This window comes from Onthophagus taurus, chromosome 8 (genome assembly GCF_036711975.1).
Source record: "Onthophagus taurus isolate NC chromosome 8, IU_Otau_3.0, whole genome shotgun sequence".
Classification (NCBI taxonomy): domain Eukaryota; kingdom Metazoa; phylum Arthropoda; class Insecta; order Coleoptera; family Scarabaeidae; genus Onthophagus; species Onthophagus taurus.
The window spans coordinates 13,650,834-13,722,922 of record NC_091973.1 but is presented as its reverse complement, the minus strand read 5'-3'; the positions used below and the strand labels follow the sequence as shown (position 1 = coordinate 13,722,922).

At 33.1% G+C, this 72,089-nt stretch overlaps 2 protein-coding genes and 1 long non-coding RNA gene across 3 annotated transcripts; 2 read left to right on the top strand and 1 right to left on the bottom strand.

Annotated features, from left to right (window-relative positions):
• The first annotated feature begins 32,336 nt into the window (after positions 1-32,336).
• Positions 32,337-34,146, top strand: LOC139431215 (protein winged eye-like). Its single transcript, XM_071198853.1, has 4 exons — positions 32,337-32,696; positions 32,738-33,086; positions 33,137-33,461; positions 34,068-34,146. The coding sequence occupies exons 1-4, from the start codon at positions 32,337-32,339 to the stop codon at positions 34,144-34,146; spliced, it is 1,113 nt and encodes a 370-aa protein (XP_071054954.1).
• A 14,869-nt stretch (positions 34,147-49,015) lies between these two features.
• LOC139431147 (uncharacterized) lies at positions 49,016-49,607 on the top strand. Its single transcript, XR_011641447.1, has 2 exons — positions 49,016-49,255; positions 49,310-49,607. It is a non-coding gene; the product is annotated as an uncharacterized lncRNA (long non-coding RNA).
• Positions 49,608-53,021: 3,414 nt separating this feature from the next.
• On the bottom strand, positions 53,022-57,191 carry LOC139431106 (uncharacterized). Its single transcript, XM_071198689.1, has 2 exons — positions 56,350-57,191; positions 53,022-56,285 (listed from the first exon to the last, which is right to left on the bottom strand). The coding sequence occupies exons 1-2, from the start codon at positions 56,903-56,905 to the stop codon at positions 53,113-53,115; spliced, it is 3,729 nt and encodes a 1,242-aa protein (XP_071054790.1). The 5' UTR covers positions 56,906-57,191; the 3' UTR covers positions 53,022-53,112.
• Positions 57,192-72,089: the final 14,898 nt, after the last annotated feature.

The following is a 72,089-nucleotide window of genomic DNA, read 5'->3' as shown; positions in this document are numbered from 1 at the left end:
GCAAGTGAATCAACCCCCAGAGGACAAGCAGTCGATTATAATGACTGAAAGTCCAAAACATTTGCCAGAACCTACACAGTCGTTGAAACGTCAAATTTTCGCTACTTCTAGGTCTGAATCATTAATCAGTGACAGTAATGTAGACGTAGGCCCTCATAGCGCAGATACAAAAGTTGTGGATGACAGAAAATTCAAAAAAAACAAGACGGACGTAAGCACAGCTTTGTAAGATTCTAACGGATGTCAAAGGCAAACAGAAAGAACATCTGGTTGTCTTATCATACACCAACGATTTGGACTCCTTTTTGGAGGTATTGATAAATGCTACTAGACCAGCGGAAAGACCATTAGGTCGATAGCTGTAATAAATATTTATTTCTCTCTGCTATTAGAATAGTTAAAAGCAATACATTAAAGGGAAGAATGAAACGGTTGGCAAAAAAAATAAAGCCTTTTCACAAGGTGATGTGTATCTTAGCACTTCCCAGGAAGAATATTCAACAGACACGTCTGAATTCTAAGTGTTTTCCGGGATTCTTTTATAAAAACGTTTATTTACTTTATTTAATTAAAAACAAAACAAACAAAAAGGAATGATCGGTGGTAAGAATTCAAAACTCAAGATTCTACAATGGAATTGTCAGTCTGCTGTAGCAAAAAGAGAAAATATCGACTTCTTATTATCGGAATGTTCTACTGACATTGCAATGTTTTCAGAAACTTGGTATAGAGATGGCAGTAGTGTTACGAATAGACATTTGACATCATACGGAAAGACGGGGTTACGGTGGGGTTGCAATCTTTGTTAAAAAAAGTCTACAATATAAAATATTATCATTTAGTATATAAATAAAACAACTAGACGTTTGCGGAATTACATTGATGCACTCAAATATATCAGTTGTGTCAATTTATCGAACTAGTGACTGCCGGATATCCTTAGAAGATTATCTACGAGTACTGTCTGCCGTTTCCTTGCATTGTTGGTGGAGATTTCAATGCTCATCAACAATGCTTTGGTTCACACAAAAATGATAACGCGGGCAATGTTTTGGTAAAAGCTATCGATGAGGTGACCCTTGTTTACTTGGATGATGGATCACCAACACGTTTAACCCATCCTGGGCAAGGACTATCTGTAGTCGATTTAACTTTGGTATCATCCCCGATCGCTCCTAGAATCACATGGGAAGTCTTGAACGACTCCTATACATCTGACCATTTTCCTATAATGATGACGCTCTTACTCAATTACGATAGGAATTCACTTATACAGTCATCAAGAAAATGGAAAATTGACACAAATAAATTTCCGGATTACTCAAAACATATTAAGCAAACGCTAAGAGACTCCTCTTGTGAATGATGTGGAACAAAAAATTGATTTTGTAATTGAATTTATACATTCTGCCTCGGGCAAAGTGTTTTCGAAGAGAAAGCCATTCAAAATCAAAAATTGTAGGCCTCCTCCTCCTTGGTAGGATAAAGACTGCCAAAGAGTAGTTGATCAGAGAAGAGTTCTTCTAAATGAATACAAGGCAAATCGAACGTTGGAGGGTTATTTGAAGTATAAAGAAAGCATGGCGTACTCTAAAAATCTCTTAAAACCAAAGAAGAGGTGCGGTTGGCGACGATACTGTGAAAATCTCACTCAGAATACTCCTGCAGCAGAAATCTGGAAGTCCATAAAAACTTTAAAGAGGACGTTTGTGGGAGGAAATACTCCACCTCCGGAATTTGTAGGCAAAGTATTTCATGATTTAACACCTCAGCCTAGATGAAAACAAGATTTTACGTAAGATTAAGCAAAAAATTAAAACTAATTCACTCATTGTTACCAATAACCTCTGTATATTGAGAAAATTTTAAGATTTTTTAACGAAAACAAGTTTATAGAAATCAAAGGCAATCCTAATTCAATTTTTCATACTAAAGTTAAAAAAATAACAAAAAAAGACACAAGATTTTCTTAAACAAAATAATGTCAAAATTTTCAATTTCCTACTATCCGATTAGACCTATAATCTCGTCAATCGGTTCTGGTACATATAACTTATTAAAATTTTTAATTCAATTTTTTAAACAAGTAATTAATTTTAAAGCAGATTACACTATCAATAATTTAGAAAATTTATCATTGCCTAAAAATTATACTTTATTATCATTTGATAATACTAATCTTTCCACCATCCCCATTGAAGAAACCTTACAGATAGCTAAAATTATACTTACAAACGAAATTAATTCAAGCGAGATCGAACATATTTATAAACCATTAAAGATCTTCCCAATAATAACATTATTTTATGGCGCAGATATGTCGATGACATATTTGTAGTTTGGAATGACAACGTTTGAATTTAATTTAAGATTTTCATTCTTACATCAATACTCTACTCCACAAAAATATAAAATTCATCATAGAAGTTGAGAACAATAGTAAACTAAATTTTTTAGACAACTGAAAACTTGAAATGATGTAAAAAAGTGTTTTTTCAATTAGGAATTATAATATTCAATCTATTTCTACCCAACAAGGGTTATTGATTTAGTAAAAGACCATTGGCCCATTGATTTACTTCTCGTGGTATTCTTAAATTTGGTTTGAATTTTTGAGACAGCATTAGTACGTTTACAAGTTTCATCAAACGTTAGTGTACCGCTTGCAGTCAACAGATCAGCCTGAATCTTCTCGTCATTCAATCCACAAACAAATCGATCACGTAGTGCTTCGTTGAAATAAACTTTAAAATTGCACCTTTCAGACATTTTGTTTAGACGGACAATAAATCTTTGAAGGGACTCGTCAGATTCTTGTTTAGCGTTGTTGAATTTGAATCTTTCAGCAATAACGACGTTAAATGATTTTGCAGTGCCTTAATTAAAACGCGATAACTTTTCTCTCGGAATTACGCCGGCGTCGCCAACGTTGTTAAGATTTGGTAGGTAAGAGGACCCACTAAGGTTATCAAATAACTAACCTTATCCTCGTCTTTATCGACTCCATTGCTTTTTAATAATAGCTCCAGCCGTTTAACATAAGTCTCAACATGATTTACATCATAGTGCTCAATGGACCTCACAAAGCCTGTCATTTTATTTTTTTATTTTTGACCTTGAAGACTTCTTTCTTTTGTTTTTCTTTATGTTCGTCGCCAAATTTGATGTATATCCCAATAAAATACTAGGTTTTTATCTATTACCTAATTACGTCTATTAACAAGTGTCTTTGTTCTTTTTACTAACTGCTTTTTAGGACGATCTCTCTCTAATGCAGATTCCTGGCTCTTTCTAGTTCCCTATACGTTAAGTATTATTGTAACAAAATTAATATTATATGTATTGTATTAGTGGTGTGATAAGAAGTAAGCAATAATATTTCTTTGTACAGGATGATTTCGATGATGACGCTAAAGAAGATGACGTCAATGAAGAAACTAGATTTAAAAATTCTTTTTATACTACACTGTAGCCATTTCTACCAACCGATATTGAAAATTAATTATTATTTATGGACTTTTGTATCAACTTTGAGTACCTCGTGTAGACGTGTGAAGCATGGCACAACATTTTAATATCAAAATGTTCCCTTTAGAATTGTACGAAGAATGTAGCTACATCTAGATTATCCGTCAATATATACACCTTGCACTTCTCCTGTCTCTCCGGATTTTGAACAGGAAATTCAAATATGCGAAGATTGGGGGTATTTATTAAACTGTTCTTATACTCAAAATAAGCACATATTCTCAGCATGCTGCTTAAAAAATCACACATTATCTGTAAATATATTCAGACTTTTCTAAATTTATATACTATTGAAACTTACTTGAGGATATAAAAGCTAATAAACACTTAAAAAGACAATAAGAATACAATAACAGACATAACCATAAGAAACTATTCACAACTAAAACACTTAAAAACGACTAAACTGAATATCGGGAGAAACAACAAGAATTAATTAAGTTAAAATGGAAAAAGCAGTCGAATGATCATAAAGAGTGTTCGAAGAAACACTATAAGTCAGGGAGAAATGTATCGATGATAAAATTAAAATTAACGATCAGAAAAAGATTGTTGATGACGAAATCGGTGATAGATTATGCCCACCTCCCACTATTTTAGATAAATTCGATCACCATGACGAACAGCGAATAATAAACAATGATTTATTAGAACCACCGATGCTTTGTGCCGTAACCGATTAAAAAAATTATGAGAATTTCCAAGATATTAATAGAAATAATAATAAGTGTTGTTTTACCCCAGATTTAAATGATTCTAGTCCGGAAAACTTTTCGTCAAAAAAAAAAAGAAAAGGTGGGACGCCCAAAAATTGATAACTATCATGGAGTTTATCTACAACATAAACGTTGGTTTCTAATGAGACTAAGAAGGGTTATGCGAGTGGATACCTTTTAGTGGCTAAACAAAGGTTACTTGAAAACAGTACGTTTGCGGATACCCCGCTGAGATTAATCGAGGAATCCAATGAACACAAGAAGGAATAGAATCAAAAAGTAGTAGACAAATGTAAAATAAGGTCGAAATTGATAACTGAACCCATGATTAAGTGTTATCGGCAAGATGATGACGATGATGAAATTGAGGATAAGTTTAAGGAAGATAAATTTAAGGAAAATAAACTTATTGAAAATAAATTTAATGAAAATAAACTTAATGAAAATAAGTTTAATGAAGATAGACTGATAAGGTTAAAGACAAACTGAAACAAGAAAAATTAAAATTGGGTCAAGATAAACGAAGTCAAGAAAATGTTGGTGCAAATCTTCAAAAAAATGTTAAAAATGAAATGAAAGAGATTGACTATCGTTGTCTATTAAAACCGGATGATTTGGTTAAAAAGAGAGTTTTAACAGCAATGGGAGGGTTATTTTACGCGGGAGAATTAAAAACGGTTGAACCGCCCGACGTTTACTCCATAACTTTGGACGGGGACTTTTTTTATTTTAGATTTTGGAAGTTTATAGAAGAAACGAAAAAGAATTAACGGTTGGAATAAGAGTAGTTGCTTATAGGAGTCAAAAATATCGTTGCCTTTATCCCGGAAATGTGGCAGAACCCGATTCATCTACCTCAACATTTCTTTCTGTCTATTTCGACGACGGCGATAACGGTAAAATTCCATTGAAAGACATCCGATTACTCCCTTCTGATTATCCCTTCATGAAATTTGATCCAAATTCTTTATCGAGCTTAAGCAAGAGTAAAAGAAGAACGTTAACAACAAAAAATTCGAGCCGAAAAAATTCGACTCCACCAACACCGAATCAAAAATTCAGGATCATTTCGAAATCCAGGAGAGTCACCAAACGGATTCCTCGACGTTTAATAATATTAATAATGACAAGGATAATAAGAAAATGGAAAACCCAGAGATTGAAAAGAAGGAGCGAAAACATCGGTGTACCGAGGAAAATTGTCAACACAAAAATAGGAAGCATAAGAAACACAAGAAAAATCTTCATAAAGACGATAAAAGCGATGAAAAAAATACTGAAGTACTCAAAATTACTAATGTAGAAATCGATTTCGATTCGAAGAAAAGTTTCGAAAAAATTGATTCGAAGGAAATTAATCAAGAAAAAGATGAAATTACCATGGGGAATATCGAGGATACTTTGGATGAAAGCAGCAGGTATTTCGAAATAGACCAGCTTAAACAATTAAAAATAAAAATAAATTAATTAATTATAAGTACGAAGGCTGTCACGGCGAGTGTTAATTAAACTAAAATTAGAACTAATACTAGCTCTATCACTAGAACTAACACTAGACCTAGAACTACAAACTTTCGGGTTCAGCCGTGCGTTTTTTGAAAAAATGTTTGACGTTTCGGATGCCATGTTGCAACCTTCTTCAGAAACAAGTTCGAAATGTCACTTCGAATTTGTTTTAGTGTTAGTTCTAGTGATAGTGCTAGTGTTTGTTCTAGTTTTAGTTTAAATTAATTAATTAATTATTTTTTCGTCGATTTCAGCTTTTCTTTTCGACCGCAAGTTCAGATCGAGCCTGTATTAGAATCTAAGAAGAATTTTGGGAGATTTTAGGCAATGTGAATTGCCATGTTCGATGGCATCATCACCCAGAAGAAGCAACCGAATACGATATTAAGTTCCTAATTCCCGTAAGAATTAATTTATTTTAATTATTTAATGTAATTAGTTTAATTAAATTCATTTTAGGGTGTATTATTTGAATCGAATTACCAAGATGAGAACGATGTCCAAACGATTTGAAGGAAATGTGACGTTTTGCAATTAGAACAGTATTTTTAAAGAGGATTAAAAAAATGGAAAAATAAAATTTGACGTTGACAACCGGAGTTACTCAAAACTTTATTGTTTAAACTAAATATGGAGTATTTGCACTCCTTTTAATGCAAATTTTGTGAGGATGTCATATTTATTAAGTATAATAGTTCATACCATTTAGCAATTAAAAAGTTATTTTAAAATTAAACGAAATGGTTAGAATTCCGATTATAAACGTCAACTTTAATTTACAATTTTTAAAAAAAATTTCATTAAAAATCTTTTAAAATGAATGCAAACACGATTATTTTATCTTAGAAAAACAACAAAGATCAAAAGAAAAAAATTAGTAACATGAAGAATTTTTGAGATAACCCTATCGTGTTTGGAGTCATTCTAGAAGACTTTTCGTGAAGATTACGATGCAAAAATGTTCCCAAAATTCCCAACGATCGTCAATCTCGTAAAATCATTTTCATTATTAATTACAGCATTAATATCTTTTTCTTCATTAATTTCTTTCGAATCGAAACCGATTTGGTCAATATTAATTTTGACTATTTCAATATCTTTTTCATCACTTTTCTCGTTTTTATGATGATGTTCCCTGTGTTTCTTATGCTTCCTATTTTTGTGTTGACAATTTTCCTCGGTACACCGATGTTTTCGCTCCTTCTTTTCAATCTGTTGGTTTTCCATTTTCTTCTTATTCTTGTCATCATTAATATCATTAAACGTCGAGGAATTCGTTTGGTGACTCTCCTGGATTTCGTAATGATCCTGAATTTTTGATTCGGTGTTGGTGGAGTTGAATTTTTTCCGCTCGAATCTTCCGTTGTTAACGTTCTTCTTTTACGCTTGCTTAAGCTCGATAAAGAATTTGGGTCATATTCCATGAAGGGATAATCCGAAGGGAGTAATCGGATGTCTTTCAATGGAATTTTTCCGTTATCGCCGTCGACGAAATAAACGGAAAGAAACTTTGAGATAGGTGAATCGGGTTCTGCCACACTTCCGGGATAAAGGCAACGATATTTTTGACTCCTATAAGCAGCTACTCTTGTTCCGACCGTTAATTCTTTTTCGTTTCTTGGATAAACTTCCAAAATCTAAAATAAAAAAAGTCCCCGTCCAAAGTTATGGAGTAAACGTCGGGCGGTTCAATCGCTTTTAATTCTCCCGCGTAAAATAACCCTCCCATTGCTGTTAAAACTCTCTTTTTATCCAAATCATCCGGTTTTAATAGACAACGATAGTCAATCTCTTTCATTTCATTTTTAACATTTTTTTGAAGATTTTCACCAACATTTTCTTGACTTAGTTTATCTTGACCCAATTTTAATATTTCTTGTTTCAGTTTGTCTTTAACCTTATCTTCATTAAACTTATTTTCATTAAATTTATTTTCAATAAGTTTATTTTCCTTAAATTTATCTTCCTTAAACTTATCCTCAATTTCATCATCGTCATCAACTTGCCGATAACACTTAATCATAGGTTCAATTTTCAATTTCAACCTTACTTTACATTTCTCCACTATTTTTTGATTCTTCTCCTTCTTGTGTTCATTGGATTCCTCGATTAATCTCAGCGGGGTATCCGAAAAGGTACTGTTTTCAAGTAACTTTTGTTTAGCCGTTAAAAGGTATCCACTCGCATAACCCTTCTTAGCCTCATTAGCAACCAACGTTCATGTTGTCGATAAACTCCATGATAGTAATGAACTTTTGGGCTTCCCACCTTTTCTTTTTTTTATGACGAAGAGTTTTCCGGACTAGAATCATTTAAATCTGGGGTAAAACAATGCTTATTATTATTTTTATTAATATCTTGGAAATTCTCATAATTTTTTTCATCGGTTACGGCACAAAGCATCGGTGGTTCTAATAAATCATTGTTTATTATTCGCTGTTCGTCATGGTGATCGAATTTATCTAAAATAGTGGGAGGTGGGCATAATCTATCACCGATTTCGTCATCAACAATCTTTTTCTGATCGTTAATTTTAATTTTATCATCGATACATTTCTCCCTTGACTTATAGTGTTTCTTCGAACACTCTTTATGATCATTCGATTGCTTCTTCCATTTTAACTTAACTAATTCTTGTTGTTTCTCCCGATATTCAGTTTAGTCGTTTTTAAGTGTTTTAGTTGTGAATAGTTTCTTATGGTTATGTCTGTTATTGTATTCTTATTGTCTTTTTAAGTGTTTATTAGCTTTTATATCCTCAAGTAAGTTTCAATAGTATATAAATTTAGAAAAGCCTGAATATATTTACAGTTAATGTGTGATTTTTTAAGCAGCATGTTGAGAATATGTGCTTATTTTGAGTATAAGAACAGTCTAATGAATACCCCCAATCTTCGCATATTTGAGTTTCATTGACGGATAATCTAGATGTAGCTACATTCTTCGTTCGATTCTAAAGGGAACATTTTGATATTAAAATGTTGTGCCATGCTTCAATGTTGATACAAAAGTCCATAAATATGGACTTTTATAAATGGCTGCAATTTAGTATAAAAATTTCTATTTTGCGTTTATTCTTACTCGTAGTGTTCTATTAGACAAAAAACTGTTTATTAATAATATTAGGGATGGTGAACCGTTCATTCTTGCCAGTTTAAATAGAAGACCTTTATGCCACACTGAGTCAAATGCCTTCTTGGTATCTAAACGTAATGCCGAATTTTCTTATGCCGGTTTTGCTTAAATGAGTTTGACGTTAGAATTTTAAAAGGGTGAGTAGTGGACATTTTTGATTTAAATCCAAACTGATATGGTGGAATGAACGAATTGACCACAGACAGTAATCTGTTCTTTATAACAATTTCAAAGGTTTTTTCGATACGGATAATGAAGTAATTGGTCTGTAATCCCTCGGAGAGAGTAAGTCGTTTTTTAGGAATACAAATTATTGTTTCTCATTTTCCATTCTTTAGGAAAATATCTGTTCTTGATACAATAATTAAAGACTTTTATTATGTATATATGTACCTCATCATCTAATCTTCTTAAAATATTCCTTGTAATGTTATCCGATCAGGGCGATGAGTTTTTACCATTGTGTAAAGCTATACAGAGGGTTTCGTATCTTCCGCATCAGAGCATTATACGGTTGTATGATACATTATTCTGAAGCGCTCTTTCTAATAAAGCCAGCAAACGTTGCTGACCGAAGTCTTCGCACGCACCGAAAATTGCGTAATGCACACCGCGCGCAATGTACGGTTCGCGACCTAAATTAATTGCTTTCAACACTTGATTATTTGTTACGTTAGCATGTAAGAATTTGTATATAAACCCAAATTTTGTATTACTAGAACAGTATATTCGAACAATTCTTATGTTCCACAATTTGTATGCACATCACCAATAAATTTAAAGTATTATTGATATTTTAGTAATGCTCGTTTCCCTCCTGGATTAATTTGTAAAATAAAACAGTGATTCTGAAAAAAAATCAAATTTATAAAGAACAGGTTCTTTTATAAAAAACAAAACTTTTTTTCTGTTTACTACACGGGAAAAAATATTTTCTTGCAGCAAGCCTAATTGATTTGATGCAAGACAATCTTAGGTTCCGATATCTGCAAGACAATACTAGATTTCCACAAAGAAAATTTTAGTTTTGGCTTTTAAGACTAAGATTGTTGTAGTTTAATAATAAATTGATCTAAAACGAAAACGTTTTTTATTTTATTCAAGAATATTTATATATTTGCTACAAACTTTTTTTAGCTTGTTTGAAAGCATGAATTACTTCATTTAAGAAAACAACTTTATTACCAGAAATACGTATAGTTGGATTTAAAGAATAAAATTGCTTACTTTAATAATAAATTGATCTCGACGTAAACGATTTTTACTTTATTCTAGAATATTTATGTGTTTCGTTCAAACCTTTTTCATCTTATTTGAAAGTATGAATTGCTTCATTTAAGAAAATATTTCTTTTGTCCGAAATTTGTATATTCTCAATAGAAAACTCATTTTAATGCACTTTAAATCAATATAATCTTAACACAAAACGTAAAAATAAAAGTTATACTTAATCCAAAACAACATTTGATATATCTTTAATGAAAGACAGCAGCTTTCCTCTTCATAGTCTCTCTTGAAAGAAATAGTTGTTAACCGTACAGTACAAGTAAAAGAAAACTATACAAAAAATAAATATTTATTGTCAAAAATGTAAATAATATTTAATGATTATGTACTTTCTAGAGATAATATTAAATGGAAACCAGTTATTTAAAAGTAAAAATTAAAATCAAAAAACAACGACGATATTTATTTTAATGGAGTTTAATATAAAAAGGAAGTAAAAATAATTAACTTAAACGTAAAAACAAACTTAAACTAATTGAATATATAAAGTAAGTTACTTAAAGTAAGGTACAAGTTGCTTATTGAATACTTTATACACAGATGTCGGTGAGGGTATACATAATCCGTTAATTTTAATTTTTTTTTGTGTAATGTTTTAGTAACTTCAAATGCCCTGTAGTGATGATTCGTACAATCTACTAATAAAATATCATAGGTAAAGATAACATCTTTAGTATTAGGAGGATTAATTAATATACGATCGATGATTCCCATATTAGGAAAAGCATTATTTGCATTAATAATTATTACATCTGATATTTTATAGATGATACCATTTTTCTTATATTTATTACAACTCATATAGCCAGGATTATCTAAACAAAAAATTATCACACCATTATTCCCAATATCAATTTCATCATAAAATCCTTTTTGAGATAAAACTTTATAAACCATGCTTAATTGAATACGGTTTGCTATACTGTACGGCAAATTTTTACGACTGGTAATATTTTTTGCGTTACTTTGCAATTGTTTGTGTTTTGCTTCAAAACGTATAGTTGATAACTGGTGAAGTGGCCCTACTATATTTATTATACGTTTATAATGGAGCAAAAAATGATGCTTCGGCTTCAAAGAACATTTAAATAAAGTTATGTATAGTTTGTGATGCTCTGTTATCAAAACAGCCAATTCTTCAGATTGTGTTTCATTTATAGAATATGACGTTAGTATTTCAGTAATGTTCAAAAGTTTCAAATAAAACTCCCATACCTTATCAGAGATTGGTACTAATTCTCCTATAATAAATCTAAAATTTTTTACAAGTGTTAACATTTCCGTTGCGGACATTATTAAACATTTATTTTTCACGTGATTTTTGGAGATATAGGGAGGGACATTTTTCTCAAAGTGACTAAAGGGAAAGTATTTTATCCTAGAATTTAAAGTTGACAATGAAAAATATTCATATTTTATACAGTGCTTAATAATTAACCCCATATCGTATCTGTGTACGCCCTCAAAAACATCATGCATAATGTCACAAGATAAGTTTTCGTAAATATGAAAACTATTTAAATCGTTCCAGATACATTTACTTTTTACTCCAAATGAATTTCTTTCTAAATATTCTAAATAGTTGTTTATGTTATTAACACCAACTGCATTCTCAGAACATTGTTGAGCTGCCATTTGTTTTGATGAAGTGCAAAATCTGCTATAATAATTTGAATTGAAACTCTCGGTATAACCCAAAATTGAATGTAACAATAAATTATCTCCAATAAGGAACGTCAAGATAAAATACACTTGTTGTTGTTTATTTTCTATTGTCAAATTAATTCCTTCATTTTCTAGAAACTGAAGTTCATTTAATAAGGGCCTAAATGTATTATCATTACCAAATTGTTCTCTATCTTTACTGTTAAAGATTTGAGCTAAAAATATGTTTTCAAGTCGACTGGAGTAATCAGATGGTATTGCAGCAACAGTATAATAAACTGCACCTAGTTTGTGAACACCGGAATGACTACCTAATGGGTTGCCACATTCGAAATCATCAAAATATAATATAAGAGGCAATATAATCTTGTTTTTATACTTTGCTTTTAAATGTTTCCAAAAATTGCATTGTGTAAAATGTGTAATTTTATTTGTGGAATCTGTGTGTTCTAATTCGACAAGATAATTCGTAATAGTTTGGTAAGTACCGGGAATTTCGAGGAAGAGTTTCAAATTTTTTCTCATCGGAATTAAATATGATGTAACATTTTTAATCATCATTGTAGTGTTATTCTTTTGCCGTGCCACGTCAGTATCAAATCCTATAATGTGTTCAAATGGTTTTAAAAGAATGTTAGAATCAGAAAATAGTTTCATTATTTTATGTTCTGTAAATAAATCAAAATTCTGGAAAATATTTGAAAAATTATTGAGTGATACCCTAATGTTTCTAATAGAATTACTAATATTTTCAGTGTTCATTTGAAAAACAATAATTTCTTGCAAAATATCAATAATTTTTGGCGACACCAATTATCCACATCTTCAATAATATCTTGTTTAGTACTTCTCGGTAAAGATATGTTATTATATAATTTAGATATGAACTTAATAGCAGAGTCAAACAAAGCGGATTTTAGTGATTTTAACATGCTTTCAAACGTTGGTAGAGGAATATTTTCAGTATGTAAACTGTCGCTAACGTTATCATTGCTGCATTCAGAAATATTTGCCGTTTTAGGTTTAGTGGATATAAAATCGTTATTTTGTGTATGAATTCTTGGATTATGTTTTGTATTTTCACATTTGATAAAATGGTGTTTTAGGAGATGTTGTCTGAACGACTCTTTAAGGTCGAAATAACGTTCACATCTAGAGCATCTGAAGTTACTTGTAACCTTATGCACATATTTTATATGAAACATGAATTTTTTTAAATCAAAAAAAATTTTTGTACAGCATTCCATTGTTATTGAAACCAGCGTGCGTGCACTGGGTCAATAAAGGAACGGTCGATATTTAATTAAATATTAATTTTTTTTTAAATTGTTTGTAATCCTAAAATACTTTGATAAACTTGTCTGATCTATAAGTGACCCAGTACACACATAGTGTTTCGAAAAATATAGTGTACATACGCAGGATTAACAAATTAAACAGCAAATTTCTTCACAAAGTGCATAACATGTGGAATAGGTTTATCAAAAGAAGTTGAAATGTTGTATAAACATTTCTGAATTACATACCAAATGTGTTGGCTTGGCGATGGATGCTTGACATTCATTACATGAAAAACTTTGAATAATAAATCCAATCCTTGTAGAAATGAGATGCACTTGTATGTAATATTATCAATAACGAGATAAGTAGCTTCTATTTCTCGTATAGTGGGTCCTACCAAAAGAAGATATGGTTGTAAGGTATATTTCCGATTTGAAGCGGTGTCTTGCTCTTTTTGTACTGCTTCAGCAACATCTCCAAAATCCTAAAAAATATAATGTTTACTATAGGTACACAATTATGGAGACATTATGTACTTTCACTAAAATGTAGATGCTTCTGCGACACTCTGATGATGAAAATTTCCAATGGTGACCGTTACCAAGGTATATGCGCCCTTTTGGAGGACAAATTGCACACAATAAATTTATTTCGCATATATGCCTGGTATCTGTAACAGCAAAATTATTTCTTCAGATACTAAATACATTGTACATTGTTTTATCATACCATTGCTTATACTTTCATTATCTAGTAGTTGAATATTATCATTATTCCGTTCCTCTTGTTTAGCTGTATTAACTACAAACTCGAAAACTTTTGTCCAATTTGAAAAAATGTGGTTCGACTTTTCGAAGAGTTTATTGAAATCCAAATTAATCTAGTAAAACAGTAAACTGTGAACTCTTATATAGTATATCAAAATTTACTTACCAATTCTTCAGCAAGAGGGTCTTTTAGTATCGGCCATGTTTTTAGAAAGTCAGCGACTGTGATTTGGTTTGCTTTCCTTCTTGCGTCAAATGTTTTATTCCAATTCTCTATAATTTCCAGCCATGGCTCGGAAAAATTTTTCAGAAAGGCAATAGCTCCATCAAGATTTTCTACTAAATAATAGCAAACAAAATAGTCACGATTTGTGTTGTTCATAATGGTTCACTATCGATGTCCCATAAGGAACCGCCAGAAGAAGTTCTTTTAAGTTTAGTGTTGGAAAGTTTTCTCCACAGACTTCTCTTATGTTTTGTAAGCGAATAAAACACGTTTGAGTGTTATAAGAGGGCACTATACTTATATCACGAACTTCCGGAGAATCAACCTCTTCATTGGAGAAAATAGAACTTTATAGGAATAAATAAATTAACAATAACGTAAATCAAAAACGTACTTGTATTTACCCCTCTTTCGGCTGAAATTACCACGTAATGTTTAAAAAATTTCTTTCTGACTCCTAATACGGGTATCAATTCCTTAATGCCCTCATCCGTTAAATTATCGAACGTTTCTTTGTCTACTTTTTGTGCTAACGATATAAATAAATTATAAATATTTAGAAGACAGAAAATGTTAACAAAACAGAACAGAACATGTTATTTAAATTATTTTTTTTTTAATTCCATTAAAAAAGTGAACTATTTTCATTAATTTTGAAAAAGGTTGATGACGTCACGCATAATGAAGAAAACCTACTTTTTTTCATCAGATGAAAAAAATTACACTTCAAACATCAAAATTAATGAAAAAAAGGTCCACTTTTTAATGAATCTTTAAAAATTATTATTATTTTATTTTGGGCATTTTAATATTACCCAAATTTAGTTTAATTTATTGTGTAAATACAAGTATTTTTAATTTATTTCTTAAATATTTCCTTTCCATGGGCAAGTAAATTACCAGATATAGCAAAATAAGTTACAGACTCGTGTTAACCCTCCGCATACGACGTGGGGTATCATATACCCCAGCTTCAGGAAAACTGAAAAAATTGAAAACTAGGTGGGGTATGTCATACCCCACATAGTATGGCATGTGAGTTTAATTCACCTCGTATGCGGAGGGTTAATAATCATTTCTGCAACAATTTATCTTGAAGTTTGATACTTTCCGTAGGAATTGTTTGTTTAAATAAAGTTTAAATAAGTTAAAAATAAAATCTACTAAATAAATTTTCAAGAATTTTTGTAAAATATTCATATGGCCCGGTACAAAACGAACCATTATCAGATTCACCCTTCACTTTGAGAATAAAATGCGAATAAGATAACTACTCCCAAAAAAAAACGAGACCGGTTTCGTTGGTCGCGAAATTTAATTATTTATAATCTGTGAGATTGATCCAAATATCGACCTCCTACGATTACGTGTTATCAGGATATCACTGTTTCACATAATGAAAATCTGACGAAAAAAATCAAACAAATAAAAATACTAACGTATTTATCACACTTCTTCTTCTTTAGCAATTTCAAATTTTCCCGATGAACGGTACCCGTGCAAAAAATTACAAAGTAGAGCTTCTTCGGCGATCGCTCGATATCGCGTACATTTTTTCATTAAATCTGTGATAATTACTATACGAGTGAGAGGAAAAATATAAAATTAGCACAGTTTATAAATAGTTAAATTTCGCGTCCAACGAAACTGATCTCGATTTTTTTTCTGGGGAGTAATTTTTATTGTTCACATTCAAAGTGTGAGGTAAAAACTGTTAAATCCGACAATAACACACATGATTTTACAACTAAAAATAACATTTAATTAAAAACAATATCAACATTATAATAAAGAATATATTAATTTTTCCATCGAAAGTAAAATAAATAGAAACATTTTTTAATATTATTCTATCAATCCAAGTGACGTAACCGTGGCGCCATCCGTAGCGTCGTATGACATCATGCATCTGCACACATTAGATTAAACACGTCTAAACCGGAACTCCATGATAGAAAACAGTGGTCTATTATGTATTATTGTTATTCAAAATATGTATTACCTTGTTAATCGTTAAAATGGACGGTATATTAATTTTTTCATCGAAAATAAAATATTTAATGCCGACGTCGCCGTTTTACACAGAATACCATTTTGTCGATAATGCAACGTAATCGTGGCGTGCCATGGCGGCCATGGCGCCACTTTATACCATCGTCAAATATACCGTACGTGCCACGGGGTTCCCCTATTCCGCGAGCAACCGCGACTGTTAAAGATTTACCCTTTACACAAAGATTTAATTAATTACTTATTATTAAATCATTGTTTTATAATATCAAACTGATAACGAATTCATTAGTACAAAATACATACATACCGCTAACCGATACAACTATTTTTGGAGATTCAGTATTTAAAAAGAATTATATAGGTACATCCCTACTTACCTTTAAAGACATCAGTTAATTCTTGTAAATTCCACTCACTTAATTTTTGTATGACGTAAGTGTCCATATTAAAAATTTAGCATGGACCATCAATACCATCACACGTCGCGGAACGGCTAGAAATGAGCCACTCCTCCTTAATCTTTTCAGGTATGCCAAACAAGATCAAGTTATTAAGTCTGAAATACTGCTAGAGCCGTGTAGGCATTCACTGTAAGTATTATTTATGGAAGATTATCATAATTGCACCTCCTCTAGTTTTTGTAATTTGGAAGCGCCAGTTTCTGTATTGAATGGCATGATCTGTCTTCAGTTCGGTTTCTGTAAGTAGGGCTACATAACTGTCATTTTGTTGTAGACAATTAAGGATTAGATGTTTTTGTTGTTGAAGTTGTTGACATTAGCATATATTACTTGAAGACGATTTTATGAGATGTTATTGTATTCATTCTCCTGTTCGGCGGTCGATGAATCTGATGGTTGCTGTATGTAGCCAGGCTCAGTAGGTAAGATCTCTGTTATTTGCATCATCGTTTGGTTGCCGTTGATCGGGGCCGTTGCGGGAGGGGAGTTTGTATCCAGACGATCAAGCATTACAATGTACGCACAGTTACTGAAAATGTTTAGGAAGATATCGACGTTAAAGTTTTCGGTGAAGCGCGCTCTGAGTTTCCCAATCAGTTCTTGTCTATTTGAGTTGATAGGTTTGTTACGTAGAGGCTATCCAAAAATTGTTGTCCGCATAGGCTATATCCGAAACTAAAAGAGATAGAAAAAAAGTTGCTTGCATGTCATGATCTCGTTTTTCGAGAAATTGCTAATGCCGAAAACTCCGAACAGCTATCGTCTTTTGTTTTCGCCCTATCGGCAAAAACTGAAACATTTTCGAAACGAACAACTCGAAGAAACTTTTGAAGAAACTCACTTCGAACCAGTTTCTGAAGAAGGTTGCAACATGGCATGCGAAACGTCAAACCTTTTCTTAAAAGACGCACGGCAAAACCCGTAAGTTTCTAGTGTTAGTTCTAATTTTAATTCAATTCACACCGGCATTGAAAGCCTTCGCACTTATACAGGGTGTATCTGAATGACTGCAACAAACTTCAAGGGGTGATTCTTTAGTGAATTTTAAGGGTACTTTGATATATGAACCATGGGCGAGTTCGGCTCCCCTAAGGAGCTACAACCCTCCAAAAATGGCGGAAAATTTTGGATTAATTTGTTTTTCTCAAAAACCATAAACGCTAGGAAAATGAAATTTGGGGAATATGTTTAACTCATAATAGGGCATGTTTTGACCCTACTTGTACTTTCAACCTGCCCTTCTAAACTACTAAACGTAACCACCCCCTTCACATTTGTGCTAATATTTTTTTTATGCAGATGATAAATACATTAAAAAATTTGTATCTAGGTAGATGAAAGTATCCTAAAACTTTTTTGTCTCTCTAAAATTTGTCCAAAAACGACTAATTTTTGAGAAAAAAAATAATAAAGCAAACACTGCACGTTAAACAACCGGGTTGTCGATCAAAAGTTGGAATGAATTTTTAATGAAAAAATCTTAGTAAGCTTTGCAATCTTTGTCAGAAATATTTTTGACGTTTAAATGTCAGTGTTTTTCTTACTATTATTATTTTTTTCAAATTAATTTTTAAATAAACTTCTATAGCATTTACGCTCGTTCACTCGACGTTTCAACATTTTAAATAAAACAATAATAATAGTAAGAAAAACACTGACATTTAAACGTCAAAAATATTTCTGACAAAGATTGCAAAGCCTACTAAGATTTTTCCATTGAAAATTCATTCCAACTTTCGATTAACAACCCTACAGCTTAACAGTTAGTGTTTGCTTAATTATTTTTTTTCTCAGAAATTATTAAATTTTCGAAGAACATCAGAGAGACAAAAAAGTTTTAGAAAAGTTTTATCTATCTAACTGAAATTTTTCCGATGTATATATCATCTTCATAACAAAAATCTAGACATAAATTGAACGGGGGTGGTTACGTTTAGTAGTTTAGAAGGGTAGGTTGAAAGTACAAATAGGGTGAAAACGTGCTCTATTATGAGTTAAACATATTCCCCAAATTTTATTTTCCTAGCGTTTATAATTTTTGAGAAAAAAAAATTAAACCAAAATTTTCCGCCATTTTTGGAGGGGTGTAGCTCCTTAGGGGAGCCGAAGTCGCCCATGGTTCATATATCAAAGTACTCTTAAAATTCACTAAAGAATCACCCCTTGAAGTTTGTTGCAGTCATTCAGATATATCAAAAATTGTTTCGAACAAAAGATGTTTAAAGTTGATATCTGTTTTTGTTAAGACTATCTACTGGTATGGTATTGATTAATTAATTGTTGATTCTAATAAAAATTATTAGGAAGAAAAGTTGTTTAAAATTAAATTTTTATTTTCATACAAGTTTTCACTCATGAAATCGTCGCTAATTATCCCTACGAATGCGCGTTCATCTGCATTAATAAAAATGGCTCAGTTGGGTTCTAATTTTTTGAAGATAGAAATGAATACTAAAAGAATAAATATAAGTAAAAGAGGTTTTTCTTTTAAACATATTATCATTAAAATCTAATTAGGTTCGAATTAACCTGATTAAGTAGTTTTTAATAGCCTCATTAAGACCTTAATTACTGTTCCGCACATATAAATAACCTAAAATTCTGTATAAAGTTCAGTTTACCCAGTTCTTTTGTCAGTGGCAGTTCTTGTGATACTACCTTAATCAATATGTTTTTCCAGACTTTCCAGAAGAAGATCTACACGAACCAAGTTATACCTTTCTTTTTAGCGTTTCCGGTGGAATTAATAATAATGATTCTAGGTTTTTTGGATCCGAAATCTCTTTTGGTTGCAGCTGTAACATATGCCAAGGTGATGGATATTTGTCAAGAACACACAACTCTTCGAAGACGATTGAGGGCTGCTCAAAATTCCGAGGAAAAGCGAAGAGTTAATTATTACCTAAATCCAAGTAGTGTAGTTAAAGTAATAAGAAATGGACCTGTCAATAATTGTTCGACAAAATTTGAAGTGTCTAAAAAAGACTTTTTATCTTTGGATTTAATTAGTAAGATTAGTAATAGGTGTGAAAGTAGGTTTAAGAGGATAAGTAATGTTACATCAACTCGAAACTTTAGAATATAAGTTCTTAATTTTAGATTTATTTAAAAATCTGTTGACGAATTCCTTCTTGAATAAATTTTAAACTTTAAGCTGTCACTTGTGAAGTGGAAACGATTCTAAAATAAAATACTATAAAAATAAATAAAACTTTTCATTTCAATTTGAAATCTTCTTCGTGAATTCCAATTTTCTTTAAAGGCTCATTCAAATTGAATTGGCTCATTAATACATTGAAGTTCTTTAAGTACTATTCACATTAATTCCATCATTAACTCAATCAATATTTAATCCATTCATTGAGTCATTTCGTCATCTGTTATTTTCATCGTCAAATTTTTACCGAGGTTTATTTGGGCACGTGGTTGATCTTGTGGCAGCGTTGTGACGACGCGGGAATGCTGTTATGGTTTAAAATATTATTACTTTATTTTCTTTGATTTTGTTGCAAACATTAGTATTAACGTTGTTATTTAATAAGTAAGTCGTCCAATAGCGATTCACGGAAAAAGTTTATTTCTCTTTCCGTGAATCGCATCGGTGAGTACATGTGAGAAACGAGTTATGAACGGCGCGGCGGACCGGCCGATTGCCTGGGTCTGATTTACGATCTCCTATTGGACGACTTTAAACAGTTCCCGTGCGGTTATTATAAACATTTCTAAAATTTAAATTTTTTCATTTTTCAACTTAAAAAAACTACATTCTTGGCATATATTTCCTCGGTGCTCACCACAGATTGGATGTCCACACTGTCTACAGTACTTCTTTTGACAATACCAATGGAGTATTAGCAAGCGATGGCATTCTGGGCTTGCCAAACTTCCTCATCCGTGTGAAATGAATCAACTCTGTCTTCTTAGGATTCACAGAGAGCCTTTGTTCGTCACACCAAGACTATTTGAGAGCTACTTCCATCCTATCAAAAATCACGTTTATGTACTTTAAGTTGTTTTATCAAAAGCTCCCTCTATATCTATGAAAACACCCAGGGCGGACTCCTTTTGGTCCAGCACTCCACCAACAAAGCTAGTCACCGAGTGAAGAGCCGTTAGTGTGGACTTGCCCTAAGTGTAAGCGTGTTGATTAGGATTTACTGGTTTAGTTGGGAGACAGAAATGTCTAATGTTGCGATCACACAGTCTTTCCAGGGTTTTCAAAAGAAAGGAAGAGAGACTGATTGGTCTAAACGATTTCGGTGTGAAATAATCAAGCTTACTCGGTTTTGGTATGAAGTTCACTGTGACCTCACGCCACTTGACGCATTGTCGGTATAAGAACCGTCAGGCTTTTTTAGTAAGCCAATTCGACGTTCAGGGTCTGAAGCCAGAACCCGATTAAGCCGAGAAACTTCGCTGCAGGAGGAAACTTCCTCACAAAATTTCCTCCACGTTTCTCGTTTTCTATGACGAACGCTTTTTTTGAATTCCGCTAATTTTTCTTTATAGAGTTTCTAGTCGGAGTCTAATTTTGAGTTTTTAGCTCTATTAAAAAAAGACTGTTCTTGCCTCCTGTTTGAGTTTGCCGAGCACATCACTCAACTTCAAAGCTTTCAGTTGGCTTACGCCAACCAATATCGCTCAAACTCCCAATTAGCATAGATCTGAACGCGTCCACATCCGTCCTTCTGGGGTTACGCTTTAAGTTCTTTCTAATCTTTATGGTACCAAGATCGAAAGTGATCCATCTATGGTCCGACATTGAAAACATTGTCAGAAACCGTCCAATTGTGGATCGAGGACGAGATACCCATAAAGCGAGTGTGATGTCAATAACAGATTGACCTCTAGCGGTTATAAAGGTCGGCTCAGAGAATCGATTAAGTATATCTAAATTACTGCTAAAAATGAATTCAACTCGGAACTTACCTCTTCCATTATCATCAGCGTTGCCCCAGGCAGTTGAATGTGCACTAGAGTAACATACGATGACAAGATTCCAGTTACCTTTCCCTGCGTCCTCGGCCAGCCTTTCCAATCCTTGCGATGGAGGTTGGTCCTCATACGGGAGGTAAGCTGATGCCATCGAGTTAACGAGAGTGTTCTCATCTTCCTCAGCGATTGGAACATCATCTGTTTCCATCCGCTCTGCCGTCTCTCCCTCCGCGGCTGCTTCAACACCCTGCTCGGGGTCTTTTAATCTGCCAATGCGGGCCTTTAAGGTGTTGAAAAAGTAGTAAATTCTACGTTCATGGGTTTTAAGCCATTCGGCATCCTTCTTCGCTGCCCCGAAGACAATGAGGCGACCCACAGGGTCTGTCCTCACTTTGTAGCGGAAGACGCACCAGTTGGCGACATCTAGGTTTCTATTTTGGGCCGCTAGAATCTGAAGTGTCTGTTCCCCGGTGTTCACATCCACATCAGTATCGGAAATCCAAATTTGGATTCTTGAAAGGGTAGCAAGACCAACTTCCCTGACAACACTTAGTACTACGCCCTCTAGGGGCGGTATCAGTGGTACTGCAGCTTTCAACTACGTTAAAGAGTAGTCATCATTGCAGGCGACCTTTAAAATCTGGTCTGCATAGACCATCTATGTAAACGTTGGTATCGGCGTTTGTTGTTTCAAAATTGAACAAATTCCTTGGTATAAGGTTCGAGTAGATTTGTATAAATTGTATGGAAAAGTTTATTTGCTGATTGTTGAATGTTATTAATAAAATGAAATCGACATTTGCTCGATATGGCATCCCATCTATTGTTGTCACGGATGCAGGTAAACAATTTACAAGCGAAAATTTGTTGGTATTTTCAAGAAAATGGAACTTTAATCACAAAATAGCTACACCACATCACCAACAATCGAATGGATTAGCAGAAAGGACTATTCAAAGCGTTAAAAAAGTAATTAAAAAATCAATTGATAACAATGATGGCCTAACGAAACACACCCATTTACGGAATGTGTACTAAAGACAAATTTGTTAAACCCAAAATTGATCAACAAAAAAGAATTTAAATCAAATTTTTTAAATCATCAAAACAAAACTAAACGTTATTATGATTAAAAAGGTGTAAAGTTGCGTAATCATTTTAAGACAGGTAGTTTGATAAGATATCAATTTAAACCCAAAGATATCTGGCATCCTGGCATAATAATTAAGAGAATTGGGCCATGTTCTATAAAATAAAAAAGGAAGATGGACGATGTATTATTCGCAATATGATTTATTTGAAACCCGATAAAAGTTCAAAAATTAGATAGATTACCAATTTAATAATTTACGAACTAATAAATTTGTATACGATAATACATGTGAAAATACTATTAATGATACGTTCAAAGCCGTAGTTGTAGATAATCAAAAAACTTCAAGTTTTGGCAGAACTATTCGACCGCCGAATAGATATACTGCGGAATAGTTTCTAGTTTTTATTTTATTATCATTTAATAAAGTTTTCTTTTAAAATTAGTTTAAATAGTTAGTTTCAAGATAGTTAGTTTACAGTACGAAAATAAAATAAAGAAAGGTAGATGTTATATTTAAATGTAAGTTTAAGTTTATTGTATAAAACAGGTTTTGAAAATAATAAAAGTTCAATTCATCTCCAGGCATGGTTTGATTCACATGACAGCGTTTGATGTTAAAGATGATATTCACAATAACTGGGAGCTCACTGGAGCTGGAAGCGGCTCCAGGTTTTCTTACGCTCGCGTAATATTGCGTATCAAATTCTCTCTGCTAATGCGCATCTCTATTTCAGATTTCTAACGGCAGAGGTGCCATCTTTGTGTAGAAAAATTAATAATATCGAACGGCGGGAAATGTTAGTTGAAAGATAATTATAGAAAAGAATTAATATTAAGACTTGGTTTAGTTTTAATTGTTATTCAGCGCTAGATGATTGTGTATTTTTGTTTAACTAAAAGTAGAATTAACTCTATGTAACATGGGTTTCGTTGGTGAATTTATCGATATTTGTGAGATCTATTAACGTTAGGGGTGGGGATGCGGATATCATTAATCGGTACCGCGTTTCCTCTTCCTCTTTCGTTATCGATCCTTGGTGTAGTACACTGGTGTAATTTTTAGTAAAGCTTAACCGCATAGTTGTAGAAGATTTTTATTGAAGAATCTCATTAATTGGTTTTGGAGATCTTCTTGTCGTAGAACAAATCGACAAGAAGATCTAAACTAATCTGGTCAATTGTTATTGGCGTGATTTGTTCCGGCGTTCCTGGTTCCGTTTTAATCAACACGGCTACCCGTTTAACTTAAGGTAAAAATATTCTACTTAATATTATTTTCAGGGCTCGATCTTTTAGTTGTTTTGTGCATTTTTATTGAATTTGGTGATTTTTATTGATTTGTAAATTTGAGGACCCTGATAAATTTTCCATTCGAGTTCGAGACGCCATTTTGGACGCCCTCTAAAACAACATAGTTACATCCGTTTCAAGGCAATGTTTGTATATAAGAGGTTGTCTAGGTTTATTATTATTCTGTAGTATGGTTGCGTACCATACCACAGAATAACCAGAAGTGACACTGGCGGTATCCCGCCAAATCTGACGCCATATTATTGCGAGGAAGCAAGGTATGGCTGCTATTGGTGGTAAATTAAGTTGTCTCTCTCATTCATTGTGCGTTTATCGCGCCTACGGATCCTCGCGATATGATGGCGGATATTAAATCGAGGTCATAAAACGAGATGCTGCCAACATCAAAAGAATCGACGTCTATGTCACATCTGGTTATTCTGTGACCATACTGCGCATTACGTAATTGGCGGAAAATAATACCTGGAAATAATTCAAATTTTTAAAATAACGAATTTGAATTACTTTAATATATTTAGTGTGGTATATAATTAACTGCGGTAGGAAAACGGAAAATAATTCAACTTAATTTTTGATATAAATTCACTTATCACAAAATAATTGAGGGAAACTAAAGTAGGAATTGATTTATGTTATACCAGAGAAGACACTTCAGCTCTCACTAAACATGACCTTGAGGTTGCGCGCGCAATCCGCCTCCTCTTTCGTCACGAAACACTCCCGCTCTTACGTCTCACCAACAAAACTAAAATCAAAGTATTGCAGTATAGGAACCTATGCATATAAACCTTGTGTCCAAGGTAGATGAATGAAAGATATGCTTACGCGCAGAAAGTGATGATGCTCGGAAGCCAATTACTGGCGCGATTTTTAAAAGGTTAATGAGAAGCGAGTAACCCAATATACATTACTGGATTTAATTACGTTACTCAAAAATAAATTAAAATCATTCAAAGAGCACATAACACGCGTTTTTCAATCATCTCCACACACAAAATAAAAACTTTTAACACTTATATCTTAAATAACTATTCTATAGGTAGAAAGGTAAAATAAAACCAGCTTATTATCTTAAAAAATTCGGTATATATTAAGATCAGCAGTCCCTCTTAAAAATCGATGTTTTTTTTTTAATCGGTAGGAAATGACTCAAAAGATGCGTTAATGATAAAAAAAAGTGCGCAAAAGTGCAGTACTTACCGAAAAATCACTTTAAAGTTGCCATTTGACGTTTCTTTTTGGAAGTTAAAAGCAATGTTAAATATGCATTTTCGTATTAGATAGCAACAAACTTTCCAGCAACAAACTTGTATCCGTAATTTTCTATCTACTTTCTTAGCTGATATCTTTCTTATTATTAGAGATAGCGAAAAACTAAATGCGCCATTTAAAAGCTTGATTCTTTCTCTATCTAAAACCGGTCTTTGTCTGTCGATAAGTAATACTAAGATCAATCTGTACTTAAAGTACAAAGCGGTGGCTTTGTATTTAGATTAAATAGCTTCAAATTACCAAACTTCAAGCCTTTGTGCAATTGTTATCAAACCGAATTTTAAAAAACTATTATCACATTCAGAAAGAGCGCTCTTTAAGTTATCTTAATCCGGGTTTTCGTTGGTAAATATCTATCGGCGTCATGCTTAAATCACCCTTAATATACATCACTACACGCAAACACGCTTAATTACTATTCCTTTAAACAACTTTCTTATTTGATAGGGACAAAACTATAGAAGTATAGATCTATCCTATCTACAATTTTCTGCTCTTTCTAATGGTGTATAACACGCGGCGATCGCTGCTTGGTTATAGAGTTTTTTCCTGTTGATATAAGAGAGTTATTGATCCCAACAATGTTTAAAAGTAGCTAAAACGTGTGAATTTGGTAATTTTTTAACAAAAACGTCTTTGTCCAAGTCTATAACTTCAAGATACACTTCTATAGTTTTCCTCATATCAAATAAGAAAGTTGTTTAGAGGTAGAGCAATTAAACGTTTCTGTATATAGAGATGTATATTAAAGGTGATTTAACCATGATGCTAATAGATATTGACCGACAAAAACCCGTATTAAGATATTTGAAGGAGCGTTCTTTCTGATTGTGAACACAGTTTTTTAAAATTCGGTACAAGGGTTGAAGTTTGGTAATATATCTAATACGAAAATGCATATTTAACATTGCTTTTAACTTTCAAAAAGAAACGTCAAATCGCAACTTTAAAGTGATTTTTCGGTAAGTACTGCACTTTTGCGCACTTTTTTTTATCATTAACACATCTTTTGAGTCATTTCCTACCAATTAAAAAAAAATCATCGATTTTTAAGGGGACAGCTATTCTTTAATTATTCCAAAATTTCTTAATTTTATTTTTTCTTTGTACGTTATTAATACTAAATTTTTTGCTTTAAATCATGAAGTCTTGCACATATAGGACATGATTCTTACTATTTGTGTTTTCTTACTACTATGATTTCTTACTACATGTCCGCCACTCTTTTAAAACTGAATGGTTCTGTTGACAACGATTTTTTATGATATTTATTAAATGCATGCCAGATCTCTATGTACAATTCTATGTACAATTCTTCTTTTGGGTATAACAAGTGTCCTTTTGATAATGTATGTGTCCATGAAAATTCCTTCTTGTTAATATTCATTTCCTGCTCTAGGTACAATTGATATTTGCTTTCGTATTTGAAGGCTATGTATCCCGCGATATATTTTAAACCTTCACTACATAACTCGTCTTCTACCTCAAAATCTTCATTTTCTTCCTAAAATTCGTCAAAATTCTCTAACAGTTGAAGGTAATCCTCTTGATTCTGTAATTCTGTAACGAATGAAGTAATACTGGCCACAATATCGTCTTCTGGTTTGCCAACTTGGGTTTGATTCTGTTCTACAACATTCAAATTGCCCATGAAGTCAGTCACGAACATCCTTGTGGAGTCCGGTTCACAACAGCGAGTAGAACGCACACGTGGTGTTGTGTCCCACCTTTATTTATTTATTTATTTATTTTACTTCCGAAATTACAGGGTTGCCCCTAATTACAAATTTCAGAACTTAAGTGTACTAGTACATAATATAACCAACAAAAATAACAAAACAACCAAGATCAAGCATAAATGTTAATTAACCCATCACAGAACGCGCGGAGGATATATTGAACCAAAACTTTAAAAAATGAATAGAATTACATCACAAATTACAGAATTCAATGACAAAAATCAAGTTTGGCTACTGGGTGGCTGCAGTACTTATCAAAGGTGTCAAATGTTGTTTAAACGATCTAATACCAATGCCAAACAGAGGTATGAAGGAAGAAGCCGACAGTGTGTTGTACAGTGAAAGGATTCTAATAAGAGGAGAATTTCGTCTCAGTTCAGTTGAAAACCGAGGAATATAGAAAAGATTCTTTAGCCTACGACAATATGCAGGCGCATAGAAACCAATATTTTCTAATATTAATGGAGCATTTATACTATTATTCAATATTTTATACAGAAAACAGAGTGATATAATTTTTCTTCTGAGAGACAACCTGGTGATCTTAAATAATTTGCGTGCAAATTCGTACGATCTAAAACCAATGAAAACACGGAATTTTTTGTAGTAGAGATACCTAATGAATTTATTTTGAATAGTTTCTATTAAATTAGAATAAAGAATTGACCCGGGATCCCATACTATTACCGCATATTCCAGCTTAGATCGCACTAAAGAATTGAACAGTAATTGCAGCGTCTGTAAGTTTGAGAAACTGTACCCATTTCTAATGACAAATCCTAAGAGACGCAAAGCTGTGGTTGCTGTGGCTTTAATATGTTCAGCAAAGCATAAACCAGGCGAAAACAACACACCCAAGTCTCTCTTTTTAACAACACACCTCAAATTCACATTATTTATTTTATATACAAATTCTATCGGCCTCTTCCTCAATGTGTACGTCATTGACTCACATTTAGACACATTAAAATGGAGCTTGTTGAGCCGACACCAATTAAATACGTTATCTAAATCAGACTGTAAGGACCGGCAGTCAGTTAAGTCGTGTACAGTTGTGAATATCTTCAGATCGTCCGCAAAGAGTAAGCATCTGGTTGAGTTAATTACTAGGGGCAAATCATTTATAAATAACAAAAATAACAAAGGTCCCAGATTACTACCCTGCGGAACCCCTGAATCAATCCCCAACATATCTGATACTGCGTTTTTATAAGAGACGTAAAATCTGTTGGACAAATATGAAACAAAAAAACTAAGAGTAGAATAAGAAAACCCGTGTTGTGCCAGCTTTATCGATTCTTTCGGTCTACTTTTTTCAAAGATTTCAGTTTTGGTTTCTCTACTAATTGAATTTCTACGAATTGCTTGGTTACATTAATTCTCCTGGTTTATGCTGGTTGACCTTGAGTGCTAGTCGGCGCAGCAGGGATGGCCGAAGAGGCCGGCTCGCCCGGGTCTACCGCAGAGTTGGGCCAGTTGGTTGATCTCACAGTAGAGAAGCATGTTGATGTCGCGACGATTATTTCCGTGGACGGAGGTAATCGAACGAATTATTCTACTGTTGTCAAATCGTTAAGTACAAATACCGAAAGTAATTCGTCATTTGCTTCGGTACTAACAAAAGGCGTAAAAAACAATTTCCCTGATAGAGAACAAGCAATAATTTTTGATGCAATTGAGGGTAATCAAAAAAATTATTTTATAATAGGGGTCGGTCAGTTAATCAGTCCGCGTAATGTTTTGTTGGCATCGCGGGTATCAAACAATATAATATGCATCTAATGCGTCTGCTGGTGGAAACCTTCGTAAAAGAACAACAGGGAATTATGTTAAATAAGCAATTTATATAGGCCAGACGTTTGGTATCTCCTGCCAAACGAATAATTATCTCAAACGTATTCCCCTGCACACCTCACGATATGATAGATCGTGAATTAAAACAAATGGGATTAAAAGTCGTCTGACCAATTAATTTTATTGGTGTGGGAGTTAACAACCCGGAATATAAACACGTCCTTAGTTTTAGACGTCAGGTTTATATTATTTTGGAGGAGTCGGATCCTTTGCCTGACTCTGCTCTTATTGAATATAAACAAAATCATTTTGGAGTCTTTTTATCAACTGATGAACTAAGATGTTTTGCTTGCAAAAGTTTAGGGCACGTGGCTAGAAAGTGTCCTGTTAACAATGGAAACAAATCTTCCGCAAGTACTATAATTGCCGATATTCAGGTCCACGCTGATGACAATACTGCTAAACATCCGGAAAAGTCACCAATCAGCACACAATCAGAGAAGAGTACAATCCTCCCTATTAAAACTAAAATACGACAGGTAGAACCATCGAGACACTCAAATAATAAGCAAGTGAATCAACCCCCAGAGGACAAGCAGTCGATAATGACTGAAAGTCCAAAACAACTGCCAGAACCTACACAGTCATTGAAACGTCAAATTTTCGCTACTTCTGGGTCTGAATCATTAATCAGTGACAGTAATGTAGACGTAGGCCCTCATAGCGCAGATACAAAAGTTGTGGATGACAGAAAATTCAAAAAAACCAAGACGGACGTAAGCACAGATGATTCACATCTGTATACAGAGTTGCAACCAATTTTTAATGATGATATTCAAGTTATTAATTATGAAAAGCTTTGTAAGATTCTAACGGATGTCACAGGCAAACAGAAAGAACATCTGGTTGTCTTATCAAACACCAACGATTTGGACTCCTTTTTGGAGGTATTGATAAATGCTACTATACCAGCGGAAAGACCATTAGGTCGATAGCTGTAATAAATATTTATTTCTCTCTGCTATTAGAATAGTTAAAAGCAATACATTAAAGGGAAGAATGAAACGGTTGGCAAAAAAAAATAAAGCCTTTTCACAAGGTGATGTGTATCTTAGCACTTCCCAGGAAGATTATTCAACAGACACGTCTGAATTCTAAGTGTTTGAAGGGATTATTTTGTAAAAAACGTTTATTTACTTTATTTAATTAAAAACAAAACAAACAAAAAGGAATGATCGGTGGTAAGAATTCAAAACTCAAGATTCTACAATGGAATTGTCAGTCTGCTGTAGCAAAAAGAGAAAATATCGACTTCTTATTATCGGAATGTTCTACTGACATTGCAATGTTTTCAGAAACTTGGTATAGAGATGGCAGTAGTGTTACGAATAGACATTTGACATCATACGGAAAGACGGGGTTACGGTGGGGTTGCAATCTTTGTTAAAAAAGGTCTACAATATAAAATATTATCATTTAGTATATAAATAAAACAACTAGATGTTTGCGAAATGATGTAAAAAAGTGTTCTTTCAATTAGGAATTATAATATTCAATCTATTTCTACCCAACAAGGGTTATTGATTTAGTAAAAGACCATGGGCCCATTGATTTACTTCTCGTGGTATTCTTAAATTTGGTTTGAATTTTTGAGACAGCATTAGTACGTTTACAAGCTTCATCAAACGTTAGTGTACCGCTTGCAGTCAACAGATCAGCCTGAATCTTCTCGTCATTCAATCCACAAACAAATCGATCACGTAGTGCTTCGTTGAAATAAACTTTAAAATTGTACCTTTCAGACATTTTGTTTAGACGGACAATAAATCTTTGAAGGGACTCGTCAGATTCTTGTTTAGCGTTGTTGAATTTGAATCTTTCAGCAATAACGATGTTAAATGATTTTGCAGTGCCTTAATTAAAACGCGATAACTTTTCTCTCGGAATTACGCCGGCGTCACCAACGTTCTTAAGATTTGGTAGGTAAGAGGACCCACTAAGGTTATCAAATAACTAACCTTATCCTCGTCTTTATCGACTCCATTGCTTTTTAATAACAGCTCCAGCCGTTTAACATAAGTCTCAACATGATTTACATCATAGTGCTCAATGGACCTCACAAAGCCTGTCATTTTATTTTTTTATTTTTGACCTTGAAGACTTCTTTCTTTTGTTTTTCTTTATATTCGTCGCCAAATTTGATGTATATCCCAATAAAATACTAGGTTTTTATCTATTACCTAATTACGTCTATTAACAAGTCTTTGTTCTTTTTACTAACTGCTTTTTAGGACGATCTCTCTCTAATGCAGATTCCTGGCTCTTTCTAGTTCCCTATACGTTAAGTATTATTGTAACAAAATTAATATTATATGTATTGTATTAGTGGTGTGATAAGAAGTAAGCAATAATATTTCTTTGTACAGGATGACTTCGATGATGAAGCTAAAGAAGATGACGTCAATGAAGAAACTAGATTTAAAAATTCCTTTTATACTACACTGCAGCCATTTCTACCAACCGATATTGAAAATTAATTATTATTTATGGACTTTTGTATCAACTTTGAGTACCTCGTGTAGACGTATGAAGCATGGCACAATATTTTAATATCAAAATGTTCCCTTTAGAATTGTACGAAGAATGTAGCTACATCTAGATTATCCGTCAATATATACACCTTGCAGTTCTCCTGTCTCTCCGGATTTTGAACAGGAAATTCAAATATGCGAAGATTGGGGGTATTTATTAAACTGTTCTTTTACTCAAAATAAGCACATATTCTCAGCATGCTGCTTAAAAAATCACACATTATCTGTAAATATATTCAGACTTTTCTAAATTTATATACTATTGAAACTTACTTGAGGATATAAAAGCTAATAAACACTTAAAAAGACAATAAGAATACAATAACAGACATAACCATAAGAAACTATTCACAACTAAAACACTTAAAAACGACTAAACTGAATATCGGGAGAAACAACAAGAATTAATTAAGTTAAAATGGAAAAAGCAGTCGAATGATCATAAAGAGTGTTCGAAGAAACACCATAAGGCAAGGGAAAAATGTATCGATAATAAAATTAAAATTAACGATCAGAAAAAGATTGTTGATGACAAAATCGGTGATAGATTATGCCCACCTCCCCCTATTTTAGAGAAATTCGATCACCATGACGAACAGTGAATAATAAACAATGCTTTATTAGAACCACCGATGCTATGTGCCATAACCGATTAAAAAAATTATGAGAATTTCCAAGATATTAATAGAAATAATAATAAGTGTTGTTTTACCCCAGAATTAAATGATTCTAGTCCGGAAAACTTTTCGTCAAAAAAAAAAAGAAAAGGTGGGACGCCCAAAAATTGATAACTATCATGGAGTTTATCTACAACATAAACGTTGGTTTCTAATGAGACTAAGAAGGGTTATGCGAGTGGATACCTTTTAGTGGCTAAACAAAGGTTACTTGAAAACAGTACGTTTGCGGATACCCCGCTGAGATTAATCGAGGAATCCAATGAACACAAGAAGGAATAGAATCAAAAAATAGTAGACAAATGTAAAATAAGGTCGAAATTGATAACTGAACCCATGATTAAGTGTTATCGGCAAGATGATGACGATGATGAAATTGAAGATAAGTTTAAGGAAGATAAATTTAAGGAAAATAAACTTATTGAAAATAAATTTAATGAAAATAAACTTAATGAAAATAAGTTTAAGGAAGATAAGGTTAAAGACAAACTGAAACAAGAAAAATTAAAATTGGGTCAAGATAAACGAAGTCAAGAAAATGTTGGTGCAAATCTTCAAAAAAATGTTAAAAATGAAATGAAAGAGATTGACTATCGTTGTCTATTAAAACCGGATGATTTGGTTAAAAAGAGAGTTTTAACAGCAATGGGAGGGTTATTTTACGCGAGAGAATTAAAAACGGTTGAACCGCCCGACGTTTACTCCATAACTTTGGACGGGGACTTTTTTTATTTTAGATTTTGGAAGTTTATCCAAGAAACGAAAAAGAATTAACGGTTGGAACAAGAGTAGTTGCTTATAGGAGTCAAAAATATCGTTGCCTTTATCCCGGAAATGTGGCAGAACCCGATTCATCTACCTCAACATTTCTTTCTGTCTATTGCGACGACGGCGATAACGGAAAAATTCCATTGAAAGACATCCGATTACTCCCTTCTGATTATCCCTTCATGAAATTTGATCCAAATTCTTTATCGAGCTTAAGCAAGAGTAAAAGAAGAACGTTAACAACAGAAAATTCGAGCGGAAAAAATTGGACTCCACCAACACCGAATCAAAAATTCAGGACCAAACGGATTCCTCGACGTTTAATAATATCAATAATGACAAGGATAAAAAGAAAATGGAAAACCCAGAGATTGAAAAGAAGGAGCGAAAACATCGGTGTACCGAGGAAAATTGTCAACACAAAAATAGGAAGCATAAGAAACACAAGAAACATCTTCATAAAGACGATAAAAGCGATGAAAAAAATACTGAAGTACTCAAAATTACTAATGTAGAAATCGATTTCGATTCGAAGAAAAGTTTCGGAAAAATTGATTCGAAGGAAATTAATCAAGAAAAAGATATTAATGATGAAAATGATTTTAATGTAGAATTAGAAGATGATGTGGTCGCAAATCCCGAAGATGAAATTACCATGGAGAATATCGAGGATACTTTGGATGAAAGCAGCAGGTATTTCGAAATAGACCAGCTTAAACAATTAAAAATAAAAATAAATTCATTAATTATAAGTACGAAGGCTGTCACGGCGAGTGTTAATTAAACTAAAATTAGAACTAATACTAGCTCTATCACTAGAACTAACACTAGACCTAGAACTACAAACTTTCGGGTTCAGCCGTGCGTTTTTTGAAAAAATGTTTGACATTTCGGATGCCATGTTGCAGCCTTCTTCAGAAACAAGTTCGAAATGTCACTTCGAATTTGTTTTCTGAAAACATTTTTTCGAAAAGCGCACGGCTTAACCCGAAAGTTTCTAGTTCTAGGTCTAGTGTTAGTTCTAGTGATAGTGCTAGTGTTTGTTCTAGTATTAGTTTAAATTAATTAATTAACTATTTTTTCGTCGATTTCAGCTTTTCTTTTCGACCGCAAGTTCAGATCGAGCCTATATTAGAATCTAAGAAGAATTTTGGGAGATTTTAGGCAATGTGAATTGCCATGTTCGATGGCATCATCACCCAGAAGAAGCAACCGAATACGATATTAAGTTCCTAATTTCCGTAAGAATTAATTTATTTTAATTATTTAATGTAATTAGTTTAATTAAATTCATTTTAGGGTGTATTATTTGAATCAAATTACCAAGATGAGAACGATGTCCAAACGATTTGAAGGAAATGTGACGTTTTGCAATTAGAACAGTATTTTTAAAGAGGATTAAAAAAATGGAAAAATAAAATTTGACGTTGACAACCGGAGTTACTCAAAACTTTATTGTTTAAACTAAATATGGAGTATTTGCACTCCTTTTAATGCAAATTTTGTGAGGATGTCATATTTATTAAGTATAATAGTTCATACCATTAAGCAATTAAAAAGTTATTTTAAAATTAAACGAAATGGTTAGAATTCCGATTATAAACGTCAACTTTAATTTACAATTTTTAAAAAAATTTCATTAAAAATCTTTTAAAATGAATGCAAACACGATTATTTTATCTTAGAAAAGCAACAAAGATCAAAAGAAAACAATTAGTAACATGAAGAATTTTTGAGATAACCCCATCGTGTTTGGAGTCATTCTAGAAGACTTTTCGTGAAGATTACGATGCAAAAATGTTAAATAAATAAACTCACGGCATCTCTTAAAATAGGCATAATGTGGGGCCGATATCTTTGCTTGCCGTCCAAAGTTATGGGTAAACGTCGGGCGGTTCAATCGCTTTCAATTCCCAACGATCGTCAATCTCGTAAAATCATTTTCATTATTAATTACAGCATTAATATCTTTTTCTTCATTAATTTCTTTCGAATCGAAATCGATTTGGTCAATATTAATTTTGACTATTTCAATATCTTTTTCATCACTTTTCTCGTTTTTATGATGATGTTCCCTGTGTTTCTTATGCTTCCTATTTTTGTGTTGACAATTTTCCTCGGTACACCGATGTTTTCGCTCCTTCTTTTCAATCTGTTGGTTTTCCATTTTCTTCTTATTCTTGTCATCATTAATATCATTAAACGTCGAGGAATTCGTTTGGTGACTCTCCTGGATTTCGTAATGATCCTGAATTTTTGATTCGGTGTTGGTGGAGTTGAATTTTTTCCGCTCGAATCTTCCGTTGTTAACGTTCTTCTTTTACGCTTGCTTAAGCTCGATAAAGAATTTGGGTCATATTCCATGAAGGGATAATCCGAAGGGAGTAATCGGATGTCTTTCAATGGAATTTTTCCGTTATCGCCGTCGACGAAATAAACGGAAAGAAACTTTGACATAGGTGAATCGGGTTCTGCCACACTTCCGGGATAAAGGCAACGATATTTTTGACTCCTATAAGCAGCTACTCTTGTTCCGACCGTTAATTCTTTTTCGTTTCTTGGATAAACTTCCAAAATCTAAAATAAAAAAAGTCCCCGTCCAAAGTTATGGAGTAAACGTCGGGCGGTTCAATCGCTTTTAATTCTCCCGCGTAAAATAACTCTCCCATTGCTGTTAAAACTCTCTTTTTATCCAAATCATCCGGTTTTAATAGACAACGATAGTCAATCTCTTTCATTTCATTCTTAACATTTTTTTGAAGATTTTCACCAACATTTTCTTGACTTAGTTTATCTTGACCCAATTTTAATATTTCTTGTTTCAGTTTGTCTTTAACCTTATCTTCATTAAACTTATTTTCATTAAGTTTATTTTCATTAAATTTATTTTCAATAAGTTTATTTTCCTTAAATTTATCTTCCTTAAACTTATCCTCAATTTCATCATCGTCATCAACTTGCCGATAACACTTAATCATAGGTTCAATTTTCAATTTCAACCTTACTTTACATTTCTCCACTATTTTTTGATTCTTCTCCTTCTTGTGTTCATTGGATTCCTCGATTAATCTCAGCGGGGTATCCGAAAAGGTACTGTTTTCAAGTAACTTTTGTTTAGCCGTTAAAAGGTATCCACTCGCATAACCCTTCTTAGCCTCATTAGCGACCAACGTTCATGTTGTCGATAAACTCCATGATAGTAATGAACTTTTGGGTTTCCCACCTTTTCTTTTTTTTATGACGAAGAGTTTTCCGGACTAGAATCATTTAAATCTGGGGTAAAACAATGCTTATTATTATTTTTATTAATATCTTGGAAATTCTTATAATTTTTTTCATCGGTTACGGCACAAAGCATCGGTGGTTCTAATAAATCATTGTTTATTATTCGCTGTTCGTCATGGTGATCGAATTTATCTAAAATAGTGGGAGGTGGGCATAATCTATCACCGATTTCGTCATCAACAATCTTTTTCTGATCGTTAATTTTAATTTTATCATCGATACATTTCTCCCTGACTTATAGTGTTTCGTCGAACACTCTTTATGATCATTCGATTGCTTCTTCCATTTTAACTTAACTAATTCTTGTTGTTTCTCCCGATATTCAGTTTAGTCATCTTTAAGTGTTTTAGTTGTGAATAGTTTCTTATGGTTATGTCTGTTATTGTATTCTTATTGTCTTTTGAAGTGTTTATTAGCTTTTATATCCTCAAGTAATTTTCAATAGTATATAAATTTAGAAAAGCTGAATATATTTACAGTTAATGTGTGATTTTTTAAGCAGCATGTTGAGAATATGTTCTTATTTTGAGTATAAGAACAGTCTAATAAATACCCCCAATCTTCGCATATTTGAATTTCCTGTCCATAATCCGAAGCGACCGGAGAAGTGACAGGTGTGTATACATTGACGGATAATCTAGATGTAGCTACATTCTTCGTTCGATTCTAAAGGGAACATTTTGATATTAAAATGTTGTGCCATGCTTCAATGTTGATACAAAAGTCCATAAATATGGACTTTTATAAATGGCTGCAATTTAGTATAAAAATTTCTATTTTGCGTTCATTCTTACTCGTAGTGTTCTATTAGACAAAAAACTGTTTATTAATAATATTAGGGATGGTGAACCGTTCATTCTTGCCAGTTTAAATAGAAGACCTTTATGCCACACTGAGTCAAATGCCTTCTTGGTATCTAAACGTAATGCCGAATTTTCTTATGCCGGTTTTGCTTAAATGAGTTTGACGTTAGAATTTTAAAAGGGTGAGTAGTGGACATTTTTGATTTAAATTCAAACTGATATGGTGGAATGAACGAATTGACCACAGACAGTAATCTGTTCTTTATAACAATTTCAAAGGTTTTTTCGATACGGATAATGGAGTAATTGGTCTGTAATCCCTCGGAGAGAGTAAGTCGTTTTTTAGGAATACAAATTATTGTTTCTCATTTTCCATTCTTTAGGAAAATATCTGTTCTTGATACAATAATTAAAGACTTTTATTATGTATATATGTACCTCATCATCTAATCTTCTTAAAATATTCCTTGTAATGTTATCCGATCAGGGCGATGAGTTTTTACCATTGTGTAAAACTATACAGAGGGTTCCGTATCTTCCGCATCAGAGCATTATACGGTTGTAGGATACATTATTCTGAAGCGCTCTTTCTAATAAAATTTGTTCGAAATGTTTATAATTATCGCACGGGAACAGTTTAAAGTTATCCGCTATTGGAAAATTTTATTGGAAAGATCGCTTCAGAATAATGTATCCTACAACCATATAATGCTCTGATGCGGAAGATACGGGACAACCTGTAAATGTATGGTGTTGAAATTCATTGTACAGCTCTGTTCAGAATTAATGCGAATCGGCCGCTGTTAGCTCCGACATGACGCTGGTACTGGAAGAAGACAGAGACATTTTTTGTTTCTATTCAACTCTATTTCTGAGACTAAAGGAAGAGAGTAAAATCCAGGTAAAACCGTCCCAGTTTGGAGTGGGCCGAAAAATGGATCACCCTTTTTTTAAATGTGTTAATTGTATTTTATTTTAAATCTTTTTTGATATTTTTAAGCACAACAAATACACGATTTTTTATATGTTCCTCTAATAAATGATTTTAAAGTATTTCTATAAATAAAACGTCAGATAAAAATCTCAGTAATATAATTAATAACTTATAAATAAAACTTCATGAAACTCTCCTTCAAATTTGAAATGGAATTATTCAATATCAAAATTACGTGTATTTATTTCAAACATAAGTATATCTCTTATGTTATTTTAAAAATAAGGCTTTTTCCTTTTTAAAGACAAAAATTTCTTTCTTAAAAATTCTTTCTGTCTTAGAAATTTTTTTGTAATTTATGGCAGTCATAAAAATTCTTGGGGGTGTGCAAAGTGATTTTATGTCCAGATGACAAAAATTTGTTTAGTTGAAATTTGTCTGTTTTGTTTAATACGACATGCCTCGTGTTCTTGGTCAACGAGAGTCAGGTTTGACTACGAGGGGAGCAATTGTTGCACTTCATCAAGAAGGAATAAATAAACGGGAAATTGCCGAACGTGTAGGCTTATCAGTAAGTTATATCAATTACCGTATACGCTCGATTTTCAAATATGTCTGGGCATTTTTTGAAGTTTGTCGTTTTCGTTTTTAAATTCACTTCCTTTCAGTAGGCTGAGTCTTAAAATGCCCCATACAATATTTCGAGAAATTTGTTAATAAATACATATTATATTTTCTGTATATTTTCGTTAAGTTATGTAAAAATCGTGTCTTAATTTAAAAAATACCTACCTTTTTATTATAACAATCGTTCATGAAAATGGGGTTCGTCTTAGAATCGGACGGGGCTGATAATCGAACCTATACGGTAATCTTTTCAGTTCAATTTTCCGAGGGCATGTGCAATTTTTTACTGATAAAAACATTCGTATTTAATAATTATTACATAGATGCATTCTTACTATAGGTGAGTCAAGTATATCGGTGGATTGGAAGATTTGAAGAAAACCGGGAAGTTGGCCTTACAACTTCTAGATCAGGCCGAAGACTTATTCTTAATAATGCTCAGCGAAGGGGAATTGCTGAATATGTCACGGCCAATCCATTTACAACGTCCCCAATTATCAAGGAGAATCAAGGCCTGGAATGTTCTAATCTTACCATCCGGAGAGCATTGCATGCAGAAGGCATTCATAACCGGGTAGCTGTAAAAAAACCCCTAATTACGGAGCAATTGGCTACAACACGGTTACGATTTGCCCGTGAATACCTTGAATATAATTGGGAATCAGTCATCTTCACAGACGAGAAAACCTTCTGTTCGTCGGACGACCATAAAAAATTACTATGGCGAAGAGATAGAAGTCGGTATGATGCTAATCATGTTCAATCTAATACAAGAACTGGACGCATTTCCTTGGGTTATTGGGGATGGATGAGCATTCATGGCCCGGGAAAACTGACCGAAATTCAAGGAAGATTTAATTCGATTGAATATATTCGAGTGCTGGAGGATGTTTTGATACCATCAGTAAGAACCTGGTATCCAGAAGGGATCATCACGATAGTACAAGACAATTCGCCCGTTCATTCTTCAAGAATTGTTCAGGAGTGGTTTGACGACCATAATGAGGTTAGGCGAATACCCTGGCCAGCGCGGTCACCGGATCTTAACCCAATCGAAAATCTATGGGCTTTGGTGGAAAAACAGTTCCATAAAAATGCCAACTTTCCGATTCGCAACGTGGAGAGTCTGCACCGCAGCATTACAGTTGTGTGGGAATTGTTTCGCGGCAAGGATGTATGCGAAAAATTAGTTAATTCGATGTCCACCAGACTGGAATGTTGCATAGAGAATAATGGGTATTATACAAAATACTAATAATATTTGATGTTATAATGGACCTTATTAGACTTACCACAATTAGATTATTATAATATTTATTATATTTTATATGTATAATGTATTATATTTTTTGTTATATATAGGAGTACTATATTTTGTTATATTGATTTATGATTGTTTGATTTTATTATATTAAAATGGTTTGCGATATATTTCAATATATAGTTTATATATAACTTATTATCAATATATACTTTTCATTTCTTTTGAGGTTCGACTTATCGTTCCATTTTATTACCAAAGTAATACAGTACTTATTAGTAATTATTTTCATTTACTACAGGAATTGTGTAAAGTAAATGGATTGCTTATACCTATTTATTTTCTTAATTTTTCTTTGTGATTCAGTCATCTTGGCCATAAATCACATTACCCCGCTTGCCTGTTCGGAACTTTTACAACACTACAGAGCAGGTAAAACCTGGATTGAATGCTTCGTGAACGTAGGTCGTTTCTAGCACAATTTTATGCCTCTACGAGCGGCTCTTTTCGCATTATATCTGAACGGAACTGTACCATTGATCTACTTCCTGGAATTTATGTTTTTCGAAATCATCATCTTCCAAAAATTCGTAGCTTTCTTCCTGATATATGAGTTGTCGCTAAATCAATCTCTGAAGTATACGTGATGTTATTTTCTTTTTGTAATTGGTTAATTTTTTAATTTAATGAAATATTTTTTCCCTTTGGAATAATTTATTTTATCACATGCTTCAATATATTTTGCCGATTTAAATTCCCAAATTAATTTATGAATTGTTTTATTAAAATCATTGAATTTTCTTTTCAATTCGGCGTTCTCAGTTATCCTAATCTCACGATACATTCTTCTTTTCTCTTTTATCAGTCTTATAATGAATGGTGACGGTGGAAACGTTTCTTTTGGGTCGACCACGTTTTCGTTGTGACCGGAAAGACATTTCCCCTAAAGGGAATTTTTATTTATATATAAATTTTTAACTTAATTTTTATTAAACTTAAAATATATAATATAAGAGTTATAGTATATAATAATATAAATATATTTTTATTCTTTTATTTTCGTAAGTAAATTAGCAAACGTTGCTGACCGAAGTCTTCGCACGCACCGAAAATTGCGTAATGCACACCGCGCGCAATGTACGGTTCGCGACCTAAATTAATTGCTTTCAACACTTGATTATTTGTTACGTTAGCATGTAAGAATTTGTATATAAACCCAAATTTTGTATTACTAGAACAGTATATTCGAACAATTCTTATGTTCCACAATTTGTATGCACATCACCGATAAATTTAAAGTATTATTGATATTTTAGTAATGCTCGTTTCATTCCTGGATTAAATTGTAAAATAAAACAGTGTTTCTGAAAAAAAATCAAATTTATGAAGAACCTAAAGAACAGGTTCTTTTATAAAAAACAAAACTTTTTTTTCTGTTTACTACACGGGATAAAATATTTTCTTGCAGCAAGCCTAATTGATTTGATGCAAGACAATCTTAGGTTCCGATATCTGCAAGACAATATTAGATTTCCACAAAGAAAATTTTAGTTTTCGCTTTTAAGACTAAGATGGTTGTAGTTTAATAATAAATTGATCTAAAACGAAAACGTTTTTTATTTTATTCAAGAATATTTATATATTTACTACAAACTTTTTTTAGCTTGTTTGAAAGCATGAATTACTTCATTTAAGAAAATAAGTTTATTACCAGAAATACGTATAGTTGGATTTAAAGAATAAAATTGCTTACTTTAATAATAAATTGATCTCGACGTAAACGATTTTTACTTTATTCTAGAATATTTATGTGTTTCGTTCAAACCTTTTTCATCTTATTTGAAAGTATGAATTGCTTCATTTAAGAAAATATTTCTTTTGTCCGAAATTTGTATATTCTCAATAGAAAACTCATTTTAATGCACTTTAAACCAATATAATCTTAACACAAAACGTAAAAATAAAAGTTATACTTAATCCAAAACAACATTTGATATATCTTTAATGAAAGACAGCAGCTTTCCTCTTCATAGTCTCTCTTGAAAGAAATAGTTGTTAACCGTACAGTACAAGTAAAAGAAAACTATACAAAAAATAAATATTTATTGTCAAAAATGTAAATAATATTTAATGATTATGTACTTTCTAGAGATAATATTAAATGGAAACCAGTTATTTAAAAGTAAAAATTAAAATCAAAAAACAACGACGATATTTATTTTAATGGAGTTTAATATAAAAAGGAAGTAAAAATAATTAACTTAAACGTAAAAACAAACTTAAACTAATTGAATATATAAAGTAAGTTACTTAAAGTAAGGTACAAGTTGCTTATTGAATACTTTATACACAGATGTCGGTGAGGGTATACATAATCCGTTAATTTTAATTTTTTTTTGTGTAATGTTTTAGTAACTTCAAATGCCTTGTAGTGATGATTCGTACAATCTACTAATAAAATATCATAGGTAAAGATAACATCTTTAGTATTAGGAGGATTAATTAATATACGATCGATGATTCCCATATTAGGAAAAGCATTATTTGCATTAATAATTATTACATCTGATATTTTATAGATGATACCATTTTTCTTATATTTATTACAACTCATATAGCCAGGATTATCTAAACAAAAATTTATCACACCATTATTCCCAATATCAATTTCATCATAAAATCCTTTTTGAGATAAAACTTTATAAACCATGCTTAATTGAATACGGTTTGCTATACTGTACGGCAAATTTTTACGACTGGTAATATTTTTTGCGTTACTTTGCAATTGTTTGTGTTTTGCTTCAAAACGTATAGTTGATAACTGGTGAAGTGGCCCTACTATATTTATTATACGTTTATAATGGAGCAAAAAATGATGCTTCGGCTTCAAAGAACATTTAAATAAAGTTATGTATAGTTTGTGATGCTCTGTTATCAAAACAGCCAATTCTTCAGATTGTGTTTCATTTATAGAATATGACGTTAGTATTTCAGTAATGTTCAAAAGTTTCAAATAAAACTCCCATACCTTATCAGAGATTGGTACTAATTCTCCTATAATAAATCTAAAATTTTTTACAAGTGTTAACATTTCCGTTGCGGACATTATTAAACATTTATTTTTCACGTGATTTTTGGAAATATAGGGAGGGACATTTTTCTCAAAGTGACTAAAGGGAAAGTATTTTATCCTAGAATTTAAAGTTGACAATGAAAAATATTCATATTTTATACAGTGCTTAATAATTAACCCCATATCGTATCTGTGTACGCCCTCAAAAACATCATGCGTAATGTCACAAGATAAGTTTTCGTAAATATGAAAACTATTTAAATCGTTCCAGATACATTTACTTTTTACTCCAAATGAATTTCTTTCTAAATATTCTAAATAGTTGTTTATGTTATTAACACCAACTGCATTCTCAGAACATTGTTGAGCTGCCATTTGTTTTGATGAAGTGCAAAATCTGCTATAATAATTTGAATTGAAACTCTCGGTATAACCCAAAATTGAATGTAACCCTAAATTATCTCGAATAAGGAACGTCAAGATAAAATACACTTGTTGTTGTTTATTTTCTATTGTCAAATTAATTCCTTCATTTTCTAGAAACTGAAGTTCATTTAATAAGGGCCTAAATGTATTATCATTACCAAATTGTTCTCTATCTTTACTGTTAAAGATTTGAGCTAAAAATATGTTTTCAAGTCGACTGGAGTAATCAGATGGTATTGCAGCAACAGTATAATAAACTGCACCTAGTTTGTGAACACCGGAATGACTACCTAATGGGTTGCCACATTCGAAATCATCAAAATATAATATAAGAGGCAATATAATCTTGTTTTTATACTTTGCTTTTAAATGTTTCCAAAAATTGCATTGTGTAAAATGTGTAATTTTATTTGTGGAATCTGTGTGTTCTAATTCGACAAGATAATTCGTAATAGTTTGGTAAGTACCGGGAATTTCGAGGAAGAGTTTCAAATTTTTTCTCATCGGAATTAAATATGATGTAACATTTTTAATCATCATTGTAGTGTTATTCTTTTGCCGTGCCACGTCAGTATCAAATCCTATAATGTGTTCAAATGGTTTTAAAAGAATGTTAGAATCAGAAAATAGTTTCATTCTTTTATGTTCTGTAAATAAATCAAAATTCTGGAAAATATTTGAAAAATTATTGAGTGATACCCTAATGTTTCTAATAGAATTACTAATATTTTCAGTGTTCATTTGAAAAACAATAATTTCTTGCAAAATATCAATAATTTTTGGCGACACCAAATTATCCACATCTTCAATAATATCTTGTATAGTACTTATCGGTAAAGATATGCCGTTTTAGGTTTAGTGGATATAAAATCGTTATTTTGTGTATGAATTCTTGGATTATGTTTTGTATTTTCACATTTGATAAAATGGTGTTTTAGGAGATGTTGTCTGAACGACTCTTTAAGGTCGAAATAACGTTCACATCTAGAGCATCTGAAGTTACTTGTAACCTTATGCACATATTTTATATGAAACGTGAATTTTTTTAAATCAAAAAAAAATTTTTTACAGCATTCCATTGTTATTGAAACCAGCGTGCGTGCACTGGGTCAATAAAGGAACGGTCGATATTTAATTAAATATTAATTTTTTTTTAAATTGTTTGTAATCCTAAAATACTTTGATAAACTTGTCTGATCTATAAGTGACCCAGTACACACATAGTGTTTCGAAAAATATAGTGTACATACGCAGGATTAACAAATTAAACAGCAAATTTCTTCACAAAGTGCATAACATGTGGAATAGGTTTATCAAAAGAAGTTGAAATGTTGTATAAATATTTCTGAATTACATACCAAATGTGTTGGCTTGGCGATGGATGCTTGACATTCATTACATGAAAAACTTTGAATAATAAATCCAATCCTTGTAGAAATGAGATGCACTTGTATGTAATGTTATCAATAACGAGATCAGTAGCTTCTATTTCTCGTATAGTGGGTCCTACCAAAAGAAAATATGGTTGTAAGGTATATTTCCGATTTGAAGCGGTGTCTTGCTCTTTTTGTACTGCTTCAGCAACATCTCCAAAATCCTAAAAAATACAATGTTTACTATAGGTACACAATTATGGAGACATTATGTACTTTCACTAAAATGTAGATGCTTCTGCGACACTCTGATGATGAAAATTTCCAATGGTGACCGTTACCAAGGTATATGCGCCCTTTTGGAGGACAAATTGCACACAATAAATTTATTTCGCATATATGCCTGGTATCTGTAACAGCAAAATTATTTCTTCAGATACTAAATACATTGTACATTGTTTTATCATACCATTGCTTATACTTTCATTATCTAGTAGTTGAATATTATCATTATTCCGTTCCTCTTGTTTAGCTGTATTAACTACAAACTCGAAAACTTTTGTCCAATTTGAAAAAATGTGGTTCGACTTTTCGAAGAGTTTATTGAAATCCAAGTTAATCTAGTAAAACAGTAAACTGTGAACTCTTATATAGTATATCAAAATTTACTTACCAATTCTTCAGCAAGAGGGTCTTTTAGTATCGGCCATGTTTTTAGAAAGTCAGCGACTGTGATTTGGTTTGCTTTCCTTCTTGCGTCAAATGTTTTATTCCAATTCTCTATAATTTCCAGCCATGGCTCGGAAAAATTTTTCAGAAAGGCAATAGCTCCATCAAGATTTTCTACTAAATAATAGCAAACAAAATAGTCACGATTTGTGTTGTTCATAATGGTTCACTATCGATGTCCCATAAGGAACCGCCAGAAGAAGTTCTTTTAAGTTTAGTGTTGGAAAGTTTTCTCCACAGACTTCTCTTATGTTTTGTAAGCCAATAAAACACGTTTGAGTGTTATAAGAGGGCACTATACTTATATCACGAACTTCCGGAGAATCAACCTCTTCATTGGAGAAAATAGAACTTTATAGGAATAAATAAATTAACAATAACGTAAATCAAAAACGTACTTGTATTTACCCCTCTTTCGGCTGAAATTACCACGTAATGTTTAAAAAATTTCTTTCTGACTCCTAATACGGGTATCAATTCCTTAATGTCCTCATCCGTTAAATTATCGAACGTTTCTTTGTCTACTTTTTGTGCTAACGATATAAATAAATTATAAATATTTAGAAGACAGAAAATGTTAACAAAACAGAACAGAACATGTTATTTAAATTATTTTTTTTTTAATTCCATTAAAAAAGTGAACTATTTTCATTAATTTTGAAAAAGGTTGATGACGTCACGCATAATGAAGAAAACCTACTTTTTTTCATCAGATGAAAAAAATTACACTTCAAACATCAAAATTAATGAAAAAAAGGTCCACTTTTTAATGAATCTTTAAAAATTATTATTATTTTATTTTGGGCATTTTAATATTACCCAAATTTAGTTTAATTTATTGTGTAAATACAAGTATTTTTAATTTATTTCTTAAATATTTCCTTTCCATGGGCAAGTAAATTACCAGATATAGCAAAATAAGTTACAGACTCGTGTTAACCCTCCGCATACGACGTGGGGTATCATATACCCCAGCTTCAGGAAAACTGAAAAAATTGAAAACTAGGTGGGGTATGTCATACCCCACATAGTATGGCATGTGAGTTTAATTCACCTCGTATGCGGAGGGTTAATAATCATTTCTGCAACAATTTATCTTGAAGTTTGATACTTTCCGTAGGAATTGTTTGTTTAAATAAAGTTTAAATAAGTTAAAAATAAAATCTACTAAATAAATTTTCAAGAATTTTTGTAAAATATTCATATGGCCCGGTACAAAACGAACCATTATCAGATTCACCCTTCACTTTGAGAATAAAATGCGAATAAGATAACTACTCCCAAAAAAAAAACGAGACCGGTTTCGTTGGTCGCGAAATTTAATTATTTATAATCTGTGAGATTGATCCAAATGTCGACCTCCTACGATTACGTGTTATCAGGATATCACTGTTTCACATAATGAAAATCTGACGAAAAAAATCAAACAAATAAAAATACTAACGTATTTATCACACTTCTTCTTCTTTAGCAATTTCAAATTTTCCCGATGAACGGTACCCGTGCAAAAAATTACAAAGTAGAGCTTCTTCGGCGATCGCTCGATATCGCGTACATTTTTTCATTAAATCTGTGATAATTACTATACGAGTGAGAGGAAAAATATAAAATTAGCACAGTTTATAAATAGTTAAATTTCGCGTCCAACGAAACTGATCTCGATTTTTTTTCTGGGGAGTAATTTTTATTGTTCACATTCAAAGTGTGAGGTAAAAACTGTTAAATCCGACAATAACACACATGATTTTACAACTAAAAATAACATTTAATTAAAAACAATATCAACATTATAATAAAGAATATATTAATTTTTCCATCGAAAGTAAAATAAATAGAAACATTTTTTAATATTATTCTATCAATCCAAGTGACGTAACCGTGGCGCCATCCGTAGCGTCGTATGACATCATGCATCTGCACACATTAGATTAAACACGTCTAAACCGGAACTCCATGATAGAAAACAGTGGTCTATTATGTATTATTGTTATTCAAAATATGTATTACCTTGTTAATCGTTAAAATGGACGGTATATTAATTTTTTCATCGAAAATAAAATATTTAATGCCGACGTCGCCGTTTTACACAGAATACCATTTTGTCGATAATGCAACGTAATCGTGGCGTGCCATGGCGCCACTTTATACCATCGTCAAATATACCGTACGTGCCACGGGGTTCCCCTATTCCGCGAGCAACCGCGACTGTTAAAGATTTACCCTTTACACAAAGATTTAATTAATTACTTATTATTAAATCATTGTTTTATAATATCAAACTGATAACGAATTCATTAGTACAAAATACATACATACCGCTAACCGATACAACTATTTTTGGAGATTCAGTATTTAAAAAGAATTATATAGGTACATCCCTACTTACCTTTAAAGACATCAGTTAATTCTTGTAAATTCCACTCACTTAATTTTTGTATGACGTAAGTGTCCATATTAAAAATTTAGCATGGACCATCAATACCATCACACGTCGCGGAACGGCTAGAAATGAGCCACTCCTCCTTAATCTTTTCAGGTATGCCAAACAAGATCAAGTTATTAAGTCTGAAATACTGCTAGAGCCGTGTAGGCATTCACTGTAAGTATTATTTATGGAAGATTATCATAATTGCACCTCCTCTAGTTTTTGTAATTTGGAAGCGCCAGTTTCTGTATTGAATGGCATGATCTGTCTTCAGTTCGGTTTCTGTAAGTAGGGCTACATAACTGTCATTTTGTTGTAGACAATTAAGGATTAGATGTTTTTGTTGTTGAAGTTGTTCACATTAGCATATATTACTTGAAGACGATTTTATGAGATGTTATTGTATTCATTCTCCTGTTCGGCGGTCGATGAATCTGATGGTTGCTGTATGTAGCCAGGCTCAGTAGGTAAGATCTCTGTTATTTGCATCATCGTTTGGTTGCCGTTGATCGGGGCCGTTGCGGGAGGGGAGTTTGTATCCAGACGATCAAGCATTACAATGTACGCACAGTTACTGAAAATGTTTAGGAAGATATCGACGTTAAAGTTTTCGGTGAAGCGCGCTCTGAGTTTCCCAATCAGTTCTTGTCTATTTGAGTTGATAGGTTTGTTACGTAGTGGCTATCCAAAAATTGTTGTCCGCATAGACTATATCCGAAACTAAAAGAGATAGAAAAAAAGTTGCTTGCATGTCATGTTCTTCTTTGTCGAGAAATTGCTAATGTCGAAAACTCCGAACAGCTATCGTCTTTTGTTTTCGCTCTATCGGCAAAAACTGAAACATTTTCGAAACAAACAACTCGAAGAAACTTTTGAAGCAACTCACTTCGAAAAAGTTTCTGAAGAAGGTTGCAACATGGCATGCGAAACGTCAAACCTTTTCTTAAAAGACGCACGGCAAAACCCGTAAGTTTCTAGTGTTAGTTCTAATTTTAATTCAATTCACACCGGCATTGAAAGCCTTCGTACTTATACAGGGTGTATCTGAATGACTGCAACAAACTTCAAGGGGTGATTCTTTAGTGAATTTTAAGGGTACTTTGATATATGAACCATGGGCGAGTTCGGCTCCCCTAAGGAGCTACACCCCTCCAAAAATGGCGGAAAATTTTGGATTAATTTGTTTTTCTCAAAAACCATAAACGCTAGGAAAATGAAATTTGGGGAATATGTTTAACTCATAATAGGGCATGTTTTGACCCTACTTGTACTTTCAACCTACCCTTCTAAACTACTAAACGTAACCTTGCACAGTTTAGGGAAGGGCTGGCGTCGAGTTCTAACCACTCTTTAACAACGTCACTCGACATCACCGTTGCAACATTAACCGTTGAAATGAAAAAAGCAGAATTCATTTTGTCTTCTTTACATACTAATAACTTCCCTTCCTAGCTAAAAAAGATGTCCGGTAGCAACAACTTCGGGAGGGTGCTCACGTTGGAGCGAAGAGTTGCGTCTTTGGAGGTCAAAGTAGATACCCTGTTTCAGCTGGTAGGCTATATCTATAATCTTTTTTGCACGTTTTTAATTTCATAATCTTCTTAGGTAAACAGTATTGTCTCAGAGTCGGCAGTGGTGAGAGGGCAGGTGCATGTTCAAAACATGCACATACACCATTGTTCGACTGGGATAGAACCTCCGACACCGACACCTGCAGCGCCTCCGCCCCCGTATGAAGTGCGGGATGAACAGGAAGAGGAGGAGGAGTGGTAACCATTTTTCCTCCTCTTCCTTAGGTTAGGTTAGGTTAGGTTATGTTAGGTTAAATGGTTAAGGTATTATACTTATTTTTATTATTATTATTATTATTATTCTTCTTCTTAAATATATGTATATATAGTTTCTTTTGCTATATTTTCATTCAGTCTTATCCAATTCATTTAGTACGAGAATCATGATCGACGAGAAATTAAAATGTTTACCGCAACTTCTAACACTGCCTATAGTAAATTTTAGTAATGGTTCGGTCGAAGAACACTTTACAAGACACAGCAATTTATTTGGTGGAAAATGTAAGCGAGGTTTAATTGTAGGACCCTCAGGTGTCGGAAAAACAAATGCTATGTTATCGCTTTTAGTTGCACGTAATGGGTTGCGCTTCCTAAACTTGTACTTATGCTCTAATTCGTTATACCAAAATAAGTACGATTTTTTAAGACGTTTAATTGAACCTATAAAAGATTGCGGTTACTATGAATTTTCTAATATAGACGAGTTCATTCGACCGGAAGATGCGAAAGAATATTCGGTAGTCGTATTTGACGATGTTTCCTGTACAGGTCAAAATGTCATTAAGGAATTTTTTTCGTATGGTCGACATAAAAACATTGATTGTTTTCTAATTTGTCAAAGTTATAGTGCAATTCCAAAACAATTAGTTCGCGATAATTGTAACTTTTTGGTGTTATTTAAACAAGACTTAACAAATTTAAAACACGTATTTGAAGATCACATAATGAGCGATATGGAGTTTCATCGGCTAAAGGAAATTAGCGATGCTTGTTGGGAGAATAGACACGGCATCCTAGTTATTGATTTAGATTGTAGTGTATCTAAGGGACGTTACCGTAAGGGTTTTGATAAATTCATTGAAGTTTAAAACTAACGACTTCAGCTGTACAGTTCGTAGTAACTTCACATACATCATACAATGAACAAGACGATAGCTGCAGAACTTATCGCGGCACGAGAAGTCGTGAGAGACAAAATTCGTTCTTTAAAAGAAGACTTAGAGGAGTCAAGGATTCGGTCGGAAACCGCATATGCACCCATCGCAAGGCCCTTACAGGATATTGTCGCAAAACTTGACACTGCGCCTTTACTATCCATTCCAAAACGAAGTTTATCTCCAAAAGAAGAAAAATTGATATCTAAGATACAACGCTACTCGCCGGATATTTCTGACGTACCAGCTAAAACCGAGACCGAATATTTTATTCGAAAACCGAAAGTTCCATTAAAAGAACAACGACGAAAATTTGCTACATCGACTCCTGAAAAAAGGTTGGTATCTTCTCCCACGTCTTCTCCTCTTGGTCCATTAGCTCATGCAGAAGAAGAAGTATATGAAGTTCCGCCGGGCGAAGAAGAAGAACTCCTCGATTCTAGCGAGGATACCGGAGCTCTTATTTCGGACGCACATAATCGAATAGAACGACTTAAAGATGAAATAGAAGAAAGATTGGAGTCTCCAGAGGTACAAGCCGCTTTGAGTCAGTTTCATCCTTTGCCCAGAACGTATATTGTTGGTTTAACAACTGATTTAAAAGATGATTATGATCGTTTATACGGTATTCGCGAAACTCCCGAAGGTTTCTACATTGGAGTCAGTCCTGTTCACTTTGAGGATCAGGATATTCACGTTGGAAACTTCAAATATACGGGAACCGTTGGTTTATATGATTTACTATTTAAAAACGAACCGGGCAAATTTACAATTCAGGACATGCGCAACTACAAAGATATCTTACTACGTTCAAATGCTCCGTACATTAATTACATTCCAGAGGCAGGTATGACTACTGAGGACGACAGTGGGAAATTTCAGAATATTATCAAGCCTATCGTTGAAGGTAACAAACCCAAGGTGCATTGGGCTAAATACTGGCCGAATCCGAAGAAAAAAGTCGGTGGTGCATTACAAAAACAAGTCGTTCCTGGGGCTCTTATCGAATACGAGTATTGGGACGATCCCAACGAACTTGTCGACAGACTGCGTTTGTTGATGGCCTCGCAAACTGCAGGTCATTCTGCACATGTCAATGAAATATCATCAATAATATCGGAGCTAACAGAGGCCGAGATTATACGTTAAAATATTATCATAAATATACGTCTCTCACATTTTTTGTTTTAAAACACCGACGTTTGTGAACTAGAGCAGATGAGTTTAAGCAAGTTCGGAAAACATTCGTCTAGTATGACGATCGATAAGTTTGGTAAACACGTACACGGACACAACATTGCTGCTCATTTTAATAAACGTGAAAACTTACAACGATATTTCAAACAACCAACTATACTTACGTTTAGCGGAGATGGAACTACGGATACAACGGATAATTATTACATTATTCAAAATTTAGGTTACGTAAGTAAATATATAAACTTTTTATATATTGGTGAAATAGTGAAATACCGATTTGAAGGAGACGTTGAAATGATTATTAACGGGAGTATCTTCGATCCAAATAAAAAGTTAAATGTTCTCTTCTTTGGAGATAAAATAGTTTGCAAACCCACAACGAAGACCACTTTACTCAAGAAACCATTTATGGTAGAACTGCTCATTGAAATATCCAGAAAATGAGCGATATTAAAAGGTCCGTCGTAAACGAGTTGCACGCGTCCGCGAGGAAAAAGTATAAACGCAGACGTGTTATTATAAAAGGTTTAACGGACTTATTTCAAGCTGATTTAGTGGAGATGATACCTTATTCAAAAGCAAATGGTAATTTTAAATATATTCTAACAGTTATTAATGCTTTCTCAAAGTATGGATGGGCTTTACCACTAAAAAACAAAACTGGCAAAGAAGTTACGCGAGCTATGGAAACAATTCTATCGGAAAAGCGGAAAAACATACCGAAGAATCTGCAAACGGATAACGGAAAAGAATTTTACAATGAGGATTTTAAAAAGCTCATGTCACGATATCACATCAATCACTACAGTTCATTTTCCAATTTAAAGAGTTCTATTGTTGAACGGTTTAATAGAACAATAAAAGAAAAAATGTGGAAAGAATTTAGTATGCAAGGTAACTATCGTTGGTTGGAATTGCTTCCCAAATTAATTCTGGATTATAACAACCAAGTTCACAGGACGATAGGAATGAAACCTAGCGAGGTAAATAACAGAAACGCATCGACACTGTTAAAAACTGTATATAATTACATAAAAATTGTCGATCCTTATACCAAAAAATTTAATGTCGGTGATCACGTCAGAGTGAGCAAGCATCGACACGCCTTCACCAAAAACTATACTCCCAATTGGTCTAACGAAGTGTTTACAATACATTCTGTTCGTAATACTTTCCCAACAACATATCTGCTCAAAGATGCATCCAATGAAAAAATTATGGGTGGTTTTTATCGAGAGGAATTACAAAAAGTTAAATATCCTGACGTCTACTTGGTGGAAAAAGTGCTACGGCGAAAAGGAAATCAAGTGTTTGTGAAATGGTTAGGATTAGGTCCGTCTCATAATTCTTGGATCTCAAAAACTAACGTTCTTTAAAACGTATAAAGACCTATTTAAAAGTTTACAAGACTTTATTAACAATCGAACATTACAAATACATTATTATTATTATTCTTTACAATTTTTTATAAATTAAATTAAATTCATTTATTCGCATTCAATCTTTTTATCAACCAATGACCCCACGCCAAAGTATTACATCCGTTCGGTAATATGTATCGTTTATCATCGCACGATGAAAGAGCAATTTTATTCTTTAATTCGGTATACATAGTATGAAATTCTGACTTAAAAATGTACATTTTTTTATGAACCGATCCGCCACATTCAACCACACGTTTATAATCGGTCACGCTTAAATGTTTATCTATAACATATTTCTTTACTCCTTTAGCCTTCTTTACATTATCATTCAACAAGGTGATGCAGTACGCCTTAGCTCCTGTTCCAACAAATGACGTTATGCACCTGTTTGGATATTCATCTTTCATTCTTCCCAACACAGATCGACCGCGAGGTATATTGTGTATATTCTCTAACGGATAATTGGACGTGTCAAAAAATTCAATATTTTCTTTTATATCCTCATATACATTGGGAGTAGTAATTTCTAGGATTAGGGAATCAGTATCGGTGTATAAAAGTGTTATGTTATTTCCATATTTAACTTTTAAGTAATCATAGAAGAAGCTGTACATTACGGTTTTCGAAAGCTCTAATATACTGAAACCCACATACAGCGGTTTGCAATAACGAACTTCCGCGACGTTCAATTGAACGGCTATCAAATTATCGCAAAATATTTTCGAAGATTTAAAATTTGGTTTAGCTATTAGGGCTTCCACGCCCGGTTTCTTATGACGACATTCCCAGTGGGTAACTAGTCTTATATCCACTCGCTTTTCCACATTTTCCATTGTCTTACCGTATACGATGTTATTCATTGCTTTGTAATGATTTTTTTCAAATTCATTCTTAGCTTTCGCACGTTTATCGGAATTGAAATCGATGTAGCTCCGCATCCAGTTGGATTGTTTAAATTCTAATACTCTGTAAATCTTCGTTAGTTTCAATCCGAACTTGATACACTGCTTTAGATTCACGTAATGAATGATGTATTTTGTTTTATTTTCCAAATTTGCTATTAACTTTGCATTTTTTGAACCTGGGGGTACAATCCGTTCTGGACAAAATGGCAAATCGTTGTGTTCATCATGTATTGCTTCCGGATACTCTAAATCTACCTCGAACACGTAACCCTTTTCGGAATCGTCTTCCGTATTGTAAATATCTAACTTTTGAATCTCTTCATCTGATAGCCATCGAAATCCCCCCGTCGGTAATTTTCGTCTCATTGCGTGTCCATACAAATTCGTAGCGTCGAGATACAAAATATAAGATGGGTCTTTGGTTTCATCAAATTCCATCATTAATTTATTGTTAGCCTTCGCACTGCGTTTAGTGCACATACTTAATCCACCGCGAATACCATTTTTAAAGAAGTGTAACATGTCTATGTCCGTTAATAATTCTAATTTTACCCCTGTCATTCGTAATAATGCATCCCAACCGAAGCCCGGCGCTGTGAAGTAATGACATGGATCTAAAGAGTAATACTTCATCGAGATGGTTCGGAAATTCTCAAATACGTCCGCCAAAAGTAAAACGTCAGACGTTAAATAAATGTCGCTATATTCGCCTAAAGTGCGACAGTTAAATAAGTTCCACACCGTTTGTGCACGACAATAATTTTCTTCGGTTATACTATCGTCGCATAAAGTATTGTAAAAACTACTTCGATCTGGCAGAGCGGTAAGATTCAGCTTTTCGAATGAATCCACAAAGGAATACGGAAAAACTCCTTTCTGACGTATAAGTCGAAACTGTTCTTCGTTCCTAAAATATTTTCTGATTTGAACGCATTGGTTGTCTTCCAAAAATGAACCCAACTTCTCTAGCGATAAAGCCATAAACCTAAATGAATCCACAAATCTCAATTTCATATGAACCCGCCTTAGCTTTCCCTTGCTGTCAATGTTTTCTCCTACGATAATTTTTTTCGAAAATGATATATACTTTTCTTTATTCTGTGCTATAACGTCCACGTCTTCTTCTTTTAATGCCATATCTTTCACAAACATATGACAATCGTAGTTCGAAAGATTGTGAAAGAATATCGGTATGAACTTTGGTAATTGATAATTGATGTTACATACAGCATGTGCGGGTCCTCTATACAACCCAGTTAGGTGATCATGATCGCACACTTTATTACCTTCTTTTATTTTGTGCGAACAAATGTGACAGATATCCTGCATCTCATGTATTAATCTATCAATAGGTGGTAATGGGAGCATTTCTTTTGGTTGGCTTAAATAATTTTTGTATATATTCAGAACGTCATGTTCCAACTTGCTCATGAAAATTTGAGCAGCATTACATCCGCGATATATTTCAAACTTCGACAATGATTCGTCATATGAACATTTTATATAATATGCAAATGCATAAGGTTCGTGTTTGAAACATTTGACGGAGTATGAATTATCATCGTTAAGTTCTGTTGCTTCCGCATCGGCGATCGGTTTCTGTAATGCTTCAAAATCTGCATACACCACGAACGGTATTTTTAATTGTCGTTCAAAATTTTCGAACTGTAGTATATTTTCCTTTTCTTCATTTCCATATTTATTTATTTTCAAATTTGTTGTTGGTAAAATTGCCCTTACCTTGCTGCAATCGTCACTTTGATGACGGATAAGTTTATTTTCTGACGTAAAGAATACCAAGCATCCGTCGCAAATATACTTTTCATGACCATTCTGCGATGCTTGCGATGATAGTAATCGAGACAGATTTTTTATCCAACAATAGTGACTATTCCCGGAATCATTTGTAACCAATAATAAATTTATATGTCTTTCTTCTTTTTGTCGACATATATACATTGTAATTATGTCATAATTCATAACACCGTCTTTAAAATACTCATTTATTCCATATACATTAATAGATAGTTTGTTCTGCTTTTCAAATACAGGTATATCTCGTAATTTAACTGGAAAAACAATATTTGAATAGTCTAAGCCGCAGTCTAGGTAATTCGGATACGAAGATGTCCTCTGTGGTAAACCGTTCGGTTCATGTAGTGCGGATGTTACAGCCCATGCAAAACATGCATCATCCGCGTTTTGTATATTTATCACAGCACGCTTTGCTTTTATTTGTGATGGTAGATCGATGTAATTAGATGCTCTGATAGGATTATATTTGTTTAAATTTAACTCCATATAGAGAATTTGCATTAAAGTCCATCCTAAATAAAATATTGAAACATTTATTTTATAATATATAGGTATATTATGTCACATTACGCTTACCTGAATCTCGTTCCTGGAATTCTGACATTTTTGATGAAATTTCATCAATAAATTCCTTATATATTTTATACAGATCCGACGCTAATGATACTACCTTATTTTTCGTATTGAATGATTTTATTTCACAGTCTTCCTTTGATTGTAAAAAATACAAACCAAAACATTCCATATTTAATTTTACATTTCGGTGAATATCGATTGCGCTTTGTATTAGATTTAGTATTTTTTCTCGAATTCTATGAGAAAATTCATCCAAATCCACAAAAAAACCTTCTTCACTTATTCGATAACTGACAATTTTGTCACCGAATGCTCCAGCTATTCTCTCCACTCCGTCATCGATTATAACAAAAGCGTTACGCTTGTGTGCGTTGCTTCGTAAATGTGCAGAGTAACATTGTCTATTTACATAATCATCGCAAGCCTCACATTTTACTGCTTTTGGAATTTGCGGTGCGTCAAGCTTGATTCTCTTGCCAATACAAGATAATCGTTGATGTCTTTTTAAATTGTCAACTCGAGTAAAACTTTTTCCACAATCCTCACACACGACCATTTTACAATTTAATGTTGTACACTTCTACTTGTTATGAAAGAACTACGTCAATACCACATTTCGCAGGCGTTTATAAACCCTCACCGCTCCTGAAACTTATTGGGGAGGAGGAGGATGCATCGAGTGCGTTTGTATACATGTATATTTATAACTCCGTATACCTCTGCATAATAAATTAAAAAAATATCTCGCAGGTAGATCATGACTCACTTACTAGTATTAAGTTAATTGACCTCCTCCTCGAACGTATCCCCCCAAAAAATTTGCCGATTCAAGAACCTCCTCGCATATTTTAAAGCTCCGTATACCTTTACACAATAAATTTTAAAAAATATCCCGCAGGTAGATCATGACTCACTTATTTGTATACCTACATGTCCCAAAACCGTATACCTTTGTGTACAATAAGTTAAGAGATATATCGAAAACATTACCAGTTCATTGAGAAGCGTCGAAGGATAAACATAGTAATTGTTTTCATCTAGGTAAACAGGTTACATATAAAGATAAATTTTTAATAACATAACCTAAATAAAGATACATTTTTAATAAAGATAAATTTTTAATAATTTCGTCAAAATAACATGACCTTCTCAAGTTAATTGACCTCCTCCTCTCTTCATCGAATCTCCTCCGACCCTCAAAAGAATCGCCGATTCAAGAACCTCCTCTCCTCATCGAACCTCCTCTGACCCCCAAAAAATTTGCCGATTCAAGAACCTCCTCCTAGAACGCAGGTTCGAGGAGGAGGTTCTTGAATCGGCGAATCTATACTACTTATGTATGACTTTGGATGCTGTTCTGCAATCTTCACGATAACTCCTGGCTTCCATTTCTCTCCTTTTTCCAACTGCACTATTACTTTGTCATTAATATTTAATTCTTTTAAGTCTTTTGTCTTATTATTGTATGCTTCCTTGGTTCTTTCTTTTTCCATTCTCATTGTGTTTCTATATTCTTTTGTATTATAATGTGGTGTTAATTTTGATTGTGACGTGGGAATATATCCTTTTATAACTCTACCAAATAATAGATGTGAAGGCGAAGGTAAATTATGGTTCAAAGGTGAATTTCTGTATTCTAGCAAAGCTAGGTAAAAATCTTTATTATCAAAATGTGCTTTTTTCATTAAATTTTTTATTATCTGCACCTGCCTCTCTATAAATCCATTCGATTGCGGATATCTAGGTGAACTTGTTCTGTGATCGATTTCCCATTCATTCAAAAATCTAATAAATTTAAAATTAACGAATTGAGGACCATTATCTGTGTATATCAAATCAGGTTTTCCATGCCTGGAAAAATTTTCCTTAAATTTGTTTATCACAATTTCAGCTGTAGTGTTGTTATTTAAGTCACAAATTTCGGGATATTTTGAAAACAAATCCACTATTAACAGATATTCTTTCCCATTAAAATGAAAAAGATCGGCTGCAACAATTTGCCATGGTCTGTTGGGAATCTCACGATTAGTCATTTTTTCTTTACTGTTAGCATTTTGAAATGTCAAACACGTTGGACAATTTTTAACAACGTCCATAACTTCTTTATTTATGTTTGGCCAGTAGACCAATTCAACTGCTTTTAGTTGAGTTTTAATTATGCCAAGATGATTATAATGTAATCTTTTTAGTATTTCGGCTCTTAGTTCTTTTGGTACAATGATTCTTTGATTTCGAAATAAAACATTTTTAATTTCAACTATTTGATGTCGATGTTTAAAATACGGTTTAACTATTTCGTTCACTTCTTTCTTTGAATTTGGCCACCCATCCTTGACTAATTTTCTTAACTCTTTTAATTCCTGGTCTATATTAGTGATTTCTTGAATTTTTTTAAATAAACTATTTGAAATGCTCATATACTCCACTAAATTAACTTGTGCCTCTATTTCTGTTTCATTTATTTCGAAGTTGTCTTCTTGACTAGCCCTTGATAGTGTATCAGCTATGTATAGCTGAGAACCTGGTTTATAGACTACTTTAAAGTCGTACATTTTTAAATTTAACAGTAATCTTTGTAGTCTTAACGGACTTTCGTTTAACCCTTTTTTGAATACGTATTCTAACGGTTTGTGGTCTGTTTCCACGGTAAATTGTCTTCCATATAGGTACTGATGGAATCTTTGACACCCATACACTATTGCTATTTGAGTCTTCGTTAGGGTTTTTGATGCATACACAATTGGTTTATTGTTCTGTAACAATACTGCTCCTAGTCCGTTTTTTGAACTGTCTACTGATAACGTTATGGGCAATTCTGGATCATAGTAACTCAAAACAGGGGGTTTATATAACATTTTCTTTAATTTATTAAATTGTTCCTGATGAGTTTTTGTAAAAAGCCATTCTGTGTTTTTCTTTGTTAATTGTCTTAACTCATAGGTTCATTTGGCTAAGTTGGGAATAAATTTACCAACATAATTGACCATATCAAGAAATCTAGATAATTCTTTCGCATTTTCTGGGTCTTTAATATTTTGGATAGCTAGTGTTTTGTCTTGATCTGGTAACATACCATCCTCAGACAATATATGCCCTAAATATTTAATTTTTGTTTGTTTAAATTTAGATTTATTTCTATTGAACCTTACTCCATACTTTTCAGCTGTTTCTAGTACTTCTTTGAGAATTTTATTGTGTTCTTCTTCAGTTTTTGCATATATTATTAAATCGTCTATATAAATTTTAACATTTTGAATATTTTTAAAAATATTTTTGAATGTTTTATAAAATATTTCCGGTGCGCATGATAACCCAAAAGGTAATCTTAAAAATTTGTATCTGCCAAATGGAGTTGCAAACGTGGTATACTCTGATGCCTTTTTACTAAGTTCTATCTGCCAGAAACCTTTGTTTGCATCTAGAACTGTGAAAAATTTCATGCCTTTAAGGTCTTTTATAATTTCTTCAAATGTGGGTATTTGTTCGTACTCTCTCACAATGGCTTTAATTAATATGAATGGATCTAAACATAGACGAATTTTCCCGTCTGGTTTATTCACAATTACTATGGGGTTTACAAATTCCGTGGGTTCAATAACCTCGGTTATAATTTCATCTTTAACCATTCGCTCTAATTCAGTTTTAAATATATTTGTTTGCTGATATGGAACCCTTCTACAAGGTATTATAGCAGATTCATAGTTATCTTTTAGTTTAAATTCACAAGGTTTTGTTTTGATTTTACCTATTCCTTCAAACAATGTTTGATGAACGTTTAATAATTTCTCTAAATTATTACTTTTAATTTCTAAAATACCGTTTACATTACATTCAATTAGATTCAGCGATATAATTGTATTAATACCTAACAACGGCTTTGTTTTATTATTGGTCTCTATAACTATAAATTTAATCTTATATCTTTTACTATTTAATTCAACATTTAAAATGCATGAACCTTTTACTTTTAATGTTGCGCCACCATAATTTTTAACAATAAATTTACAATCCTCTAAATATTGATCAATTTTAAACATCTTAAACATGTATTCGGGTATTACATTGATGTGAGCTCCGGTATCTAATTTAAACTTTATAGTTTTATTTATATTGATTAAATATAATTCCTGATACCAATCATTACCAGTTAAACTATTACACGTTAGTGAATATAAAACGACTTCGTTACCATCATCCTTTTCTTTGTTGTCTTCATCCACTTTCTGTTCAATCCCATGGATGGATTTATCATTGGAACGGCAACATCTAGCAAAATGGTTTGGTTTTTCGCATTTTTTACATATTTGCCCATACGCTGGACATTTTTTCTCATGTTTGTAACCACACCTTTTACAGGTCTTCTCTTCTTTGTTTTGCTTCCAACCACCAGTTGACCTTGATCCTTGTTTTCGATTGTCATTTTTATTGTTGTTTTTGCCCCTCGTATTCGTATCTGACGAGCTGTTTCTTGACGATTGATGAATTTTCTTAATTTCTCCCACTTGAGTACTATTTTCTTCTAAATTCTTGATATGTACTTCCGTCAATTCCGCTGCTTTGCATATTTCTATTGCTGTTTTTAAGGTTAGATCAGTTTCCCTCAACAATCTGTCTTTTACCCTTTTATCAACTATTCCACAAACTATTCTGTCTGCAATTAGGTCGTCTTTTAAGTTTCCATAATCGCAATTAACAACTAATTTTCTTAGATCCGCCAAAAATGAATCAAATGACTCACCCATTATTTGAATTCTACTGTTGAATTTGTGTCTTTCAACCGTTTTATTCCTTTGTGGTATGAAATATGCATCTAGTTTTCTTATTATTTTCTCCTTATCTTTCTTATCTTCAGTAGAAACTTCTAGTGTTTTCAAGACATCTCTTGCTTCTTGTCCCATACAGCTATATCGCCATCCATTTTCATAGGATGCGGCTGACTCAAAAACTCCATGGTTTTTCTTTAGTTTTCTTATTATTTTCTAACTTCTTTTTAAGCGTCCCTTGACTGCGCCATGTTGTATGTTTAATGAAACTATTGCGTAGGTTCAAACGTCTTTATTCGATCGTATTCTTACAACGACTCCCGCTTGCATGTGGCTTTCATACATGTTACAACTAAACTGTCACTACAGGTCGCCACTAACATTAAGATTTATAATATACAACAGTTACGCTTTAAGTTCTTTCTAATCTTTATGGTACCAAGATCGAAAGTGATCCATCTATGGTCCGACATTGAAACATTGTCAGAAACCGTCCAATTGTGACATCGAACACATCGAAGCGAGTGTGATGTCAATAACAGATTGACCTCTAGCGGTTATAAAGGTCGGCTCAGAGAATCGATTAAGTATATCTAAATTACTGCTAAAAATGAATTCAAGGCGGAACTTACCTCTTCCATTATCATCAGCGTTGCCCCAGGCAGTTGAATGTGCACTAGAGTAACATACGATGACAAGATTCCAGTTACCTTTCCCTGCGTCCTCGGTCAGCCTTTCCAATCCTTGCGATGGAGGTTGGTCCTCATACGGGAGGTAAACTGATGCCATCGAGTTAACGAGAGTGTTCTCATCTTCCTCAGCGATTGGAACATCATCTGTTTCCATCCGCTCTGCCGTCTCTCCCTCCGCGGCTGCTTCAACACCCTGCTCGGGGTCTTTTAATCTGCCAACGCGGGCCTTTAAGGTGTTGAAAAAGTAGTAAATTCTACGTTCATGGGTTTTAAGCCATTCGGCATCCTTCTTCGCTGCCCCGAAGACAATGAGGCGACCCACAGGGTCTGTCTGGTAGGTTTCTATTTTGGGCCGCTAGAATCTGAAGTGTCTGTTCCCCGGTGTTCACATCCACATCAGTATCGGAAATCCAAATTTGGATTCTTGAAAGGGTAGCAAGACCAACTTCCCTGACAACACTTAGTACTACGCCGTCTAGGGGCGGTATCAGTGGTACTGCAGCTTTCAACTACGTTAAAGAGTAGTCATCATTGCAGGCGACCTTTAAGATCTGGTCTGCATAGACCATCTATGTAAACGTTGGTATCGGCGTTTGTTGTTTAGGGTCGAGCTGAGTAATTACTTTAAACAAAGCGTTCGTCAGCTCGTATTTGACATGAAGAAGTAAGATATTTAGAATTTGAATTTCAGACAATGTATTTGTATTTGTATGGGGTAATGAACAACAACATGCTTTTAATCAATTAAAGCAAATGATAGTCAGTCAAAAAGTTCTTCAATATTTCGATCCAAGCATATTTCCAAGCAAGAAACCAATCGTTTTATCAGTCGATGCTTCTAGTCATGGTTTGGGTGCCGTATTAATGCAAAACGGTAATCCTGGTGCATATGCTTCTAGGTCTCTAACGAAAACACAATTAAACTATGCACAGATTGAAAAAGAATTGTTAGCAATTTACTTTGGTGTAACTAAATTTCATCAATATGTCTTTGGTAGAAAGTTTACAGTGGAAACTGACCATAAACCACTTATTACAATATTTAAAAAACCGCTAAATTCATGCCCACCACTATTGCAAAGAATTTTACTAGTCATTACAAAATTATAATATTAATCTTATATATAAACCTGGGAAAGATTTAATAGTGGCTGATACGCTTTCTAGAACACCTTTAGGGGAATTATTGAATCATAATTTAGATATTCAATTTCATATTTGCACTGTTACTAAGAAAATTAACATAAATGTCAATAAATTAAAATTACTTATTGAGGACACAGATAAAGATGAAGAGCTAACATTAAAAAAAAAAAGGATGGCCTAACAAATCAAAAAATATCCCAAATAATATTAAACAGTATATTAATCTAAAATTCAATTTAACTGAAATTAATGATTTAATTTATTTGAATGATAGATTGGTTGTAACTTCAACATGGAGAAATAAAATTAGCATCAATTCATAGTGGACATTTAGGTATTACTAAAAGTCTACAAAAAGCTAAACATTTTTTATATTGACGTGGGATGACAAAAGATATAATTAATTATACAAAGTTGTGCACTTCTTGTTTGAAATATTTAAACTCTAATAGAAAAGAACCAATGATTATTAACAAAATTGAACAAATTCCTTGGTATAAGGTGGGAGTAGATCTGTATAAATTGTATGGAAAAGTTTATTTGCTGATTGTTGAATGTTATTAATAAAATGAAATCGACATTTGCTCGATATGGCATCCCATCTATTGTTGTCACGGATGCAGGTAAACAATTTACAAGCGAAAATTTGTTGGTATTTTCAAGAAAATGGAACTTTAATCACAAAATAGCTACACCACATCACCAACAATCGAATGGATTAGCAGAAAGGACTATTCAAAGCGTTAAAAAAGTAATTAAAAAATCAATTGATAACAATGATGGCCTAACGAAACACACCCATTTACGGAATGTGTACTAAAGACAAATTTGTTAAACCCAAAATTGATCAACAAAAAAGAATTTAAATCAAATTTTTTAAATCATCAAAACAAAACTAAACGTTATTATGATTAAAAAGGTGTAAAGTTGCGTAATCATTTTAAGACAGGTAGTTTGATAAGATATCAATTTAAACCCAAAGATATCTGGCATCCTGGCATAATAATTAAGAGAATTGGGCCATGTTCTATAAAATAAAAAAGGAAGATGGACGATGTATTATTCGCAATATGATTTATTTGAAACCCGATAAAAGCTCAAAAATTAGATAGATTACCAATTTAATAATTTACGAACTAATAAATTTGTATACGATAATACATGTGAAAATACTATTAATGATACGTTCAAAGCCGTAGTTGTAGATAATCAAAAAACTTCAAGTTTTGGCAGAACTATTCGACCGCCGAATAGATATACTGCGGAATAGTTTCTAGTTTTTATTTTATTATCATTTAATAAAGTTTTCTTTTAAAATTAGTTTAAATAGTTAGTTTCAAGATAGTTAGTTTACAGTACGAAAAGTAAAATAAAGAAAGGTAGATGTTATATTTAAATGTAAGTTTAAGTTTATTGTATAAAACAGGTTATGAAAATAATAAAAGTTCAATTCATCTCCAGACATGGTTTGATTCACATGACAGCGTTTGATGTTAAAGATGATATTCACAATAACTGGGAGCTCACTGGAGCTGGAAGCGGCTCCAGGTTTTCTTACGCTCGCGTAATATTGCGTATCAAATTCTCTCTGCTAATGCGCATCTCTATTTCAGATTTCTAACAGCAGAGGTGCCATCTTTGTGTAGAAAAATTAATAATATCGAACGGCGGGAAATGTTAGTTGAAAGATAATTATACAAAAGAATTAATATTAAGACTTGGTTTAGTTTTAATTGTTATTCAGCGCTAGATGATTGTGTATTTTTGTTTAACTAAAAGTAGAATTAACTCTATGTAACATGGGTTTCGTTGGTGAATTTATCGATATTTGTGAGATCTATTAACGTTAGGGGTGGGGATGCGGATATCATTAATCCGTACCGTGTTTCCTCTTCCTCTTTCGTTATCGATCCTTGGTGTAGTACACTGGTGTAATTTTTAGTAAAGCTTAACCGCATAGTTGTAGAAGATTTTTATTGAAGAATCTCATTAATTGGTTTTGGAGATCTTCTTGTCGTAGAACAAATCGACAAGAAGATCTAAACTAATCTGGTCAATTGTTATTGGCGTGATTTGTTCCGGCGTTCCTGGTTCCGTTTTAATCAACACGGCTACCCGTTTAATTTAAGGTAAAAATATTCTACTTAATATTATTTTCAGGGCTCGATCTTTTAGTTGTTTTGTGCATTTTTATTGAATTTGGTGATTTTTATTGATTTGTAAATTTGAGGACCCTGATAAATTTTCCATTCGAGTTCGAGACGCCATTTTGGACGCCCTCTAAAACAACATAGTTACATCCGTTTCAAGGCAATGTTTGTATATAAGAGGTTGTCTAGGTTTATTATTATTCTGTAGTATGCTTGCGTACCATACCACAGAATAACCAGAAGTGATACTGGCGGTATCCCGCCAAATCTGACGCCATATTATTGCGAGGAAGCAAGGTATGGCTGCTATTGGTGGTAAATTAAGTTGTCTCTCTCATTCATTGTGCGTTTATCGCGCCTACGGATCCTCGCGATATGATGGCGGATTTTAAATCGAGATCATAAAACGAGATGCTGCCAACATCAAAAGAATCGACGTCTATGTCACATCTGGTTATTCTGTGACCATACTGCGCATTACGTAATTGGCGGAAAATAATACCTGGAAATAATTCAAATTTTTAAAATAACGAATTTGAATTACTTTAATATATTTAGTGTGGTAACTGCGGTAGGAAAACGGAAAATAATTCAACTTAATTTTTGATATAAATTCACTTATCACAAAATAATTGAGGGAAACTAAAGTAGGAATTGATTTATGTTATACCAGAGAAGACACTTCAGCTCTCACTAAACATGACCTTGAGGTTGCGCGCGCAATCCGCCTCCTCTTTCGTCACGAAACACTCCCGCTCTTACGTCTCACCAACAAAACTAAAATCAAAGTATTGCAGTATAGGAACCTGTGTATATAAACCTTGTGTCCAAGGTAGATAAATGAAAGGTATGCTTACGCGCAGAAAGTGATGATGCTCGGAAGCCAATTACTGGCGCGATTTTCAAAAGGTTAATGAGAAGCGAGTAACCCAATATATATTACTGGATTTAATTACGTTACTCAAAAATAAATTAAAATCATTCAAAGAGCACATAACACGCGTTTTTCAATCATCTCCACACACAAAATAAAAACTGTTAACACTTATATCTTAAATAACTATTCTATAGGTAGAAAGGTAAAATAAAACCAGCTTATTATCTTAAAAAATTCGGTATATATTAAGATCAGCAGTCCCTCTTAAAAATCGATGTTTTTTTTTTAATCGGTAGGAAATGACTCAAAAGATGCGTTAATGATAAAAAAAAGTGCGCAAAAGTGCAGTACTTACCGAAAAATCACTTTAAAGTTGCGATTTGACGTTTCTTTTTGGAAGTTAAAAGCAATGTTAAATATGCATTTTCGTATTAGATAGCAACAAACTTTCCAGCAACAAACTTGTATCCGTAATTTTCTATCTACTTTCTTAGCTGATATCTTTCTTATTATTAGAGATAGCGAAAAACTAAATGCGCCATTTAAAAGCTTGATTCTTTCTCTATCTAAAACCGGTCTTTGTCTGTCGATAAGTAATACTAAGATCAATCTGTACTTAAAGTACAAAGCGGTGGCTTTGTATTTAGATTAAATAGCTTAAAATTACCAAACTTCAAGCCTTTGTGCAATTGTTATCAAACCGAATTTTAAAAAACTGTTATCACATTCAGAAAGAGCGCTCTTTAAGTTATCTTAATCCGGGTGTTCGTTGGTAAATATCTATCGGCGCCATGCTTAAATCGCCCTTAATATACATCACTACACGCAAACACGCTTAATTACTATTCCTTTAAACAACTTTCTTATTTGATAGGGACAAAACTATAGAAGTATAGATCTATCCTATCTACAATTTTCTGCTCTTTCTAATGGTGTATAACACGCGGCGATCGCTGCTTGGTTATAGAGTTTTTTCCTGGTGATATAAGAGAGTTATTGATCCCAACAATGTTTAAAAGTAGCTAAAACGTGTGAATTTGGTAATTTTTTAACAAAAACGTCTTTGTCCAAGTCTATAACTTCAAGATACACTTCTATAGTTTTCCTCATATCAAATAAGAAAGTTGTTTAGAGGTAGAGCAATTAAACGTTTCTGTATATAGAGATGTATATTAAAGGTGATTTAACCATGATGCTAATAGATATTGACCGACAAAAACCCGGATTAAGATATTTGAAGGAGCGTTCTTTCTGATTGTGAACACAGTTTTTTAAAATTCGGTACAAGGGTTGAAGTTTGGTAATATATCTAATACGAAAATGCATATTTAACATTGCTTTTAACTTCCAAAAAGAAACGTCAAATCGCAACTTTAAAGTGATTTTTCGGTAAGTACTGCACTTTTGCGCACTTTTTTTTATCATTAACACATCTTTTGAGTCATTTCCTACCAATTAAAAAAAAAATCATCGATTTTTAAGGGGACAGCTATTCTTTAATTATTCCAAAATTTCTTAATTTTATTTTTTCTTTGTACGTTATTAATACTAAATTTTTTGCTTTAAATCATGAAGTCTTGCACATATAGGACATGATTCTTACTATTTGTGTTTTCTTACTACTATGATTTCTTACTACATGTCCGCCACTCTTTTAAAACTGAATGGTTCTGTTGACAACGATTTTTTATGATATTTATTAAATGCATGCCAGATCTCTATGTACAATTCTATGTACAATTCTTCTTTTGGGTATAACAAGTGTCCTTTTGATAATGTATGTGTCCATGAAAATTCCTTCTTGTTAATATTCATTTCCTGCTCTAGGTACAATTGATATTTGCTTTCGTATTTGAAGGCTATGTATCCCGCGATATATTTTAAACCTTCACTACATAACTCGTCTTCTACCTCAAAATCTTCATTTTCTTCCTAAAATTCGTCAAAATTCTCTAACAGTTGAAGGTAATCCTCTTGATTCTGTAATTCTGTAACGAATGAAGTAATACTGGCCACAATATCGTCTTCTGGTTTGCCAACTTGGGTTTGATTCTGTTCTACAACATTCAAATTGCCCATGAAGTCAGTCACGAACATCCTTGTGGAGTCCGGTTCACAACAGCGAGTAGAACGCACACGTGGTGTTGTGTCCCACCTTTATTTATTTATTTATTTATTTTACTTCCGAAATTACAGGGTTGCCCCTAATTACAAATTTCAGAACTTAAGTGTACTAGTACATAATATAACCAACAAAAATAACAAAACAACCAAGATCAAGCATAAATGTTAATTAACCCATCACAGAACGCGCGGAGGATATATTGAACCAAAACTTTAAAAAATGAATAGAATTACATCACAAATTACAGAATTCAATGACAAAAATCAAGTTTGGCTACTGGGTGGCTGCAGTACTTATCAAAGGTGTCAAATGTTGTTTAAACGATCTAATACCAATGCCAAACAGAGGTATGAAGGAAGAAGCCGACAGTGTGTTGTACAGTGAAAGGATTCTAATAAGAGGAGAATTTCGTCTCAGTTCAGTTGAAAACCGAGCATAGAAACCAATATTTTCTAATATTAATGGAGCATTTATACTATTATTCAATATTTTATACAGAAAACAGAGTGATATAATTTTTCTTCTGAGAGACAACCTGGTGATCTTAAATAATTTGCGTGCAAATTCGTACGATCTAAAACCAATGAAAACACGGAATTTTTTGTAGTAGAGATACCTAATGAATTTATTTTGAATAGTTTCTATTAAATTAGAATAAAGAATTGACCCGGGATCCCATACTATTACCGCATATTCCAGCTTAGATCGCACTAAAGAATTGAACAGTAATTGCAGCGTCTGTAAGTTTGAGAAACTGTACCCATTTCTAATGACAAATCCTAAGAGACGCAAAGCTGTGGTTGCTGTGGCTTTAATATGTTCAGCAAAGCATAAACCAGGCGAAAACAACACACCCAAGTCTCTCTTTTTAACAACACACCTCAAATTCACATTATTTATTTTATATACAAATTCTATCGGCCTCTTCCTCAATGTATACGTCATTGACTCACATTTAGACACATTAAAATGGAGCTTGTTGAGCCGACACCAATTAAATACGTTATGTAAATCAGACTGTAAGGACCGGCAGTCAGTTAAGTCGTGTACAGTTGTGAATATCTTCAGATCGTCCGCAAAGAGTAAGCATCTGGTTGAGTTAATTACCAGGGGCAAATCATTTATAAATAACAAAAATAACAAAGGTCCCAGATTACTACCCTGCGGAACCCCTGAATCAATCCCCAACATATCTGATACTGCGTTTTTATAAGAGACGTAATAAAATCTGTTGGACAAATATGAAACAAAAAAACTAAGAGTAGAATAAGAAAACCCGTGTTGTGCCAGCTTTATCGATTCTTTCGGTCTACTTTTTTCAAAGATTTCAGTTTTGGTTTCTCTACTAATTGAATTTCTACGAATTGCTTGGTTACATTAATTCTCCTGGTTTATGCTGGTTGACCTTGAGTGCTAGTCGGCGCAGCAGGGATGGCCGAAGAGGCCGGCTCGCCCGGGTCTACCGCAGAGTTGGGCCAGTTGGTTGATCTCACAGTAGAGAAGCATGTTGATGTCGCGACGATTATTTCCGTGGACGGAGGTAATCGAACGAATTATTCTACTGTTGTCAAATCGTTAAGTACAAATACCGAAAGTAATTCGTCATTTGCTTCGGTACTAACAAAAGGCGTAAAAAACAATTTCCCTGGTAGAGAACAAGCAATAATTTTTGATGCAATTGAGGGTAATCAAAAAAATTATTTTATAATAGGGGTCGGTCAGTTAATCAGTCCGCGTAATGTTTTGTTGGCATCGCGGGTATCAAACAATATAATATGCATCTAATGCGTCTGCTGGTGGAAACCTTCGTAAAAGAACAACAGGGAATTATGTTAAATAAGCAATTTATATAGGCCAGACGTTTGGTATCTCCTGCCAAACGAATAATTATCTCAAACGTATTCCCCTGCACACCTCACGAGATGATAGATCGTGAATTAAAACAAATGGGATTAAAAGTCGTCTGTCCAATTAATTTTATTGGTGTGGGAGTTAACAACCCGGAATATAAACACGTCCTTAGTTTTAGACGTCAGGTTTATATTATTTTGGAGGAGTCGGATCCTTTGCCTGACTCTGCTCTTATTGAATATAAACAAAATCATTTTAGAGTCTTTTTATCAACTGATAAACTAAGATGTTTTGCTTGCAAAAGTTTAGGGCACGTGGCTAGAAAGTGTCCTGTTAACAATGGAAACAAATCTTCCGCAAGTACTATAATTGCCGATATTCAGGTCCACGCTGATGACAATACTGCTAAACATCCGGAAAAGTCACCAATCAGCACACAATCAGAGAAGAGTACAATCCTCCCTATTAAAACTAAAATACGACAGGTAGAACCATCGAGACACTCAAATAATAAGCAAGTGAATCAACCCCCAGAGGACAAGCAGTCGATTATAATGACTGAAAGTCCAAAACAATTGCCAGAACCTACACAGTCGTTGAAACGTCAAATTTTCGCTACTTCTGGGTCTGAATCATTAATCAGTGACAGTAATGTAGACGTAGGCCCTCATAGCGCAGATACAAAAGTTGTGGATGACAGAAAATTCAAAAAAACCAAGACGGACATAAGCACAGATGATTCACATCTGTATACAGAGTTGCAACCAATTTTTAATGATGATATTCAAGTTATTAATTATGAAAAGCTTTGTAAGATTCTAACGGATGTCACAGGCAAACAGAAAGAACATCTGGTTGTCTTATCAAACACCAACGATTTGGACTCCTTTTTGGAGGTATTGATAAATGCTACTATACCAGCGGAAAGACCATTAGGTCGATAGCTGTAATAAATATTTATTTCTCTCTGCTATTAGAATAGTTAAAAGCAATACATTAAAGGGAAGAATGAAACGGTTGGCAAAAAAAAATAAAGCCTTTTCACAAGGTGATGTGTATCTTAGCACTTCCCAGGAAGATTATTCAACAGACACGTCTGAATTCTAAGTGTTTGAAGGGATTATTTTGTAAAAAACGTTTATTTACTTTATTTAATTAAAAACAAAACAAACAAAAAGGAATGATCGGTGGTAAGAATTCAAAACTCAAGATTCTACAATGGAATTGTCAGTCTGCTGTAGCAAAAAGAGAAAATATCGACTTCTTATTATCGGAATGTTCTACTGACATTGCAATGTTTTCAGAAACTTGGTATAGAGATGGCAGTAGTGTTACGAATAGACATTTGACATCATACGGAAAGACGGGGTTACGGTGGGGTTGCAATCTTTGTTAAAAAAGGTCTACAATATAAAATATTATCATTTAGTATATAAATAAAACAACTAGATGTTTGCGAAATGATGTAAAAAAGTGTTCTTTCAATTAGGAATTATAATATTCAATCTATTTCTACCCAACAAGGGTTATTGATTTAGTAAAAGACCATGGGCCCATTGATTTACTTCTCGTGGTATTCTTAAATTTGGTTTGAATTTTTGAGACAGCATTAGTACGTTTACAAGCTTCATCAAACGTTAGTGTACCGCTTGCAGTCAACAGATCAGCCTGAATCTTCTCGTCATTCAATCCACAAACAAATCGATCACGTAGTGCTTCGTTGAAATAAACTTTAAAATTGTACCTTTCAGACATTTTGTTTAGACGGACAATAAATCTTTGAAGGGACTCGTCAGATTCTTGTTTAGCGTTGTTGAATTTGAATCTTTCAGCAATAACGATGTTAAATGATTTTGCAGTGCCTTAATTAAAACGCGATAACTTTTCTCTCGGAATTACGCCGGCGTCGCCAACGTTCTTAAGATTTGGTAGGTAAGAGGACCCACTAAGGTTATCAAATAACTAACCTTATCCTCGTCTTTATCGACTCCATTGCTTTTTAATAACAGCTCCAGCCGTTTAACATAAGTCTCAACATGATTTACATCATAGTGCTCAATGGACCTCACAAAGCCTGTCATTTTATTTTTTTATTTTTGACCTTGAAGACTTCTTTCTTTTGTTTTTCTTTATATT

Excerpts from the sequence above, each read along its gene's own strand:
- LOC139431215 (XM_071198853.1), top strand. The coding sequence starts at position 32,337 with ATGATTAAGTGTTATCGGCAAGATGATGACGATGATGAAATTGAAGAT. Across the intron at positions 32,697-32,737 it reads AAACGGTTGAACCGCCCGAC|ATTTTGGAAGTTTATCCAAG; the intron begins GTTTACTCCATA and ends TTTTTATTTTAG. Across the intron at positions 33,087-33,136 it reads GACCAAACGGATTCCTCGAC|AGATTGAAAAGAAGGAGCGA; the intron begins GTTTAATAATAT and ends TGGAAAACCCAG.
- LOC139431106 (XM_071198689.1), bottom strand. The coding sequence starts at position 56,905 with ATGGTCGTGTGTGAGGATTGTGGAAAAAGTTTTACTCGAGTTGACAAT. Across the intron at positions 56,286-56,349 it reads ATTCCAGGAACGAGATTCAG|GATGGACTTTAATGCAAATT; the intron begins GTAAGCGTAATG and ends TATTTTATTTAG.